Source organism: Triticum urartu, chromosome 3A, assembly GCF_056163025.1.
Source record: "Triticum urartu cultivar PI428250 chromosome 3A, HENAU_Tu73, whole genome shotgun sequence".
NCBI classification, from domain to species: Eukaryota; Viridiplantae; Streptophyta; class Magnoliopsida; order Poales; family Poaceae; genus Triticum; species Triticum urartu.
In genome coordinates, this window is record NC_141875.1 from 622,119,559 (window position 1) to 622,191,647 (window position 72,089).

Below are 72,089 nucleotides of genomic sequence, written 5' to 3' on the forward strand. Positions count from 1 at the left end.
AAGCGGAGTACATAGCTGCTTCGGAAGCAGCAAACGAAGAAGTCTGGATGATGGAGTTCATATCCAATCTAGGTGTCATGCCTAGTGCATCGGGTCCAATGAAAATCTTTTGTGACAATACTGGTGCAATTGCCTTGGCAAAGGAATCCAGATTTCACAAGAGAACCAAGCACATCAAGAGATGCTTCAATTCCATCCGGGATCTAGTCCACGTGGGAGACATAGAGATTTGCAAGATACATACGGATCTGAATGTTGCAGACCCGTTGACTAAGCCTCTTCCACGAGCAAAACATGATTAGCACCAAAGCTCCATGGGTGTTAGAATCATTACTGTGTAATCTAGATTATTGACTCTAGTGCAAGTGGGAGACTGAAGGAAATATGCCCTAGAGGCAATAATAATGTTATTATTTTATTTCCTTATATCATGATAAATGTTTATTATTCATGCTAGAATTGTATTACCCGGAAACACAATACTTGTGTGAATACATAGACAAACTAAGCAAGTAGCTTGTCTATTTACCAGTACAACATCATGTTCCAGAAACTCGCTCGTTTCGCTAAGCAAGACGTCCCTGATGAGAAGAACATGATTTATCAGTTCAGAGGTGGCCTCAGAGAAGATCTGCAACTAGCTCTTGTACTTTTTGAGCCGAAGAAGTACGATGAATTCTACAACATGGCACTGAAACAAGAGGCTGCTCAACTCAAGTGCGATGCTTCCAAGAAGAGAGTCATGAAGGAAATATGCCCTAGAGGCAATAATAATGTTATTATTTTATTTCCTTATATCATGATAAATGTTTATTATTCATGCTAGAATTGTATTTTTTGGAAACATAATACTTGTGTGAATACATAGACAAACTAAACGTCACTAGTATGCCTCTACTTGACTAGCTCGTTAATCAAAGATGGCTATGTTTCCTAACCATAGACATGTGTTGTCATTTGATTAACGGGATCACATTATTAGGAGAATGATGTGATTGACATGACCCATTCCATTAGCTTAGCACCCGATCGTTTAGTATGTTGCTATTGCTTTCTTCATGACTTATACATGTTCCTATGACTATGAGATTATGCAACTCCCGTTTGCCGGAGGAACACTTTGTGTGCTACCAAACGTCACAACGTAACTGGGTGATTATAAAGGAGCTCTACAGGTGTCTCCAAAGGTAAATGTTGGGTTGGCGTATTTCAAGATTAGGATTTGTCACTCCGATTGTCGGAGAGGTATCTCTGGGCCCTCTCGGTAATGCACATCACATAAGCCTTGCAAGCATTGCGACTAATGAGTTAGTTGCAAGATGAAGTATTACGAAACGAGTAAACAGACTTGCCGGTAACGAGATTGAACTAGGTATTGAAATACCGACGATCGAATCTCGGGCAAGTAACATACCGATGACAAAGGGAACAACGTATGTTGTTATGCGGTCTGACCGATAAAGATCTTCGTAGAATATGTGGGAGCCAATATGAGCATCCAGGTTCCGTTATTGGTTATTGACCGGAGACATGTCTCAGTCATGTCTACATTGTTCTCGAACCCGTAGGGTCCGCACGCTTAAGGTTTCGATGACAGTTATATTATGAGTTTATAAGTTTTGATGTACCGAAGTTAGTTCGGAGTCCCAGATGTGATCACGGACATAACGAGGAGTCTCGAAATGGTCGAGACATAAAGATTGATATATTGGACGGATATATTCGGACACCGGAAGTGTTCCGGGTGATTTCGGAGAAAACCGGAGTATCGGAGGGTTACCGGAACCCCCCGGGGAGAAGTAATGGGCCATATGGGCCTTAGTGGAGAGAGAGAAGGGCAGCCAGGGTGGGCCGCATGCCTCCTCCCCCTGGTACGAATTGGACTAGGAGAGGGGGGCGGCGCCCCCCTTTCCTTCTCCTTCCCCACTTCCTTTCCCCCTCCTAGTAGGAGTCCTACTCCTACTAGGAGGAGGACTCCTCCTTGGCGCGCCAATAGGGCCGGCCGGCCTCCTCCCCTTGCTCCTTTATATACGGGGGTAGGGGGCACCCCTAGACACACAAGTTGATCCTCGTGATCGTTTTCTTAGCCGTGTGCGGTGCCCCCTTCCACCATAATCCTCGATAATATTGTAGCGGTGCTTAGGCGAAGCCCTGCGACAGTAGAACATCAAGATCGTCACCACGCCGTCGTGCTGACGGAACTCTTACCCGACACTTTGCTGGATCGGAGTCCGGGGATCGTCATCGAGCTGAACGTGTGTGAAAGGATCGATATGGTTGACTAGAGGGGGGGGTTGAATAGGCAACTACCAATTTTTACTTTTCTTTACCAAATTAAACTTTGCATCAAAGTAGGTTGTCTAGATGTTCAACTAGGTGAGCAACCTATATGATGCAGTAACAACAAGCATACAAGCAAGCAAGGGAAGAAACACTAAAGAGCTTGCACAAGTAAAGGTAAGAGATAACCAAGAGTGGATCCGGTTAAGACGAGGATGTGTTACTGAAGTTCCTTCCTTTTGAGGGGAAGTACGTCTCCGTTGGAGCGGTGTGGAGGCACAATGCTCCCCAAGAATCCACTAGGGCCACCGTATTCTCCTCACGCCCTCACACAATACGAGATGCCGTGATTCCACTATTGGTGCCCTTGAAGGCGGCGACTGAACCTTTACAAACAAGGTTGGGGCAATCTCCACAACTTAATCGGAGGCTCCCAACAAGACCACGAAGCTTCACCACAATGGACTATGGCTCCGTGGTGACCTCAACCGTCTAGGGTGCTCAAACACCCAAGAGTAACAAGATCCGCTAGGGATGAGTGGGGGAATCGAAAATTTCTTGGTGGAAGTGTAGATCGGGGCCTTCTCAACCACTCCCGAGCAAATCAACAAGTTTGATTGGCTAGAGAGATAGATCGGGCAAAAATGGAGCTTGGAGCATTTAATGGAGCTTGAGCAATAAATGGAGCTTGGGGGAGGAAGAGGTAGGTCAAAGAGAAGAAGGGGACTCCCTTTTATAGTGGGGGCAACAATCCAACCGTTGCCCCCCACCAACCAGCTCCGCACAGGGCGGTACTACCGCTGAGAGGGGGCGGTACTACCGCCAGGACAGCGGTACTGCCGCGCCAGCCAGCGGCACTGCCGCGCAGAGGAGACTAGTAGGAAAGGACCCAACCACGGTACTACCGCGGTGGTAGGGACGGTACTACCGCTCCTAGAACGGTACTACTGCCTCTACAACCGCGACTAGTGCCGCAAAACCCGACACGAGAAAAAGACCTCTCGAATCGAGGCGGTAGGAGCCAGACTGCCCAGCGGTACTACGGCAGCGGGGTCACGAGCGGTACTACCGCTGTGGAGCGGTACTACCGCTTGTGACCCTTCGGCCGTACTACCACTGGCAGTGCGGTACTACCGCTGGGGCACAAAAGAGAGAGAGAGAATCTCTCAAAGATGCTGAGGACGAGGCGGAGGTGCCAGGCACCCCAGCGGTACTACTGCTGTGGAGCCACGGGCGGTAATACCGCTGTGGAGCGGTACTGCCGCTTGTGGCTCCTCAGCGGTACTACCGCTGGGTTGCGCGGTACTACCGCTTGGACCCAGACAGGACAAGGAAGAGAGGAGAGATCTCTTCAATGGAATGGAGACGCTCGGAGGGTGTGAAGCTGATGTGTACATGATGATTCCACCCACCCCAGTGGACCCCCTCTTGATAGTACGGTGCCCTCTACGCAACTAGTCCACCGAGAAAGAAACGAAAGAGCTACACCATCTTGAAATACACTCCGAGGGGAAGAAAGCGTCTCGTGCCAGGGGAGAATCTGTGAATTATTCAAAGCACAAGATTAGTCCGCAAACATGTTATCATCAATCACCAAAACTACCTTGAGAGAGATATGCCGTAACAGTGTGCTAAAACTCGGAGGTGCCGTAGTTTCGGTGCTTGATCGGTTGGGCCATGAAGACGTACGACTACATCAACCGCGTTGTGCTAACGCTTCCGCTGTCGGTCTACAAGGGTACGTAGATCACACTCTCCCCTCTCGTTGCTATGCATCACCATGATCTTGTGTGTGCGTAGGAATTTTTTTGAAATTACTACGTTCCCCAACAAGTCAGGGATGCAACTCCTTCTTCTTCCTCAACTCAAGTGGCAGCTAAGCAGCAAAAGTATTGGTTGCCTCCTCCACCATTCTGTCAGCCTTATCAGCAGAAGAGCAAAGGTGGCAATGGATCTTCCCACCCACCCAACCCAGGCTTTCAGAACAAGACTTCGTCTCATGCTCCAAGGTCAAGTGCTCCGTATCACCGGTCGCTTTCTGAGGTCACGTGCAACAAGTGTCAGCAGAAGGGTCACTATGCAAACAAATGCTTCAATCAGAGGCGTCTTCCTCCCCCTCCTCCTGGGAGATCTGCAAGGAATGCAGTGGTCAAGCATAATCCCAAGTTTGCAAAGGTCAACATGATGAACGCAGCTCAGGCAGAGGACTCGTCAGAAGTGATTATGGGTAACCTTCCTGTTAACGATATTCCTGCATAAGTTCTCTTTGGCACTGGTGCATCACATTGTTTCATCTCAAGACCATTTGCATCTAAGCATGAGTTGGCTTTCCAAGATTTGCATAGTCCGTTAGCAGTTGTCTCACCGGGTAAATGCTTGCACACAAGCTACGTGGTTCCTGATGTTTCTATCACGTTGGGCGACTACAAATTTGTAGCTTCTCCTATTGTTCTTGGTGACTCGGATATTGATCTTATTCTCAGAATGGACTGGCTTTCTAAGCACAAGGCTCAGCTTGATTGTGCTGCCAGGCAGATTCAATTGACACATTCGTCTGAGGATGTGATCGTCTTTGCCGCTCGTGATGATACCATTCGACTGTTTTCTCTCAATGAGAAGGGCGAGTTGGATGCCATCTCACAGATTCCAGTCATTTGTGACTATCAAGACGTCTTTCCAGAAGAGCTTCCGGGAATGCCTCCTCACCGTCCAGTTGAATTCTTTATTGATCTTAAGCCTGGCACGGAACCTGTGTGCAAACGTCCTTACAAGCTTGGACCAGAAGAGTTGAAGGAGCTAAAGAAACAACTCGATATTCAAGAGAGTATGGGTCTCATTCGACCAAGTTCTTCTCCTTAGGGTTGTGGTGTTCTTTTTGTCAAGAAGAAGGATGGAACGGACCGACTTTGTGTCGACTACCGTCCATTGAACAAGAAGACCATAAAGAACAAGTACCCACTTCCCAACATCAACGAGCTTTTTGAACAACTCAAGGGTGCTCAAGTATTCTCCAAGCTTGACCTTTGTATGGGCTATGATCAGATTCGCATTCGTGAACAAGATATCCCCAAGACATCATTCAGAACAAGCTATGGTTCATATGAATACACTGTCATGTCTTTCGGCCTTGTCAATGCTCCTCCAACGTTCTCTCGCATGATGAACTTCATCTTCAACCCCTACACAAATGACTTCGTCTTGGTCTATCTCGATAACATTTTGGTATTTTCCAAGAACAAGGAGGATCATGCCAAGCACTTGAGATTGGTGCTGGACAAACTTAGAGAACATCAGTTCTATGCGAAGTTTTCAAAGTGCGAGTTTTGGCTCGATGAGGTTCTCTACCTTGGGCATATCATCTCCGCCAAGGGCATAGCTGTTAATCCTGAGAAGGTGTCTACAATTGTGAATTGGGATTCGCCTCGGAATGTGAAGCAACTCCGCAGCTTCCTTGGGCTCGCAAGCTATTGCCGAAGGTTAGTTGAGAATTTATCTACCATCGCGAAGCCTCTTTCCAGCCTCCTCCAGAAACATGTGAAGTATGTCTGGTCGCCTGAATGTGACATCGCTTTCAACACCCTCAAAGATAAGTTAGTCACAGCTCCAGTTCTGACTCCTCCTAATGAATCCAAACCATTCGAGGTTTTCTGTGATGCTTCCCTGCAGGTCTCGGTGCTGTGTTAATGCAAGAGAAGAAAGTTTTGGCCTATACCTCTCGCCAGTTGAAGCCCAACGAAAAGAACTACCCCACTCATGACCTCGAGTTGGCGGCAGTTGTCCATGCTCTTTTAACATGGAGACATCTCTTGTTGGGAAGGAAAGTGGACATCTTCACTGATCATAAGAGCCTCAAGTACATCTTCACTCAGCCCAACCTCAACCTCAGGCAGAATCTTTGGGTCGAGATGATTCAAGAGTATAATCCGAGTATTGAATATACTCCAGGCAAGGCCAATGTCATTGCTGATGCATTGAGCAGGAAGGCTTACTGCAACAGTTTGATTCCCAAGCCCTACCAACCAGAGCTTTGTGAAGCTTTCCGAAAAATTAATCTCCAAGTTGTTCCTCAAGGATTCCTTGCTAACCTCCAAGTCTCTCCTACTTTGGAAGATCAGATTCGCGAGGTTCAACTTCTTGATGCTATGGTGAAGAAGGTGAAGATTGGGATTGCCAAGAGTCAACCCAAGTACAAGTGCTATCGCCTTGATGACAAGGATACTCTATTCTTCGAGGATCGCATTGTTGTTCCTAAGGGTGGCCTTCGTAAAGTCATTATGAACGAGGCTCACAATTCACTCCTCTCTATTCACCCTAGAAGTACAAAGATGTACCATGACCTCAAGCAGTCGTATTGGTGGACTCGAATGAAGCGCGAGATTGCTCAGTTCATGAACGAATGTGATGTCTGCAGAAGGGTGAAAGTAGAACACCAACGACCAGCTGGTCTCCTCCAACCTCTTGCCATTCCAGAATGGAAGTTTGACCATATTGAGATGGACTTCGTGAATGGATTTCCAAAGTCCAAGCGTGGCAATGATGCTATCTTTGTTGTCATCGACAAGCTCACTAAAGTGGCTCATTTTCTTCCTATCAAAGAATCTATCACAACAGCTCAGTTGGCAGAGCTATATACCTCCAGGATTTTCTCCTTGCACGACATTCCGCAGTTGATATCTTCAGATCATGGAAGTATCTTTACCTCTAAGTTCTGGGACTCCTTTCAGAAGGCCATGGGCACCAACATTCGCTTCAGCACAACTTTTCATCCTCAAACTAGTGGCCAAGTCGAGAGGGTGAATCAAATTCTTGAAGATATGCTCAGGGCATGTGTCATTTCTTTCGGTATGAAGTGGGAAGATTGTCTTCCATATGCCGAGTTCTCCTACAACAACAGCTTCCAAGCGAGTTCGGGCAAGACCCCATTCGAGATCCTCTATGCCAGAAAGTGTCGTACTCCTCTTAACTGGTCAGAGACTGGTGAACGCCAACTACTTGGCAATGACTTGATCACAGAGGTTGAAGAAATGTGCAAAGTAATTCGTGAAAATCTCAAAGCCGTGCAATCGCGCCAGAAGAGTTACTATGATAGCAAGCATCGTGACTTGCCTTTCGAGATCGGAGACCATGTCTACCTCCGCGTCTCTCCAATAAAAGGTACTCGTTGCTTCGGTATCAAAGTGAAGCTTGCCCCTAGATACGTGGGTCCTTTCAAGATCATTGGCAAAAGAGGCGATCTCGCCTATCAACTTGAGCTTCCATCCAACTTTGCAAATGTGCACGACGTGTTTCACGTGTCTCAGCTCCGCAAGTGTTTCAAGACTCCTGACCACACCATCAACTTCAAAGAGATTCATCTCCAAGAAGACATGTCTTATCAGGAGCATCCCGTTGCTATTCTTCAAGAAACTGAGCGCAAGACTCGCAACAAGTCTATCAAATTCCTGAAAGTGAAGTGGTCACACCATTCTGACCGTGAAGCCACCTGGGAACGCGAGGACCACCTCCGTTCCGAATATCCGGAGTTTTTCCAGTCCTAGATCTCGGGACGAGATCCTTTCGTAGTGGTGGAGTGTTGTAACGCCCCGTATGTAACCTGCCATATTTGTATTCCAACTCTTGCCATTTTCGGCACTAAGTTATGATATTTCCTCGTTGTTGGGTTTTGTCGTCGTGTTGCTTTTGTCCTTGTCATGCATCTCACATCATGTCATCATGTGCATCGCATTGGCATACATGTTCGTCCCATGCATCTGAGCATTTTCCCCGTTGTCCGTTTTGCACTCCGGCACTCCTATGTCCTCCGATGTCCCCTTTTGCCTCTTTTCGTGTGCGGGTGTTAAATGTTCTCGGATTGTACCGAGACTTGCCAAGCGGCCTTGGTTTACTACCGGTAGACCGCCTGTCAAGTTTTGTGCCATTTGAACTTCGTTTGATACTCCAACGGTTAACCAAGGAACCGTAAAGGCCTCGTGTGTGTTGCAGCCCAACATCTCTCCAAAGTGGCCCAAAACCCAGCTAAACCCCCTCCATCATCTCGGTCGTTCGATCACGATCACGTGGCCGAAAACCGTGCTCAATTTAGAGTCTCCTAGCTCCTTCTATGTATAAATAGGTGCCTCCCCCGAAAATTCCGGATCAAACCCTAGCTCCCTCTCCCCTCCGCGTGGCCGGACGTGTCCGCCCGCCGTAGGACAGAAATCCCGCCGCCGCCGCCACGTGTCATCTCCTCATTCGCCGCCGCCCCACGCCCACATCACCGTGCTGCCACCCGCTCGCCCGCGCCGGCCCGAACCGACGTCACCTGCCGTCCGCGAGACGCCCCGCTCGCCCGCGCCGGCCTTCCCCGACGAGCTTGCGCCAGCGCCGCCACAACGCCCGACCCCGCCTCGCCCTGCCCTCGTCGCCGGCGAGCCCCGCGCCGACCCCGCGCCGCCCTCCGATCCAGATCCGGCGAGTTCTTCTTCTCCGGCGAGGCCCAACACGATCTCCGGCGAGAGCTTCCCCGGCCAACCTCGGGAAGAGTGCCCCCGATCCAGATCTGAAAATATTAGGGTTGACCTCCTTTCTCCCCTTAGTCCCCAATATTTTTAGCATACTTCATCACATCATAACTTTGCATCCGTGGCTCCATTTTGGGCGTGTAGCATATCAAATTGTTCGTCTCGATGTGCACTTCATTTCATTCCATTGCACCATGTTCATTTGAGTTCATCTTGATGCCCTAAATGCTGTTGCAAGAGTGCTATGTAATGTTAGTTTTAGATTCTTAACAGATTATGGACATTTGTCATTTTTGCCATTTTTAATGTGTGCCTCCTATGATCTTGAGCCCTACATGTGTTTTGTTGTATGCCATGCCATCTTTACAGGGGTGTATGCCATGTATTTTTGTAATAATTGTGGTGACTAGCACAAGCATGCAAAGTAGCTCTCGTGATGTTGCTGATTTTAGGGACTTAGAATTCTTCTAAGTCATTTCCCTGATGATATTTTTATGCCATGTATTCATGTTGCTACAGAGTGATCCATGACTATTTTGAGCATGCTCAGTAAGGATGATTTTGAGATATTTTTATGCTCTATCCATCCATGTCTTTGTTTGCAATTATGGAGTACCCTAGCATGACTTAATCTTGCTCTACTTTTGCTATAAAATGTTCCTGGCAGATTGTTTACTTGTTAATCAATTTTGCCGAGGTTGTTGTAGTTGTTCCATGCATGCTATGAGAGTGTTCTTGCCATGGTTATCTTATTTATCATGTCTTCTTGTTGGGTGTATGCTTAGTTTGTCATGCAATGCCTTGTGGTGAGTGCATCGAGCTCGCAAACATGCCTACGTAACTCTGTTTTTGACATGCCCAGTTTTCTGCTAAGTCTGAATCTGTTAACGAAACTTTCTATGTTTACATGTGTGCCATTGTATTTTCTGATCCCTTTTGGCTTATGGTCAGTAAGGGACTTTTGTTATATGCTTTGTGTAGTTTCATGCTATGCCTTGCTTTGCCATGATATGTTCCTATAGCATGTTGTTATCTTGCTCTAAACATTGCTTCCTGATGTTAAATCCTGCCATGTTGTTATTTTCACTAAGTCTGTGAACCTGATATCTTTTGCACTTTTGCCATGCTTGTTTGAACCTGCTATTGTGTGATTTAGCCGTAGCTCAGTGTTCATCTTTTGTCAAGCATCTTGAGTGGATCACTGCCATGTGCTTTGTTGCTATGTTAGAGTGCAGTAGCTTATTTTTTCTTGATGCATTTAGATGGCTTCGTGCTATTAATCGCAGATTCGTGCCATTATTGTTTTGCTTGCCATTTGCAAACCGTGCATCCGATTCCGGTGATCTTTATATCGATTTTGACCGAAATCAACTCATCTTTCCAGTGGCACTCTTGGTTTTCCAAGTTGAGTCCTGGTTCAATCTTTCCTTTCCGAAGCACGAATATGCATTGCATATCACGTCCCGCATACCATGCCATGTTTTGCATCATGTTGCTTGCGCATTGCACCGTGGTTGATTGTGTCTTCCTTTGCTTGTGTCTTGCTTTGGGTAGAGCTGGGATACGAGTACGTGATCGAGGAACCCGTTGAGTACGCTTACGAGGATCAAGCTTACGTCAACTCGGAGAACTTTGCTGGCAAGATGATCATACCCTCGAAATCACTTCTATCTTTGCTTGCTAGTTGCTCGCTCTATTGCTATGTCTGTGCTATGTTACCTACCACATGCTTTATCATGCCTCCCATATTGCCATGTCAAACCTCTAACCCACCTTGTCCTAGCAAACCTTTGTTTGTCTATGTTACCGCTTTGCTCAGCCCTTCTTATAGCGTTGCTAGTTGCAGGTGAAGATTGGAGTTTGTTCCTTGTTGGAACATGTTTATTGTTGGGATATCATTATTATTACTTGTCTACTTTAATGCACCTATATACTTGGTAAAGGGTGGAAGGCTCGGCCTTATGCCTGGTGTTTTGTTCCACTCTTGTCGCCCTAGTTTCCGTCATACCGATGTTATGTTCCTTGATTTTGCGTTCCTTACACGGTTGGGTTATAATGGGAACCCCTTGACAGTTCGCCTTGAATAAAACTCCTCCAGCAAGGCCCAACCTTGGTTTTACCATTTTCCACCTAGCCTTTTTCCCTTGGGTTCCGCGGACTCAAGGGTCATCTTTATTTTAAACCCCCGGGCCAGTGCTCCTCTGAGTGTTGGTCCAACTTTTGAGCCGCCGGTGGCCACCAGGGGCAACTCTAGGCTGGCCTACCAGAAATTTGGATAATCCGGTGTGCCCTGAGAACAAGATATGTGTAGCTCCTATCGGGATTTGTCGGCACATTCGGGTGGCTTTGCTGGTTTAGTTTTACCATTGTCGAGATGTCTTGTAACCGGGATTCCGAGTCTGATCGGGCCGTCCTGGGAGAAGGAATATCCTTCGTTGACCGTGAGAGCTTGTGATGGGCTAAGTTGGGACGCCCCTGCAGGGATTTGAACTTTCGAAAGCCGTGCCCGCGGTTATGGGAAGATGGGAATTTGTTAATGTACGGTTGTAGAAAACCTGAAATCTTAACTTAATTAAAATGGATCAACAGCGTGTGTAGCCGTGATGGTCCCTTTTCGGCGGAGTCCGGGAAGAGAACATGGTCTCGGGTTATGCTTGAACGTAAGTAGACTTGGATCACTTCTTGATCATACATTCTCGAACGTGCTTTGCCTTCTCTTCTCGCTCTCATTTGCGTAAGTTAGCCACCATTTATGCTAGTGCTTGCTGCAGCTCCACCTCATACCTTTTACCTACCCATAAACTTAAATAGTCTTGATCGTGAGGGTGTGAGATTGCTGAGTCCCCGTGACTCATAGATTACTTCCAAAACCAGATGCAGGGACCGATGATACCGTTCCAGGAGATACGACTGAGCTCAAGTGGGAGTTCGATGAGGACTCAGGACGATACTACGTTTCCTTTCCAGATGATCAGTAGTGGAGCCCAGTTGGGGCAATCGGGGACATTATGCATTTGGGGTTGTCTTTATTTTGGTTCCGTAGTCGGACCTTGATTGTATCTGGATGATTGTAATGGTATATTTATGTATTGTTTGACGTGGCGAGTGTAAGCCAACTACGTACCTCTTTTCTTATTCAGTACATGGGATGTGTAAAGATTACCCCTCTTGCGACATTGCCTACAATGCGGTTATGCCTCTAAGTCATGCTCCGACACGTGGGAGATATAGCCGCATCGTGGGTGTTACAATGATGGAGCTGGAGGATGCAACCCCGGAAGGGTTAGTCAATGAACCCAACCCAATGTTGATGAATAGTTAGGTGGAACCATTGGTTTTGTTCAAAAACTATAAGTACAACAGCGGTGGTGTCAGGAGCAGAAGTAGCCAGCAGGCGCAAAGGAAGGAACAAGAGCTCTGAATGAAGCGGGAACTTTGAAATAATCCAGTTGTCATTGCTTTAGTGGGTTGTGTTGTACGGGTGGGCCGATGGGCCAAATGGAGTGTGGGCTTGCAGTTTATAAGCAAGCGAGGTTGCCCTGTAGAGATCATCGAGTTTGAAATGAAATCATTCTGAGCCTCTCGCCTATCTCTCCTCTTATCCTCTCCAAGCTTTCCTCCTTCTCCCTCTTCTTAGTGACGCCATGGTCGCTCCCTCCTCCTCCTCCTCTCTTTAGCTACCTCGCCGCCGGCGAACTGGTCCAACCCACGGTCGTGACAGTCTGGTATTAGAGTCTCTCTCCGCTCGCGCGCCACAATTTTTTTCTCGAATCGAACCCGGCAAATCTGAGGCGATGGTCGCGGATCGTCCTAGGGTTTGATCTGCATAAATCTTGACCTGAGGTGGTTTGATTCGGAGAAACTGCGACGACGACGGCCTTCAAGCTGAACCCGCAGACGCGCTTCATCGCGGGCAAGATGGAGGCGTTCTAGGAGCGCATGCTCAAGGAGTTCGCTGAGCTACGCGCGGCGCAAAGCAAGTGGGAGGCGGTGGATGGCATCTGCGCCTAGCTTGATGCCCTCGATGCCAAGATATCCGAGCAGTCAGCACGGCTGGACCAGGTTCAGGTCAAGGTCGACCTCTCCTACGGCACGCTGGGGCAGGTACAGCAGACGCACTTCCACGCGGTTCAGACGGGGAAGCAACACGTGATGGGCAAGAGCTCTTCGCCAATAGCGTCGGAGGTGTCAGATGGCATACTGGGGGTTGGCCCTGGTTTCGTAAATTGTGCTCTGTTGCGTCCAGTTTAGGTACCGCTCAAGCCCGTCGTATTTCCTCAGCCAGTGCTCCCTATAGAAGAGGAACATACAACAAAGCGTCAGTGGATGCCTAAGATGGATTTCCCGAGGTTTGATGGGTCTGATGTGAGGATTTGGCTCGATAAGTGTGAGGCGTTCTTCAGGCTATATAATACACCGGACAGTTTTAAGGTTACTTCGGCCTCTCTGCATCTGACAAACAATGCAGCCCATTGGTACCAAGCATTTAAGAAAACAGGTGCGCTGCACACTTGGGACCAATTTTGTGCAGCGATTTTGCAAGAGTTTGATGTGAATGTGTATCGACAGAAAATGAAAGACCTTAATGATGCTCAAACAAACAACTACGGTGGGGGAATACAAGCAGCAATTCTTACAATTGGTCTACACAGTCAAGTTATATGAGCCTACAATCAGTGATACATTTCTGGTCACTAGGTTTATCATGGGTCTCAAAGAGGAGCTCAGGCCGGGGGTGGAGCTGAAAATTCTATCGAATGTGCAACTGGCAGCTCTATATGCATCAGTTTAGGAGGGTTTACTCTTGCAACAGAAATCTAGTTTTTCTAGGACACCATATGTGAAGACAGAGAACAAAACTAGCCTAGCTACAGGGGACTTGTGGAAAGCCAAGCAACTCAAGGAATATCGCAAAGCAAATGGATTGTGTTATAAATATGGTGAGAAATTTGCACCTGGCCATATGTGCAATCAGGTCCCAGCTCCTGGGGCTCAACTCAAGGCAGCTGAACTGGTGGACCCACACGAGATAATTTCTGATGTTGTTCTTGATGCTTTGGTACAAGGTGGAACTGAGGAATGTGCAACAATTTCAGCTACAACTTTGTCAGGTGATGTTCACCTAAAAACAATACCATTGAGAGCATTAATGGGGAACAAAGTGGTGTTAATTTTAGTGGACTCAGGCAACACCCATACTTCTGTCGACCAGGCTTTGCTGAGCAAGATTTCTGTCTCAACTGAGACCTTGAAACACCCAATGCAAGTCAGAGTAGCAAATGGAAATATTATAAAGAGCACTGAAGTGGCACCTAAAGTAACTTGGTGGATGCAGCGTCATAGTTTCACTAATGATATGCATGTGTTGCCTTTAGGAGGTGATGACATTATACTGGGTATGGATTGGCTGGAACAGTGGGTGTCATGCTGTGTCACTGGGCTGAGAAATGGATACAATTCCAACATGAGGGACATGTGGTGAGATTACAAGGTGTACTGCCTGTCAAGCAAGAGCAAATTAAAGAAGTAACTGTAGAGAAGATAGAGAGTTCACTGTGGGGGAAATGGTTTGCTTGAGACTGCAACCTTACACTCAATCCACTGTGGTGAACCGCCCATCTCATAAGCTAGCACTGAAGTATTTTGGACCATACAGAATTCTGGAGAAAATAGGAGCAACATCTTACCGTTTGGAGTTACCTCGAGGCGGTCAGGTACATCCAGTTTTCCATGTGTCTCGGCTGAAAAATCATGTGCCTAATCATACGCCCGTGTTTACATCTTTGCCTGCACCGATCGATCTTTCTGAACCTGGAATTTTTCTAGGGGAGATATTGGATCGTCGTCTGGTCAAGAAGAGCAACACATCGCATCTGCAAGTGCTCATCAAGTGGGCTACTATACCGACGACTTCGGCCACCTGGGAGGACTATGAAGTGCTAAAGCAACGTTTCCCCAATGCACTAGCATGGGGGCATGCTGGTTCTCCTTGGGCGAGTACTGTAAGTGCAACAACGGTGGTGTGTGATACGTCTCCAACGTATCCACCTTTTCAAACTCTTTTGACCTTGGTTTCGACTCTAACTTGCATGATTTGAATGAAACCAACCCGGACTGACGATGTTTTCAGCAGAATTGCCATGGTGTTATTTTTGTGCAGAATAAAAAGTTCTCGGAATGACCTGAAAATCAACGGAGATTTTTTATGCAATTAATAAAAAATATTGGCGAAAGAATCAGCACCAGGGGGGCCACACCCTAGCCACAAGGGTGGGGGGCGCGCCCTCCGACCTTGTGGGTCCCCTGGACCTCCACCGACCTCAAGTCCAACTCCATATAATCACTTTTAGGTAGAAAAAAATCAGGGAGAAGAATTCATTGCGTTTTACGATGCAGAGCCGCCGCCAAGCCCTGTTCTTCCTCGGGAGGGCAGATCTGGAGTCCGTTCAGGGCTCCGGAGAGGGGAATCCGTCGCCATCGTCATCATCAACCATCGTCCATCACCAATTCCATGATGCCCACCGCCGTTCGTGATTAATTCCATCGCAGGCTTGCTGGACCGTGATGGGTTGGATGAGTTTTACCATGTAATTGAGTTAGTTTGGTCAGGGTTTGATCCCTAGTATCCACTATGTTCTAAGATTGATGTTGCTATGACTTTTGCTATGCCTAATGCTTGTCACTAGGGCCCGAGTGCCATGATTTCAGATCTGAACCTATTATGTTTTCATGAATATATTTGTGTTCTTGATCTGATATTGCAATTTATAGTCACCTACTACGTGTTATGATCCGGCAACCCCGGAGTGACAATAGTCGGGACCACTCTGGTGATGATCGTAGTTTGAGAAGTTCATGTATTCACTAAGTGCTAATGCTTTGATCCGGTACTCTATTAAAAGAAGGCCTTAATATCCCTTAGTTTCTAATAGGACCCCGCTGTCACGGGAGGGCAGGACAAAAGATGCCATGCAAGTTCTTTTCCATAAGCATGTATGACTATATTCGGAATACATGCTTACATTACATTGATGAACTGGAGCTAGTTATGTGTCACCCTATGTTTTATAACCTTTGTATGATGAATGCCATCCGACATAATTATCGATCATGGATCCATTGCCTACAACCTTTTCATATATTGATCTTTGCTTAGCTACTTTTCCGTTGCCACTGTTACGATTGCTACAAAACTGCTACTATTACTTTTGCCACGGTTACCACTACTTTCATACTACTTTGCTACTAAATACTGTGCTGCATATATTAAGTCTTTCAGGTGTGGTTGAATTGACAACTCAGCTGCTAATACTTGAGAATATTCTTTGGCTCCCCTTGTGTTGAATCAATAAATTTGGGTTGAATACTCTACCCCGAAAACTGTTGCGATCCTATACTTGTGGGTTATCAATGTCAGGAGCAGAACTAGCCAGCAGGTGCAAAGGAAGGAACAGGAGCTCTGAATGAAGCGGGAACTTTGAAATAATCCAGCTGTCATCGCTTTAGTGGGTTGTGTTGTACGGGTGGGCTGATGGGCCGAGTGGAGTATGGGCTTGCAGTTTATAAGCAAGCGAGGTTGCCCTGTAGAGATCATCGAGTTTGAAATAAAATCATTCTGAGCCTCTTGTCTATCTCTGCTCTTATCCTCTCCCGAGCTTTCCTCATTCTCCCTCTTCTGCTCAGCGACGCCATGGCCGCTCCCTCTCCTCCTCCTCTCCGTAGCTACCTCACCGCCGGCGAACTGGTTCGAACGACTATCGTGACAAAAACTTGGTCTAATTTCGTAGGGAAAAAGGTCCGGAGTTGTGTGTTGTAAATTACAAACTTACCGTTGGAGTCCTTCGGGTTGTCATGAAGCTTGACGATGGAAGCAAGCGTCAAGTTGTCGAACATGATGTGGAGATTCAAGTATTTTTCTTTTTTGCATCAAGGTGTTTCACGTTAACATGAATAATTTTACGGTTGAAAATTTGGAAGAACTCATTGGGTCCAAATTTGTTTTGGAGAAGTAGACAGGAGGTACAGATTTTGTGCCACGACATAACACTTTGTGCTTCTGGTAATCCTGAAAATTAAACTTTGATAGCATGAGAATGACTCAAGGTAGGGGATCCCTACATTAATTTTACGAGGGGAAATGATGATAAGCAGAAGCGATCCAACTTGCGTTGAAATGAAAGATTGGCAATGCCTTACATACTCAAATTACAACACTCTACTTGTCACCTCCTAGTCTTTAAGCCATTGAAACTAGTAACCCATAGTACAACCACGAAAGGGGAAAATAGGCATATGGAGACTACTTGAGATACGAAGGGCATTTACAACTTAATCTCCCGAAGCAAAACTTGGGCTTGCTAATCACATTGGTACAAACATAACCTCACATATCTGGGTTTCGGCGTCAGCACTTCTGATCGGCTGAGCAAGAGCAGTTTCCTTGGTCCTGTTTCAGTTTCTGCATAAACCCAAAGATAATAAATAATTTTATTTCAACTTTTTTTTCATACTTGCGTATTTTTTTAAGCAAACATGTCAATGTGTCTTTAACAAGGCCTCCTGGAACTGGAGGTGTGATATATATAACACAGGCGTGAGCACTGAGCATACCTCGATTTGGTCCTGCAGCACTTTGATGTAGTCAACAGCAATATCCAGCATGTCAGAAGTATTTGTTTGCTGCATAACCAAGAAGAAACTTATTAATATTTCCGATGCACGGTTGCAATCCTGAAATCTGAATTAACTAGGTCCAGGTGATTAACAGCTACTTGGGTTTTGGGTTTTTGTCAAGGCAAAATGCATCCAGTTTAGGTGAAAATTGTCACGCATTAGTACTTTAGTGAGTACGGGCTTCTATAATTCTTGGTGAAAATTCCATCCATGTCTGCTGACAGCATTTTTTCGAGAACTGACGAAGTTGACATTGCCCATTACTGCCAACAATAATTCAACTGGTTTAGTTACCTTGTCCATGTTGGGCACGAGGTCTTGCAGCCTCCTAAGCCTCTTGCTGATCCTCGTTCTTCTTTCCTATAAACATCACAAACAGGAAAATGATTCAGTTTAAACATCCGATCGACAGCGAACATGCAAGGAGTAATGGTGATTTTAAGTCAAGTTGGAGCCGATAATGTCGGAGAGAAAGCTAACTGACCCTCTCGGCGATGCTCCGCGGGTGAGTGGCGCAGCCGCGCTTGGCGCGGACCCTGCAGGCGACGGAGTCCTGCTGCAGCTGCAGGTAGTCGTCCATGCCAGGCATGTCCAGAGACGAGCCAAACTGAATTTGGAGCAAGGTGTTAGAACTTAGAAGTGCAAACAATGGCGGCAGCACGCAGTCCGGACGAGCCATGCGAGCGTACTGTACCTGGGAGTCGATGTTGCTGTAGCTGGTGACCATGCCGTCGTCGCCGTCGGCCATCAGCTTGGCCTTCTTGCCGCCGCCACTGGGCGCGGAGAAGATGATGTTGGAGTTGGTGACGTCCCAGGAGCTCATGGAGAAGCTCCTGGAGAGGTCGCCGGAGCCGTTGCCGTGGCCGGTGCCGATGCTCTCGCCGACGTCGGCCGGCGGCATCGGCGTGGGCGTGTGCATGGCCATCCCCATCTCCGCGATGTGCGGCATCATGTCCTGCTGCCTCGAGAAGCTCCACTGCGAGCTCAGCCTCCTCTGCTGCGCCGCCATCGCGTCGACGTTGCCTCCTCCCTGCGAGTGCGCGTAGCCGCTCCCCATCCCTCCTCTAGCGCCGCCCATGCCGCCATTGCCTGTGCATCAACAGTCCCAGAGCAAGAGCAGGTCAGCAGTTGTGAGAGTGACTGACTGCGACGCCCCACGCCCGGCCCGGCCCGCCAACCGCTACGTCGACCCAGGACACGACACGAACTACTACCACCGCACCATGCTACCCTACACCTGGTACTGCACTGACACAGAGCTAAAGACAAGCCGGCGTTTGTCATCATCGAGCAGAAATGAACAGTGGTCGTCGGGCATCCCGTATATCCAAAACTAAAATATATCTAGATACATTCATACCTGTGACAAGTAATTCAGAATGAAGGGAGTTCGTACGTACTGGGTCACTGGGAGAATAATCACTACGTAAAGTTCGGTGCGTATAAACAGATGATTTGCTTTGCAACCGGCACATCATTTTCACCCTTTTTATCACCACCACTGGCTTTATTACGCCAGAGAACACAAGGCGGGGGATTAACGGCTGTAAGTGGCCTGACTTTTCAAAGTCGTCGAGCCAAGGAAATTGCTGCGCTATCTTTTAGTTTAGTTTAGTCGGCAATCAACGGCCATACGAAAATGAATAAAAATACACGGCAGAAAGACACATGGTGCAATTTCTAATCATCCCTTTGATTTATTAACATTTTGCCTCATGACAGTCACATCAGATCGACGCGGACGCGACACGCATGGTATTAACCTGCGTTATCTCCGTGTCGCTTCTTCTGAATTTTGTTCGCTAATTAATCGTGGATGACCAGGTGCTGCGAGCCGCCTGCGTGACATGTGCTGGTAATACTGGGTGATATGCTTAGTCGGACAAAAGAGGGGTGACATGTGTCCAGGTTCTCTGATGGCACTGCCAGCAAGGAAGGATCAGGCCACGTCAGCGAGATACAATGTACCCCTACCCCTTGTGTTTATTATGTAGGTGGGTTCAGTGCACTGATTATATGTGCCAATGAAGTTTGCATATATGATTTGCATAGAATAATGGGTCAATGATAGTGCTGCATCTGAGATGAGATGGATAGATAAGGTGCGCTTAATAACTAACAATGGACAGGATGATGAGGAGGAGGAGTATGCTTTTTATCCGTTAATAGAATATAAGAAAGATGATTCCACCCCCTCCGTCTCCTTCCTTCCTTCCTGGCATTTGCCAGCCACCCAACAGATTAGGAGATGGGAGTACAGATTACTCATACAAAACCACCATTGACCTTCATCGAGGTGAGCAGTACGTACTCCGTCTATTTCAAATTATTCGTCACAGAAATAGATGTATCTAGAACTAAAATACATTTAGATATATTTATATCTGGGACAAGTAATTCAGAACGAAGGGAGTGAGTATTATCTAAGCACGGTGAGGCAGTAGAGGCGTAAGCTACCGCTACCAAAACTGAATTGATTAAGCGCCCGCTAACAAGGCTGGCAGATCACGGACCAGGCTTCCACGCAAACCATGGACGAGCTAGAGAGGTCGATCATGGAGGAGGAGCAGGAAACAGGAGCGAGCGAGCTCGGCCACCGCGGCGGGCCGGCCGCCTAACCTATGGGCGCACGACACACGAGAAAGGCACTCGGTAGGCAGGACCGCAGGACGAGCGATCGATCGACCGACGGCGGGAGAGCGGGTGCGAGGGGGTAGGACGGGGGCGTAGGTGCGTACCGTGCGGGTCGGCCATGAGGCGGGAGAGCAGCCCGGCGGGGGAGCTGCTGTGGCGGAGGAGCCCCGGCTGCTGCTGCTGCTGCTGCGGGAGGGGCACGTGGATCTCGCTGGAGCCGCCGTAGGCCCGCTGGAGCGGCGCCGGGGCGTCCGCCGTCCGGCAGCTGGACTCGCAGGAGGTCAGCCCGGACGACTCCCCCGAGAAGAACCGGCTCACCACGGCCGCCACCGGCTGGTGCTGCTGCTGCTGGGGCTGGGAGTGGGAGGGCACCTCCCCTCCGCCACCGCCCCCGCCGCGCGCGACGGAGTCGGCCAGCGCGGCGAGGAAGGAGCCCGGCGCGGAGCCGTACCGCGCCAGCTGCGGCGGCGGCGGCATGCCCCTCTGGTGCGCCGGCGTCGGGCGGTTCATGGCCGAGGACCGACGGCGGGTCAGCACAGCACGGCAGGAGGCGCGGCGCCGGGGGGCTGCCGAGCTAGTGCGCGCGCCGATGATTGGTGGTGCGCGCAGAGCAGGGCAGGGCAAAGCGGGGGCGAGGTGGGCCGGTGGCGGCTGCGTGCGTGCGTGCGTGCGTGCGTCCCCCCTGCCCCTGCTCCTCCGGCCCCCTTTTAGCGCGGGCGGGCGCGGCGCTCCGAGGCTCCGACTCGCGCCAGGGGGGATGGATCGCGGTCGCGGGTGGATGCGTGGCCGGGCCCCATTCATATAGGCGGACGGCGACGCGCCAAGTCATGCGTGGCCATGTGCGCGCCCGCGAGGGCGACACGGCGCACGCACGGGGTCGTCGGTTTCGGCCGGGCTCTGGCTCTGGCTCTGGCTCCAGTCCCCGGACCAGACCAGATATTCGGACGGAGGCGCGCACGCAGAGACTTTTCCTCTCTCGTCTCCCGGCACGGCACACCACGCGAGCGGTTTGCGGCGGTGACATGCACGGGCGAAGCCGCGACGCGCGTGGATCGGATCGGCGTCGCCGTTGGCCGTACCTTTCAGGTCGGCAGCTGTATATTCTTCTTCTTCCTCGCCCCGGCGCCCGCTGCGTCACGGCAGTGGACGGGGCTGTCAGCCAGACGGGTCATCCGTCCATCTCTATCTGCTTGCCTCAATAGTAGTGCTAGATGTGAACAAACCTGTGGTTCGATCGTTTGAGAAACAGTGGTATTCCTAACCCATCAGGGTTAAACTTCTTGCGCTCGCATTATTTTTTCTTGATTTATTTCAGGATTTTTGGCGATATGTTTTCAGTGGCAGAAGACGTTTCCGTCGACGACCACGATTCGTCTACGGTGACTTTGTAAATCTCAAGGATATACTGGCTCAGTCTCTCAAATGTGCTCATAAGGACAGGGTATGCGTGTGTATGTGTTCATAAGTGCGAGTGTATGTGTGTATGTGGGAGCGCTTGCATCTGTAGTGTGTTCAAAGAAAAATAGTTGTACGAGATTGCGGATTTTGTGGATAGGAAATCTCGAACATTCAGAAAGGCGAAGGCGTATATGTTCTTGGTCCACTTGTGGCATGGACGAATTGGTCAATTCGTTAGTTTGTTCGCGTCTACTCGTGGGATATTCTCTTCCATGCGCATCCCTGGATGGCTGTTGACAGCCTACATCATACAAGTCGTTGTGCTTAATTCAGGTCCATCAAAATGTTTCTTTTGCAATGCTCCTTTCTATGCAGGTCGAGAAAGATTGGCTGTCTGTTGACAGCCTACACACTCTAATTAGACGAGTTTAATTCATGTCAGCCAAAATGTTTCTTTACAATATTTCCTTTCTCTCCTGGTAGAGAAAATGACATCTCACTTCTCTCGGCAGGAGGAACCCTACCCCTCACCACTTCAAGATGCTGCCTCGGCGGACAACGCTGGCGGGGCTCATCCTCTCGCTTGGGGAGGTCCCTGGTCAGCGCAACGTTGATTGTCGACAGTGCACGCGTCCAATGGAATTCGGGTACCAGGGTGGTAGCCCCAAGGTCCTTCAGGGGTGGTTGTGATTGTTAAGTATCGTGATTATTTAGGAAATACGGGATGGACTAGAATATGTTCTCTTTTATCTTGTACTTTAAATTAATCATTGTACTTCTATATATATGCTCACGAGGCTCAAGTAATAAACAACAATTCATCAGTCCCTCTCTATCCCTTCAAACATGGTATCAGCCTAACCGATCCAAACCATAGCACTGCGCCGCCCCAGGGCGGTCAATCTCCATGATCACCGCCGGGGGATTGTTCGCGTCCACTCGTGGGATATTCTCTTCCATGCGCGTCTGTGGATGGCCGTTGATAGCATGCACCATGCAAGTCGTTGTGCTTAATTTAGGTCCACCAAAATGTTTCTTTTTCAATGTTGCTTTTTATGTAGGTAGAGAAAAACTAACTGGTTGTTGACAGCCTACACTATCTAATTAGACATGTTTAATTCAGGTGTATCATGCAAGTCGTTGTGCTTAATTCAGGTCCACCAAAATGTTTCTTTTGCAATGTTGCTTTCTATGCAGGTAGAGAAAAACCGACTGGTTGTTGACGACCTAACTATCTCATTAGATATGTTTAATTCAGGTCAGCCAAAATGTTCCTTTACAATGTCTCCTTCCTCTCTTGGTATAGAGAAAAAGACATCTCACTTCTCTCGGCAGGAGGAACCCTACCCGTCCCCTCGTCTGCCTCACCACTTCAAGATGGTGCCTCGGTAGACAATGGCGGCAGACTCATCCTCTCACTTTGACAGTGCCACGCATAAACTAGAGTTTACGCTTCTATCACTCTAGCAAACCATCATCTACTTGATACTTCCCAATGTCTTCCCCTGGCTCAAATCATGGTTAAGTGTCATGTAGTCGACGTTCACATAACATCATTGGAGGAAAAATAACATACATTTCATCAAAATATCGAACGAATACCAAATTCACATGATTACTTATAACAAGACTTCTCACATGTCCTCAGGAACGAAAGTAACTACTCACAAAGCATGTTCATGTTCATGATCAGAGAGATATTGAATATCATTAATGATCTAAACATATGATCTTCCACCAAATAAACCAACTAGCATCAACTACAAGGAGTAATCAGCACACTAGCAACCCACAGGTACCAATCTAAGGTTTTGAGACAAAAATTGAATACAAGAGATGAGCTAGGGTTTGAGATGAGATGGTGCTGGTGAAAATGTTGATAAAGATTGGTCCTCCCATGATGAGAGGATCGTTGGTGATGACGATGGCTTCGATTTCCCTCTCCCGGAGGGAGGTTTCCCCGGCGGAATCGCTCCGCCAAAGACCTAGATTGCTTCTGCCCAGGTTCTACCTCAAGACGGTGGCGCTTCATCCCAAAAGTATTCTCTCCATTTTTTCTAGGTCAAAACACTTCATATAGCGAAAGATGGGCACCGAAGGCTGGCCAGGGGGGGCACAAGCTCAGGGAGCGCGCCCCCAGGCTTGTGGCCACCTGGTGGGTCCCCTCCTGGTATTTCTTCGCCCAATATTTTTATATATTCCGAAATATTTCTCCGTAAAGTTTCAGGACATTTGGAGTTGTGCAGAATAGGGATCTCAGATTTGCTCCTTTCCTGTCCAGAATTCCAGCTGTCAGCATTCTCCCTTTTCATGTGAATCTTGCAAAATAAGAGAGAAAAGGCATAAGAATTGCATCATAAAGTGTAATAACCGTTCATAATGCAATAAATATCAACATAAAAATATGATGCAAAATGGACGTATCAACTCCCCAAAGCTTAGACCTGGCCTGTCCTCAAGCAAAAGCCGAAATCGATAATCATGGCCACATGTTTAGAGATAGAGGTGCCGATAAAACAAAATACGGACATGTGGGCATCATGATCATCGTTAGAACATCAATATATTGTCATATAACTTCTCATGCTAAAGTGATAGTTGGTTCACAAGGTAAAGTATGAACCATAAACTTCATTGAAAACTAACAAACTATGATCTCAGTCATTAATGCAATTGCAATTTGTCATAATGTTAGAAAAGAGTCTATGTCAGAGCTTTTATTTAGCAAGTTCACATACTTGACCATCGTTTTGTCTTTCACAATTGCTAAAACTCACGCGATACTTATGAGATCAAAGCTTCAGTCAGACACATAGAAACATAGGGGCTTATAATTTCGCCTCCCAACCATTTACATCAAGGGTAATGTCAACAATAATAACTCATGATCACCTACATCCGACTGGATATGTGTGCCTAGATCTTTCCCCAGCACATGATGCTTGCTAAAAAGAGAAAAATAAAAGGAATGATGAAGATCACCATGACTCCTGCATAAAGGTAGGTATTTAAAATGAAAGATAGGCCCTTCATGGAGGGAAGCAGAGGTTGTCATGCGCTTTTTATTTGGATGCACAAACTCTTAATGCAAAGGAACGCCACTTTATATTGCCAGTTGTGATAGCGACCGCAAGACCGAACCCACTAATCATGCATAAAAGAGTTCAGAGAAAACTCAAATAATATTCATGGATAGATTTGATCATAAACTCACAATTCATCGGATCCCAACAAACACACCGCAAAAAGTCATTACATCGAATAGATATCCAAGAACATAGAGGAGAACATTGCATTGAAGATCAAATAGAGAGAACAAGCCATCTATCTACTACCTATGGACCCGAAGGTCCATGGTAAACTACTCACGCATCATCGAAAGGGCAGCAAGGATGATGTAGAGCCCCTCCGTGATCGACTCCCCCCTTTGGCAGAGTGCCGGAAAAGGCCTCCACATGGGATCTCGTGGTTCTGAAACTTGCCGTGGTGAAAAAGGTATTTCATGGACTCCTCTGTTGGTTTCATGATTTTAGAGAATTTATAGAGGCCGAGTTAGGTCGAACGTAGGCACACAGGCCCCACAAGCCACCAGGGCGCACCTGAAAGTGCAACTATCCCTGGGTGGTTTTGGTAATTCCTAACAACATATAGCTCACTGAACTAATACTCTTTCAAGATGATCGTTTCAAAAAGTACAATGATTGGCATGGCATGGACTAGGAATGTGGACCCCTCAAAATGCTAAGGACACAAGTTGGCTCAAACTCAAGACTCTACATTTTCATTTTAGTGATACAAGATCACATTGAGTCCTGATAACCCACAAGTATAGGGGATCGCAACAGTTTTCGAGGGTAGAGTATTCAACCCAAATTTATTGATTTGACACAAGGGGAGCCAAATAATATTCTCAAGTATTAACAATTGAGTTGTCAATTCAACCGCACCTGAAAGACTTCATATCTGCAACAAAGTATCTAGTAGCAAAGTAGTATGGAAGTAACAGTAACGGTGGCAAAAGTAACAGTATTGGTTTTAGTGATTGTAACAGTAGCAACGGAAAAGTAACTAAGCAAAGATCAATATGTGAAAAGCTCGTAGGCAATGGATCAGTGATGAATAATTATGTTGGATGTGATTCCTCATGCAGCAGTTATAACATAGGGTGACACAGAACTAGCTCCAGTTCATCAATGTAATGTAGGCATGTATTCAGAATATAGTCATACGTGCTTATGGAAAAGAACTTGCATGACATCTTTTGTCCTACCCTCCCGTGGCAGCGGGGTCCTATTGGAAACTAAGGGATATTAAGGCCTCCTTTTAATAGAGTACCGGAACAAAGCATTAGCACTTAGTGAATACATGAACTCCTCAAACTATAGTCATCATCGGGAGTTGTCCCGATTATTGTCACTTCGGGGTTACCGGATCATAACACATAGTAGGTGACTATTGACTTGTAAGATAGGATCAAGAACTCACATATATTCATGAAAACATAATAGGTTCAGATCTGAAATCACGACATTCGGACCCTAGTGACAAGCATTAAGCATAGCAAAGTCATAGCAACATCAATCTCAGAACATAATGGATACTAGGGATCAAACCCTAAAAAAAACTAACTCGATTACATGATAAATCTCATCCAACCCATTACCATCTAGCAAGTCTATGATGGAATTACTCACGCACGGAGGTGAGCATCATGAAATTGGTGATGGAGGAAGGTTGATGATGACGATGGTGACAGATTCCCCTCTCCATAGCCCTGATACGTCCATTTTGCATCATGCTTTTATATCAATATTTATTGCATTATGGGCTGTTATTACACATTATGTCACAATACTTATGCCTTTTCTCTCTTATTTTACAAGGTTTACATAAAGAGGGAGAATGCCGGCAGCTGGGATTCTGGGTTGGAAAAGGAGCAAATATTGGAGACCTATTCTGCACAGCTCCAGAAGTCCTGAAACTTCACGGAAGACGTTTTCCAAATATATAAAAAATACTGAGAGCAAGAACATCACCAGGGGGGCCACACCCTGCCCATGAGGGTGGGGGCGCGCCCTACCCCCTGGGCGTGCCTCCCTACCTCGTGGCCCCCCTGGTGGCCCTCCGGTGACCATCTTCTGCTATATGAAGTCTTTCGATGGAAAAAATAAGAAGCCATCTTCTCGGACGAAACTCCGCCGCCATGAGGCGGAACCTTGGCGGAACCAATCTAGGGCTCTGGCGGAGCTGTTCTGCCGGGGAAACTTCCCTCCCGGAGGGTGAAATCATCGCCATCGTCATTACCAACGCTCCTCTCATCGGGAGAGGGCAATCTCCATCAACATCTTCATCAGCACCATCTCCTCTCAAAACCCTAGTTCATCTCTTGTATCCAATTCTTGTCTCCAAGTCCGGGATTGGTGCTAGTAGGTTGCTAGTAGTGTTAATTACTCCTTGTAGTTGATGCTAGTTGGTTTAATTGGTGGAAGATCATATGTTCAGATCCTATATGCATATTAATACCCCTCTGATTATGAACATGTTTATGCTTTGTGAGTAGTTACTTTTGTTCCTGAGGACATGGAGAAGTCTTGCTATTAGTAGCCATGTGAATTTGGTATTCATTCGATATTTTGATGAGATGTATGTTGTCTCTCCTCTAGTGGTGTTATGTGAACGTCGACTACATGACACTTCACCATTGTTTGGGCCTTGAGGAAGGCATTGGGGAGTAAGTATATGATGGGTTGCTAGAGTAACAGAAGCTTAAACCCTAGTTTATGCGTTGCTTCGTAAGGGGCTGATTTGGATCCATATGTTTCATGCTATGGTTAGGTTTACCTTAATACTTTTGTTGTAGTTGCGGATGCTTGCAATAGAGGTTAACCATAAGTGGGATGCTTGTCCAAGTAAGGGCAGTACCCAAGCACCGGTCCACCCACATACCAAATTATCAAAGTACCGAACGCGAATCATATGAGCGTGATGAAAACTAGCTTGACGATATTCCCATGTGTCCTCAGGAGCGCTTTTCTCTATATAAGAGTTTGTCCAGGCTTGTCCTTTGCTACAAAAAAGATTGGGCCATCTTGCTGCACTTTATTTACTTTTGTTACTTGTTGCTCGTTACAAATTATCCTATCACAAAACTATCTGTTACCACTTATTTCAGTACTTGCAGAGAATACCTTGCTGGAAACCGCTTATCATTTCCGTCTGCTCCTCGTTGGTTTCGACACTCTTACTTATCGAAAGGACTACGATAGATCCCCTATACTTGTGGGTCATCAAGACTCTTTTCTGGCGTCGTTGTCGGGGAGTGAAGCGCCTTTGGTAGGTGGAATTTGGTAAGGAAAAATTTATATAGTGTGCTAAAATTTACTGTCACTTGTTACTATGGAAAGTAATCCTCTGAGGGGCTTGTTCGGGGTATCTTCACCTCGACTAGTAGAGCAAAGAGTTGCTCCTGAATCTACTGAAAATGAAAATGACTGCTTTGAAATTCCTTCAGGTATGATAGAAAAACTACTTGCTAATCCCTTTTTAGGAGATGGAACAAAACATCCTGATGAGCATCTAATGTATGTGGATGAAGTTTGTGGATTATTTAAGCTTGCAGGTGTACCCGGAGATGTTGTTAAGAAGAAGGTCTTCCCTTTATCTTTGAAGGGAAACGCATCGACATGGTATAGGCTATGTGATGATATGGGGTCTTGGAATTACAAACGATTGAAATTGGAATTTCATTAGAAGTTTTATCCTATGCATCTTGTTCATCGTGATCGCAATTATATATATAATTTTTGGCCTCGCGAAGGAGAAAGCATCGCTCAAGCTTGGGGGAGGCTTAAGTCGATGTTATATTCATGCCTCAATCATGAGCTCTCAAGAGAAATGATTATTCAAAAATTTTATGCTCGGCTTTCTGATAACAATTGCACCACTCACTACAAAAAAAGACACATCCGTGACATTTTGGGCCGAACGAAAAATTTGTCTGTCATACATATGACACTTCTATGACGATAATTGTGACAAAACCCGGTATCATCATAGATGTGGTGGGCTCCTACTTCTATGACAAAAAATCATGACAGAAAATGGGCTTTTCGTCCTGGGCGGGTCGGAGACGCAGCTGCATGATATTCTTTGGGCCGTCCATGACGGAAAAACCCGTGGTAGAAGCGAGGGGGAGGAAAATTTCACGGAGTTCCCGGTTACGGTGGGAGGTCGGGGGCCAAGCGATGCGCGTTTCTCTCGTACACGTACGCGCGCGTGTGCGAGGCGTTGGCTCTAACTGAACCCGAGCGAGGTGTTGGGCTCTAACTGAACCCGAGCGATTGCACTGCAGCCTACACATTACTGAACCCGAGCGATCGATCGATGGCTGTTAACTGAACCCAATCGAGCGATTCCTTCGCTACTGCTGCTAACTGAAGCCGATCGATGGGATGAACAGTGAGCGTTGCGGGGGGGGGGGGGGGTTGGATGAACAGTGAGCGGTGGCGTTGCCTCTGGATGAACAGGACCCCTGGTGTGGTGGAGGGCTGGATGAACAGTAGACAGTGGAGGGGTGCCCGTGGAGGGGTGGATGAACAGGACCCCGTGGTGTGGAGGGCTGGATGAACAATAGATGGTGGAGGGGTGCCTGTGGAGGGGTGGTTGAACAGGACCCCGTGGTGTGGAGGGCTGGATGAACAGTAGACGATGGAGGGGTGCCCGTGGAGGGGTGGTTGAACAGGACTCCGTGGTGTGGAGGGCTGGATGAACAGTAGACGGTGGAGGGGTGGTTGAACAGTAGCTGGTGGAGTAGCGCGCGGGGGAGGCTGGATGAACAGGAGCCCGTGGAGGCTGGAGGAGGTCGACGGTGGAGATGAACAGTATCCCGTGGAGTCCCGTTTTGCGGTACGCCACACCCTTCCCGATGAACAGGACCCCCGTTTCGACCGTAGCGCTCCAACACAAGTCCGCTTCCTCCGTTTTGCGGTACGCCACACCCCTCCCGATGAACAGGATCCCGTTTCGAACGTGGCCGGTCGAACACAGGGCCGTTTCCTCCGTTCTGTGGTACGCCAGGCCTCGTTTCCATCGCCTGTTCCGTCCAAGCCCTCCCGATGAACACGACACATTCCGTTGCCTCCCCATGAAGACGATGCATTCCGTTGCCTCCCCATGAACACGACGCATTCCATTGCCTCCCCATGAACACGACGACGACGCTGTTTCTCCGTTCTGACCCAGCCATGTACACGAGCCCTTGCCGTACGTATGCGCGAGTAGGTGTTCGAGACCCCGCCCGTATGTACACATACGTGGCCGTATTTTCTTTCTTGCACCCTGACCACTATACGTACGTGTACATGCTACATGCGCACCTCTACTACGGCACGTGCGCGCTTGTACATCAACCAGTATATATGTACGTACACGTTCGCGACCAGAATGACAACGCTACGTACGCTTCGACCAGGTGGGTCCCGACTGTCAGGCACTTCCATGCGTGCGAAGATGTAGCTGGTGGGTCCCAGCAGTCAGGGGGGCGAATCGTTTTTTTTTGCCCGGACGCACTTCCTTGCGTGCGAAGGTGTAGCTGGTGGGTCCCAGCAGTCAGGGGGGAAACGTTTTTTTCACAAAATACGGTGGCCCGTCCGGTGGGTCCCCGCTGTCAGGTGGAGGAATAATTATTTTTTATGTAATAAGGAGGCACTTCCTTGCTGCGGCTGTGGACCCAGCTGTCAGCCTCTCCACGTACAGTCCATGTCCGATGGAAATCGTTTCTTGACCACGTTGACCATGCCGCGCCGAGAGCACCAGGGCGGTGGACGAGGGCGAGGCCTAGGAAGGGGACGGCGGGGAGCCAGGGAAGACGCGGCAGTGGAAGCCCGCGCGGAGAGGAGTATGAGGGTTCACTGGTTCGGCTGCGGTGTGAGGCTGCCGTCGCCGCAGGGCCTGGCCAGCGGTGGGAATAGTAGGGGGCGGTGAGGCCTCCGCGGCAGCACAACCGGCCACGGGAGGCAGGAGCATGCGGCACGACCGGCACTGCTTTGGGCGACTAGAGCAAGAAGACCAGAGGTTGAACAAGCACTACGACCGTTGGATGGACATCGTACGGTCAATGGAGTTAGAATCGTTCATATTGACTAAAGTTGACAAAGGCCCCCGTCCTAGTCAACTTAGTAGGCCCACAAGTCAGCCTCCCACCATGGTGGGTCCCAGCTAGCAGGGGGAGTATTCATTTTTTTGGTGCGTAATAAGGAGGCACTTCCAGTGGGTCCGAGCTGACAACGGGGGGAACATTTTTTTCACGAAATACGTTGGCCCGTCCGGTGGGTCCAAGCAGTCAGGGGGGAAACATTTTTTCATGAAATAAGGTGGCCCGTCCGATGGGTCCCTACTGTAAGGTGGAGGAATAATTATTTTGCGCGTAATAAGGAGGCACTTCCTTGCGTCCGCCTGGACCCAGCTGTCAGCCTCTCCACGTACAGTACTCTTCCGATGGAAGTCGGTCGTTGACCATGTTGACCACACCACGCCGAGAGCACCAGGGCAGTGGTCTAGACGATGGCGAGGCCTATGAAGGGGACGACGCGGAGCCGGGGAAGAGCAGCAGAGGAAGCCCGCGCGGGGAGGAGTACGAGGGTTCACTGGTTCGGCTGCGGTGTGAGGCTGTCGTCGCTGCAGAATAACAGGGGGTGTGGGTGAGTGGAGGGATGGCCTGGCCAGTGGTGGGAGTAGTATGGGGGCGGTGAGGCCTCCGCGGCAGCACAGCCGACCATGGGAGGCAGGAGCAGGCGGCACGACCGGCGCTGCTTTGGGCGGCTGGACCAAGAAGACCAGAGGTTGAAAAGCAATACGGCCGTTGGATGGACATCATACGGTCACTGAAGCTAGAAATGTTTATTATTGACTAAGTTGACAAAGCCCTTGGTACGCTCCAACTTAGTAGGCTCACAGGTCAGCCTCCAAAACGGTGCGCACCAGATGTCAGGGGGAGGAATCATTTTTTGGGCGGCCGAAGCTAAGAATATCCGAGATTGAAGAAGAAGCACGACATCCGTTGGATAGACATCCAACGGCCACTGCTGCTAGAACCGTGTGTTGACTATAATAAGTTGGCAAAGCCTTACATACGCGTCAACTTATTTTTTTAGAGGACGCGTCACTTAGTAGGCCCAGAAGTGTGTGGCAGAGAACTTATAGCCCATTTGCGTTTTGTAAGAATGTACAACCCATTTTGGAATTCTAATGGAATTTACAATAGCCCATTTACAGTTTGTTAAAAGTACAACCCATTTTCTAGCTAGGACAATGATTAATAATTTCAACCAACCGTTGAAGATAAAATTCAATAAAATTTCCCACATTTTGATGGGCTCCGAAATATTTTTATCCCGAAATTTCTAGTCAGATTAAATCTAAATTTGTATTACGTAAAAATCCAACGAAACATTGCGCGTGCAACAATGAAAATTTAAGATTTTCAAAATCCATAAATAATATTTTATAAACTAATTTTGTGTTTGGTGCATTTTTTATATTTACTGCCCAGTTTTTATAATTACATCCCATTTATTATTATTTTTAAACCCATTTTCCTGTTAAGCCTAATGCATCCCTCCTAGGAAAGATTTGCAGCCCAGCAGGGTGGAGAATAACAAGTTGACCTTGCCTGGGTATTCCTCAAAAAGATGTATAGCTGGGCTAGCCATTTTCATCTTGAAAAAAATAGTATCTGGGCTGGGCTAGACGGGCCACAGCCCGCCCAGTTAATACCCTGCTCTCCTCTGAACAACAATGAAATCATCGCCAAGAAAAACTATGCAGTGCTCACGCCTCAAAAACACAAATACTGCTCGAGCTGCTTGGTCCCAGTTGTCGGCCGCACCTTGTCCCATTATCTCATTTATATTGACTACATAGGTTGACAATGGTGTGGGACTGTGATGTCAGGAAACCAGGAGAAAGCAAAAAAAATAGTTGTACATAATAAGGAGGCACTTGCGTACGTACGGCTATGGCCCTAGTGGGTCCCTAGTGTCATCTAGTCAAAATAAATTCATCTCTTGAATCCTCATGTTCGTTGACGATGTTAACAATGCTCGGCGTCACGGCGAGCGCAACAACTCAAAGGACAACGGAGAGGGCCTCGCGGGCCCTACGGATGGTCTGGTACAGCGCCCGCTACTCATTCAGGAAGCCAGGATCATCGGACACCTATGAGCACCTTCGAGAAACTGAGACGGCATGAAACGGTAAGGCCGCGCTTGGGAGCTCTGGTTTATTTCAAACCTGTATTAACATACAAGTGTAATTTACTCGTCATCGAAAACAACGCGTAAAATATAGGCGTAATGAAACCGAGGGCCCGAGGTCTGTAAGTAAAACCGGTGGGTTACACGTGTAATTTGAGAGACCAGTGTATATTTTACGAGCACTGCTATATGGACGACATTACCAGACGATACATGCACGACGTGCGTATCATGCCATTCATGGGCAAGGCTGAAACAACAGCTAATGGCTGGATTAGCAATCGTCTGAGTGTCGTTCAGCGTTTTTATCGTGTGTCAAGTACTTCCGATATTTTACTAGTCGAAATCGACCAACCAAGCGCCTTCGCCTGAGACCATCTGCTTTAATTTACAAGCGTCAGTTTTACAAGCGGTTTTGGTTGGAAAACGACGATCCAATCATGACCTAATATCATGAGTTGGTCGGAAGATCATATGGTTTCACGTCTAACCTACCCGACTTGTCGTATAGGCTATGAATGAAACATCAGACGATAAACTTCTTAAGCATGGAAACAACAGAAGAGGATGATCTTCTTAACAAGCAAATCACTGGCATTAGATCGACATGCAAAACAATACGAAGCATTATTCTCATGAGGCACGGTGAACAGCTCATGATGCCGCATGCCACAACATTCCAAGCTCAACTTTGCAATCAAACACAAGGCCTGGCATTACATAGACAATATTCAGAACAAACTCTTAACACAGGAATATCTCAGCAGATTAACTATTTACTTCTAAACTGAACACAGGAATAGGAAAAAACACTCGACGCTGCTCACAGCAAGGGCGTCCCACTCAAAAATATCAAATGCATGTCTTCTGGCTAACATCAATGAGCAAATTTTGACAAGGTTTTCCAATTCCAATATATTAAACTAACATCTTCTTGCTAACATCAATGATTAAAGTTTGACAAGCTTTTCCCATTCAAAATATGTAATGCCTATGATCGTGGAGTCCTGTCGCTTCTTGCTAACATCAATGATTAAACTTTGACAAGCCTTTCCCATTCAAAATATGTAATGCCTATGATCGTGGAGTCATGTCGCTTCTTGTACTTGTTTGGGCACTTCTTGCCCACGGCACTCCACGTGTTGTTAAATTGCCAATGGTCTCTCCAGACTAGTCATGTCACCGGTGTCTAATATTTATGGCACCGGCTGTAGCAATGGAGGGATTCGGTGCCAAACTAAGAAAAGGTGAAATTGGCACCTCTTTTGGCCTACATAGTGGAAGGCCTAATACTATGTAAAGCTTCTCGGTCATTCCTTCTGTAATGTAGCGCAAACAATGACTGCTTCTTTCTGCAAAGTGGAATGACCAACTGGACCCAGTAATGCAGCAGTTTGCCTTGGACAAATTGGCTCCTTTTGTGCAGTTGAACTAAAATCGAAGTCAGAATAAAACCGAGCTTTAATTTTGATATCCCTGTAAGCAACAAAAGGTATAAGGGAAACAATTACTGAGAAATAACGGTTGATGACTTGTACTCCTAGAAGAAAAACATCTACTGATCTACCTTATCTTAATGGGAAACAAAGCAGGAGAGTAGCAATTCTCAATCAGTGTGATTCATTCATATTAACTGAGACATTATCTTAACAATGCCTTGTTTCAAGATGTATAAAGAACGAAAAAGCAGAAAAGTATCATTCCTAAAACAATGCGACTGATTCATTTTAACAGAGACATTATCTTAACAATACCTTGGTTAAACATGTAGAAAGAACTACAAAGCAGGATAGTACCATTTGTAAAACACTGTAAGTCTGTAACTGATATATAATAACAGAGACATTATCTGAACAATACATTTCTTAAACATGTACTCCGGCCGATCCCTAATAGAAATGGTACTCCTGCCGATCCCTAACAAGTGTTTGCAGTTTTGAACTAAGATTCAGTTCCAGGGTAGAGTGGGCACAACAACAGTATGTGCTTCCATCTACTTATAAAGGGGGTGATGCAGAGTTTGTTGTAACAAAGCAACAAGCATCATGTCTGGGTTGGTTCCATTTTTGTTCACTACTTAATGGGAAAAGACAACAATACAATAGCTTCAATTCAACATTTATTTAAAACGGTACCAATACAAGTAGCACAACATCTCAAAGCACACTGCACAATCATGTGAATGAAGGCCTGTACTGACCTTTCATGAGACCGACAACGATAAAATACGAATCTGCCAACACGAATAGGAAATCCAATCTTGTTTTGTGCAGTTGCACTAAAATCAAGCAAAGTGTTTCGCGTAGCGAAGCAAAATGTCGCAATAGCAACAAGTTGAATAGATATCCCTGTATAAACAGAGGCAAAAAGGAATCAATTACTGGCTAATAAAGGAGGATGAAACATGCGGCCACAAAAATGGTAATCCCGCCAATCCCTAACAAGTGTTGCAGTTTTGAAATAAGATTCAGTAGTTAAGTCTGAGAGTGGCATCAATTACTGGCTTATAAAGGGGGTGATGCTGAATTTTTTATAACAAAGCAACAAGCATCATGTCTGGGTTGGTCCCATTTTTGTTCACTATTTAATGGGAAAATACAGCAATACAATAGATTCAATTCATCATTTATTTAAAACAGTACCAATACAAGTAGCACAGCATCTCAAAACACACTGCACGATCATGTGGATGAAGGCAAGTACCAACCTGTCATGACGCACACAAGATCACGTACGAATCTGCCAACACGAATAGGAAATCCAATCTCGTTTTGTGCAGTTGCACTGAAATCAAGCAAAGTGTTTCGCGTAGCGAAGCAAAATGTCACAATAGCAACAAGTTGAATAGATATCCCTGTATAAACAGAGGCAACAAAGGAATCAATTACTGGCTAATAAAGGAGGATGAAACATGCGGCCACAAAAATGGTAATCCCGCCAATCCCTAACAAGTGTTGCAGTTTTGAAATAAGATTCAGTAGTTAATTCTGAGAGTGGCATAAATTACTGGCTTATAAAGGGGGTGATGCTGAATTTGTTGTAACAAAGCAACAAGCATCATGTCTGGGTTGGTCCCATTTTTGTTCACTACTTAATGGGAAAAGACAGCAATACAATAGCTTCAATTCATCATTTATTTAAAACAGTACCAATACAAGTAGCACAACATCTCAAAGCACACTGCACAATCATGTGGATGAAGGCCTGTACTGACCTTTCATGAGATGACCAACATAAAATATGAATCTACCAACACGAATAGGAAATCCAATCAAGTTTTGTGCAGTTGCACTGAACCCAAGCAAAGTTGCCGGTGTGACATTTAAGTTTTCTATAGCAACAAGTTGAATAGATATCCCTGTTTTAAGAGGCAAAAAAGAAAACAATTACTAGCCAATAAAGGAGGATGAAACATGCGGCCACAAAAAGAAGTATCTACCTTATCTTGATGGAAAACAAAGTATAGGACAGCAGCATTTCTAAAACGGTTGCATTGATTCATATTAACAGAGAAATTCTTTTAAAACAGATCAGTAGTTAATTATGAGATTAACAACAGCAAAATAGCTGCATGGGACATGCCAGCACCATGTGTGTCCACACGTATAAATGGGTGATGCAGAGTATGTAGCCAAGCAGCATATATGCGCTGGTCCCATATTTGTTCTCTTTGAACCTTCTTCCTATGTGAGGGCAGCAAATCTAGTCATGCACAAACTACCCGACCCCCCAGTTTCTTTCCCTTTTCAACAAAGAGATCGGTTCCTTACAGATGTGTGTACTGGGTTACCCCTTTTTCCCTTTTCGACCTACAAAGCAGCTGGATAGCCAGTCTATACTACTTTCCGCCCCTCCTTTCCTCATTGAACCACGTCCTAGATTCTTAATCCAGCCCACCGCACCCTTCTTTCCTCTTTTAACCAAGACATAGATTCGACTACAGATCAAAAAAGATCCACATGCAGCTAGAGCAACGACGGTTTCAAAGAAACTTATACCTTAGGGTTGTCGGGATGTGGCAAGGCGTGCGGCGGGAGGCCGAATCTTCCCACACTACGTACGACAGCAAGAAAGAAGGGGTCGGTGGCCCTCCCGCACAGGCGCTGGGTGAAAGAGAACAGCGCAGCCGGCAGTGGATTACCTCCCTCGCCGAAGGCGATAGAGTGAACGCTGCACCTCCTCCCCTTCCCGGTGCGACAGGATACAGACGCCTCCTTCACCAGCTATGAGGGGGGAGAGAGAGACAAGAGGCCAATGCAGTCTTGTTTAGATCTGGTGAAGAGAGGGTGAGAGACTATGAATATAGCAAACCCTAGCAAATGAACGCTGAGCCTCAAGCGTGTAACATATATGTAGTGCGGCGAGCGTGTGGAGAGTGCAAACCCTAGCGAACAAGCGCTGAGGCTCACGCTTATATATATACTACTGTAGTACGGACTGAGCTCCGGTGCCTTCACTGCACCTGCTTTTGGTTGTATGACAGACATTTTGGGCCCACATGTTGTAAAACCCTAGCGAAAATTGCACCAACGTGAAAGACGACTGCGTCTCCAACGCAACCAAGGTGAACTGACGAAGGATATCATCTTTGTGCGTAACAAGCAAAGAGCACTGATGGAAGACAACTTGTTTTTCGTCGAAAATCGATCAGCTTCACCAGCCGACGCAACCATGAGGCGCAACCATGAGCATCGATAGGTCATCGTGGTGATGCATCATCCACTTGGCATCAAGTTTGGGTGAGGCACCTAAGAAGTTCGACAAATCCTCACTGTGGTCTGTTTCTTCTCAGTAATCAAGCTCGAGGAAGGAAGAACCACGTGGCAGAGGACAGTGAGGCGGAACAACAATGGCCATCCAATTTTGTGCAGTTCCACTAAAATTGAGGAAGACATGCCCGGGTATGGAGACGCGCATCGCTGTTTCCAAAAATATAAAAAAAGGGTTAGCAACAACATCTCAATTGTCAATAAGAATTAATGAAAAGTACACCAACAAACAGAAGCATCATAATTATCTTGATGGGAACTAAACCAGGATACCCGAGAAAAAAAGCATTTCTTCATTTAACTAGTGATAGTACTACCACCATATGGACAATGACCGCACAACCACCATGTACTTTTTGTTGAAACAACATGTATACCTCCACCGAGGCATAAATCAGGACAACTTTTTGAGTGGCATTTCCTCTATAATAGTACTAGTAGGTGATGTTGGACCAACCGACGAACCCTAGCTACTATGCATGGGGAGCTGGGGAGTAGTCGCATAGAAGAAAACCCGCACGCGGTGACCTGGGGAGCTGGACCAGTACAAGAAGTTATACCTCAGGTGGGCGAGATGTCGTTTAGGCGGGCGGGCGGGATCTGCCCACACGATGGCAGCGAACAAGGGCGCGGAGGATCTTCGTCCGCGCCAGCGCCGGCTCCAAGAGGACGGTGCACATCGGCTTCCTCCGCTGCCGACGGCGACAACGTCAATGCTGCACCTCCTCACCTCCCGCAGCGGACGGGATTCGGCCGGATCTGTGACCACCAGTGAGGAGAGAGATAGAGTGGACACTGTCATCTTGTTTTGATATGGAGAGGGTGAGAGAGCAAGACGCGAGAAACTCTATCAAATAAGAGGCTATAATGGAGTAAAAAATCTCTCCATAGCAGTGGTTTTAAATAGAATACGCACGTTCCCGGAAAAAAGAAACGAAAACTGGCGTACAATTTTTTAAGAGTCTGTTTAGGACACATCTAGATGTGACATAGTTATGTCACATATAAGTTGATGTCCACTCTGTTTGTGGTCTTTTCCTAGTTTTTTTGTTTCTTGTTGCTACATTATATACTTGTGGGAGCTTAGATATGATATCCTTAAATAACATCTAGATGTGAATTAGACAAACTGATTTTCTAACATACCAAGAAAGAAAACTCGATCAAAAACACGACCCGCTTCCAGGTCGCGAGAGTCGTCACGCACACACACATAGACATAGACATGCATATCCATGTTTACGTAAAATTCCATTTCCATCTCCATCTCCAATCATATTTGTCCAACTGGCACATTATTTACGTTGTTAATTATATACGCAGCAATATTAATGTACATCATCTCTTGTTTGTGCACGTCCGGACCGCTGCCACGGCCGGTCATGACCAACCCGAACCCTCTTCATCATCCGTGTGTGCTTCCCGCCCGAAACGGTCAGTGCCGCATTCATGCCCGGCCAGAGCGGACGCGACCTCTCACTGGCGCGGCAATGAAGCGGCGCGACGGTCGAGAGAGCGTCGCCGGCGCCGCTTCCGGGTGCACGCGGCTGCTCCGCGTTCAAAGGTCGCAATAGCCGGCTACAACATGTGCGATCTCTTCCAGTAGTAAGTTCTTGGGAGTCCGTGCTACAGCTAGCTGTCCTCCCCCAACTCGTCAATCTCTTCCAGTAGTGCTAGTACTCCATGGCGCGCTCCATCGACAAGCAGGCGGGAAAGTTATGGTATACTACTCGGTTTGCGGTGAGTGGCATGCCGAGTGACCGTGTGGGGTCGAGCCGTGGAGGATGGTGAGACACGAACACGACAGACGTGATTTAAACGTTTGTTTTGCTCGATGGCGCGATCCAACGAAACGAAACATTGGTTTCTCTCCGTTTCTATTTTTCTCCGGAAAAACAGAAACTTTTCCACTCCATTTTCATTCCTATTCCAAGGTTGCCCCGTTACAACATTCCATCAAATACAAAGGAAAACTAACACGCATGCTGATGCATCTCAATGATTCACAGATCATAGACAATATTTACTTCACAACTAAAGAAAAAAGTTGTGAGAGCGTGTACAATAGAAAAACTACTGATGGGGTCACTACGACTTAAACCCTAAACCCTAAACATGATTTAATTTCCTGGCCAGGTAGAACCTGTCGAAGGAAAGACGGCTGGCACCCTCGGATCATACGATGCTTTTGTGCAGTTCCACTAAAATCGACCTGAGCATCCCTGATGGCAAAGATATTGAAGAAGTGTGATTAGAATAATAGTACTGGCACTAGTTCATGAGACATAAACTCATCACAAGTAGAAGCCCGTAGAAGTAGAGAAAGATCGACATGGAGATGGAGCTACGGTAGTGGAGCAAGCCGGCTCCAAAAGGAAGATGGACTATCTGGGACGTCGGGCTGTAGCTAGAAGGGCGGTTGGGACGCGACATCGGCCCATACCGCGGTGACCCCCATTGGGACACACCGACTGTCGGTTTTCTCCCTCGCCGATGTCGACCGCGTCTACGCAGAACATTGTTCCCTTCCCCCAGCCGCGGGATCAGGCCCGTCGTTCTATGCTTGTGAAGAGAGCAACCTAAGCAAGCAGGCTTGTAGCTTAGGCTCCTGCTAGTGTATATATAGTGATTTTCTTTTTCTCTCCATATCAACCATTTTATATTACGTACGTGTCATTCAAGAGTGAAATGATGGTTGCTTCTTCCGACTAACTTACTGTGTGATTTGACTGCTCCTTAGTGGCCCCTACACGTACTCCCCATACGTGTATGCAACAGTCACACGTACACATGGACGCAAAAACGCGCGCGACGCCCTAATGCATGCATGTCCGAGCACACGACGGAACACACACGATCACACTCAAGTGCTCAACCTACACATGCATGCACACACATACTCAGTCAGGGTGAGCTAGTGACCGTATGAACACCGGAAAATATATATATTAAGCGCAATGAGCGTATTATGAAGTCCACTAACCGTATTTTTACAAATATATAGTGACAGACAGTGTATTTATCTCGTTTGAAATTAAGCCATATTAACCGGAGAGGAGGCAGCATGGACTAGCATTACTTTGCTGTGTCCTGTCAACTTGCCGAACGAGGAGAAGGTTGCAGGACGGGAGAAGCTTGCGCGCGGTGGCTCGCAGGACAAGGAGAAACTTTTGACTAATGCAAGCTCTCCCTCGCTCAGGCGGTGGACGTGCAACAGTTAATTTGGTGTTAGATTGCCAAAAGCATACACTATACTACTAGTGCTATTATTGTTCGACTTCCCGAACAGCCAAGCGCAAATTTTACTACTACTACTATAGTCCATAAAGGTACGTACTATACTAGTACTAGGAACCGGATGGAGGAGCATCTGCACTCTTATTATAATTTTAAAATGTGATAAAGCAATCTTCAACACATTTGGTTCTCTTCGAGGGTTCTCGCATGTGATAATGGAAGTTGATTGCATGGAACACTCACAACAATTCTCGCTTAATTCTGGCTCATATCCTGTTACAAATAGTAGCTCTCAGTAATATTTCCTCTTTTTTGTTATTCAGCATGTAAACAGGTCAGCAAACCTTGCGGCGCATCTTCGTGCGAACCGTGCTTGCTGCACTTTGAATGTGGCCGAGAGCTGGCTTGATGAAACACCTCGCTTCCTACTTCTTTTTTTGCGGGGTACCTCGCTTCCTAGTGACCAGTGTCTTGGCTGATCGTCCTAAGAATGCTTATATATGAATAAAGCTCTCTCATTTACCCGCAAAAAAGATTAAGCCATATTAACCGGAAAGGAGGGAGTATGGACTAGCACTACTTTTTGGCGTGTCCCGTCAACTCGCAGAACGAGGAGAAGCTTGCAGGACAAGGTGAAGCCCGCTTACGCCTTTTGACTAATGCAACCTACCCTCGGTGGACATGCATCAGTCCATTCGGTGTCAGATTGTCAGAGGCATACACTGTAATACCCAACATGTGGAGTACCATCATTGTTCGACTTCACGAAGGGGCGAAGAGCCAAGCGCAGTAGTACGCGTACTTGGTTTTGCACCTTCATACTACTCCACCCTCCGTCACAGTTTACAAGGCGTGCTTCATTATGATGCATTTCTCTCAATGCATTTCCACCACCAGAGAGACTTTAGACGCGTTTGGTTTAATGCTCAATTAATTAGGGCATGGTAACTGCAATCAAGTCCACAATTTTGTCTCCATGTACTGTACTACTGCGGAGTGCATGCATGTGTGTACCCGGGGTGGAAGCACTGCATGCATGTGTGTACGCATTATTTCCTCTAGTAGTAGACGCCGTGCTATAACTACCAATGCTATTTTTCAGGCTGATCGCTAGTCGCCTTGGTCCCACATATTTTTTTCTTTTTTCTGAAGCGCGCTGTATAAACAGTGATGGATGGAGTAGTATGAGCGGATTCAAAGAAGAGCGTATTGATGGTTTCTTCTTCAGAGCAACTTACAGTGGGAAAGGTGGGGCTTATGATTTGACTACTCGTTACTCACTATTAATGCGGCGCAACGACCGGGTTGAGTCTCCCATGCGGCTGTGCACTACCCACCCGGTTCTTAAATATACTCCGGAGTATTTGTCTTTTTAGAGATTTCAACGAGTGACTACTCAAATATTTGTCTTTTTAGAGATTTCAAATGGACTGGCACATACGGATGTAAATAGACATATTTGAGAGTGTAGATTCACTCATTTTGCTCCGTATGTAGTCACCTGTTGAAATCTCTATTGAGACGAATAGAATATTTAGGAACGGAGGGAGTACACATACGAAGCAAAATGAGTGAATCTACACTCTAAAATATGCCCGTTTGAAATTTGTAAAAATACAAATATTTAGGAACGAAGGAGTATAATTTTGTGCATGGCACATGGACCCGGATGATGAAGAGGCTTCTGGCAATGCTATCAAGCTTCCATCATTTGTTTACATAATTGACATACTATACAAATAATTTTCTAGCGACATGAAATTGTACAATGGTGTGAGCTTTCAGCTTTTGTTTCGCGTGTCTTACCATCGATGCTCTTTTGAAAACAATAAAAAACTAACTTCCTTGCTAATGCATGTCAGTTATTAGCAGATCAGAGATAATAATTACATCACAACTGAAGACAAAGTTGTGAAAAGGTGTTAAATAAAATTGATCCATGCTTTCATTTGCAGCAACGTCCCCCAGCTCTGTCTAAATCAACAAGGCATGTTGGGGAAAAAATAGCTGTCTGGAGCATGCAACATTCCAATCATTTTGTGCAGTTCCACTAAAATAGAGCTGAGCGTCCCTGTTCCAAAGATATCAAGTGTGATTACGATAATAGAGGACTGCTGATGAAACAATAAACACGCAAATATAAGACGGTCACCTTTGCAGTCTCTCTTAATACTAACTAGTTGGAGAAGATTAGGCTCGGAGTTGGATGAGGAGGATAGAGCAAAACCAATCTCCCTTTGTTCGCACTGAAATGTAGAGACGTTGCCCGTGTGACATTTTAGTACAACTGCACAAAACACTCTTAAGAAAAAAGTGATTTGTGCAGTTCACCAAAAGGTCGCAATAGCAACGAGGTGAAATGGATAGCCCTGTTTGCAAAAAAGAGGTAGAAAGGAAACAATTACTGGCCAATAACAGTTGATGACACATGCGACGACAAAAAAGAAGCATATTCCTTGTCCTAAGGGAAGATAACAACACAGTTGTGTTTGTCTAAAATGGTGTGAGGACGAGAATGCAATATGGAAAGTACGCCGGACGAGCTACGTTTTGGGCAAAGAACTATGGAAGATCCACATGCAGCGACGTGGGAAACGGGCAGTGGAGCAAGGCCGGAGGGGATACCTGGAGGTCGTCGGGATGTAACTAGGTGAGCGGCGGCGGGCGGAATCTGCGAGCAGGTGGCGTAGGCCCTGCCGCGCCAGAGCTTGGTCAGAGAGAACGACGTGTACTGCAGATCAGGATGTCCTGCCTCGGCGCCATCGAACGGAGAAACCATGCACTTCCTCCCTTTCCCCCGGCGGACGGGATGCGGACGGATCAGTGACCAACGGTGAGAGAGAGAGAGGCCACCGCACTCCCTTTCCCCCGGTGGACGGGATGCGGCCGGATCAGTGACCAACGGTGAGAGAGAGAGAGGCCACCGCACTCCCTTTCCCCCGGCGGACGGGATGCGGCCGGATCAGTGACCAACGGTGAGAGAGAGGGAGAGGCCACCGGAGCCTTGTGTGAGATACTCTGAAGAGCGGACTACCTTTTCCTCCATAAAAATCGTTTTATATTATGTGTACGTGCCATTGAGCGCTATAACTTTATTTAAAAAAAACACGGCAATGCGTCAAGTTGAACTTTGTTTCGTGCACGCATGGTACACGACCTCCCTAGGTAAACAACCGCTACATGCGTTCAAATTAGCACGTGGGCTGCCATTTCGTAAAGAAATGAGCTCCACCGTGTACCCGCGCGGGTGTGGATGGGCACGAAGCGTGAGTACGTGCACGGTGCACCTATTCTCTTCTTGTATACGTACACCACCTACGTGGGGTTGTGTGAGAGAGATACAAACCTAGAGAGATATAGTGTGTGGGTTCTTGAGAGAGTTTTTTGTGGGGGGGGGGGGTCAATCAAAAAATTTAACATATGCAATGTGTGTGAAATAGAGTCCTGGATATAACATATATATAGAGGGGGCGATCCATGAGAAGAGAGTGGAGGTATCATCGGCTTGAGGTATCCATATAATCAAAGAGAGCGATGATGTGTGTGTGTGCGCGCACGATCGATAAAGAGTGCCATCGAATTTGTGTGTGCCCACGTCAAAGATATAGAGTGGCTGGCCTACTGGAACGTGAGATGGGACATGTGCAGTTTGTCTCTGTGGCATGGATACCTACCTGCAGCGCTCGACTATCGGTGTGTGATGGGGGAAGAGGGAGGCCCAATTAACTATAGAGGTACAATGGCTGGTATATGTGTGGAGGAGGAGAGAGGCCTACCTCATGTATTAAGGAGATCGATCTGCCTCATGTATTAAGGGAGATCGATCGGCATCCATGCATATGTGCAGGAGATGAATAAGGTTGGGAGAGAGACAGAGCTAGAGTGTTGGAGGGGGTGGTAGTGGAGTTGCTTCTAACAAATGGTGGGATAGGCTTGCTAGACAAATGGAGGGCACGCCCACAATATGTTGGGAGATCGATCGGTATACATGCATGTGTGTGTTAGAAGCAAATGAGGCACGAGGAGAAGGATAGAGAGAGAGGGATGCATGTAGGAGGTGGTACGAGAGGCATACTACATCGAGTGGGAGGAGTGTGCGAGTACGAGAACGATGAAAAGAGTGGTGGGAGTGAGGCATGGACGGTGACAAGAGAAGAGGGGAAGCTTGTGTTTGTGCTAGGCACACCTGGCTAGAGAGGCATATCGATCGATGTGTGCCGTAAAGAAGGAGCTGGGGGCCCTACACACACCGTGGGTGAACGACCTAAAGTGAAAAGACGAATTTGCGCGATGGAGCTAGAGAATGCTGAGGGAGGGTGAGAGGGATGCGGGCGTGTGCATGCACAAGAGAAAGTTAGCGCCAGCTACAAAGATAAGAGGGTTGTGTGGGTGTAAAAGACGAATAGAGATCATATATACTTCATTATAAAAAGCGAATTCGGATATTTGAAGAATTTATCATAGTGTTTCAAACCGACGGATGTGTGAATATATATAACGGTGATACACATGGTGTGGTTATGAACATGGTATACTACATTTAATATATTTTATCTCTACTCTGATAAAAAACGGAGTTGTTGATGATGGTGTGCCTGCCATCCTGCATTATAGGCCGTCTGATTTATATCTGGCGGATAGCAAGGAAACTATGATGGTTGAAGTTGGCAACAATCATGATTGTAGATTCTTATTGAAATAGAGAAACGAATTCAAATTTAGTTCGAATTGCAACCGCAGTATAGACATTTGGAATGCACTAAAATGTTGGTATGAGTAGGTTACATGCATTATACAGCAAGCGAAAAAATTTGATCAGACATAACATGGATTCATACTCCCTCCTTCCATCTATATAGGGCGTAATGAGATTTTTAAGACCACCTTTGACTATTGAGAAGATTAATAGTACATGACATGCACAATGTGAAAATTATATCATTGAAAGAACCTTTCACAGACGAATTTAATGGTGTGCTTTGTGTAAGTTGCATGTCATATATCATTGCTCTAATATTTGGTCAAAGTTAGCATCGAAAAACGCATTAGGCCCTATATAGATGGAAGGAGGGAGTAGCTTTGAATAGCATTTGTATAGTAAAACGGGGCAAGACACTCTCTTTGTGTGGTGTGAATAGTTTTATTTTTTCGTTTTATTTTTGGTTGAGGGAAGTGCGAATTGATCTGGTACATACAAGTACAATATTACTACACGTTAGGCTTGTCCCTAAAATTCAACCCGCGTCTTGTTATATCCCGAAAATTCAGATATCGTGCTCCCAAAACTGGCGCCTTCACAACCCACGCCTTGCTATTCCGAAATTACAACGCGCGCGAAAACTCCCTCCAGCTGCCAAATCCCGACACGCAAAATCCCCCTTCTAACCCTGAGCCGAAAGGGCCGCTAGTTCAAATCGATGGGGGGTACTTTTGTAACACACCCTACATTTTGGACAAGCGCGTTCCTAAGTCATACTTCACCCCCTCCCATCGCCCCCTTTTCGCCATTCGAAATCCCAGGCCGCCATAACCTCTCCGCTCCTGCCCGCGAAACCCCACCCTCCTCCGTCCGCCACGTCACCGCTGCCCAGCCGGAGCCTCTTCACCGATGATGTCGTCCACCGCAACAGCTCGACGTCCCTGGTCCACATCCCCGGATGAGGATCCGTCGTCCATCTTGCCGTCCCGCCGGTTCAGCTGCCCTGTCCTCCACCTCCAAGGAGCTGCTCCGACGATCGCCTCATCTATCGCGGCTGCTCCATCCCCACAGCGCCACCTTAACCTGCTCCACCGGAACCGCAACATCCTCACCGACTCCTCGGATGAAGCCGAGGCCTACTCGGTGCCACCAAAGAGGTTGTACACTCATCGTATTGCACCTTCTCCTTAACTCGACCTCCCGGCACCGACGGTGCTTCATCCCGCACCCCCATGGAGCGGCTACCTTGAAGTCGGCGCCGCGGGCGACATCTCCACGGTGGCTCTCCCCCAGTGCGGGGCCCCTTCGGCGGCGGCGTCCATACCAGCCGGATCTGCTGCTGCTGCTCCGACTCTTGCTCGATCGCTCGCTCGCCCAGCTGCTGCTGCTGCTCTCCCCCTCGCTCGTGCTGCCGCTCTACTCTGATTAAGCCACACTTCAGTCGACTGAATCGACTTTTGGGTCAGTCGATTTTCAGGGGTTGGGGGGATCGCCGGAGTTAAGGAAGAACCACCCATAGCGGGGACGGGGGCTCGCCGGAGAGGTACCCCACTATCTATCTTAGGGTTCAGGGTGGGGGGGGGCCTAGTGGGTTGGCCGGGGCGGCGGTGGCGAGTTGTTTCAGGGCGGCGAGGTGGCGCTGGGGCCGGCGGTTCGGCCGGTGGCGGCTGGCGGCTCAGGGGGGTGCAGGTTGAAGATGAACTGCAGGCCCTCCCTAAACTACATGTCAAGTGCCTCTCTGCTACCATTGCGTTCAGTTTCGACAGTAGCATTCAGATTCCACAGTAAATTTCAGTTTCGACAGTTAAGTTCAGAGTCAACAGTTTTTACCTCATCTGTTGTAGTCAGGTGGTTTTTGGTGATGTTAATTTTACATCCATTTTACATCATCTATTGGAGATGCTATTAGAATCCCACTTGAGATTGACAATGTCTGTCTTGTGCTACTTCAGCCTTGACGTCTTACGGCTCACCGAAGCTGCTCCAACGACAGAACGACCCATCACAACAGAGCAGTGCCCTGGACGCCGTCTACAGATTCCTCAGATCTGCCTCCACACCTCCGACAGCCACCTCTGCCTCAACTGCTTCAGCGACCAACCCAATGATGCTGAGGTCGACACAGCTACGACAAAGAGGTTGTACACTTGTTGCATCACTTATTACTATACATTCACGTCGATCCATTAGGGCTATTTTGGTTCAACGGAAAAACATCGATCCACTGGTTGTTACCATCACTCTAAATTTCTGCGTGCTCTCCTTACATAATCTCACCATATTTTTTTCGTATGCATGTCAGATATTGTACACAGTCATGCTGAACATGTAGGGAAAAAGAGAAGAGTTTTGCGTGGCAATACAATGTCATGCAGACATCGCTCCATGGTGGGTTCAATGGCAAACCCTCCCCACCCCTCTCCAGATTCTAATCCAGAGGAAGATATCTATTCTGAGGCAGATTCGGACGCCGCTGACTACTCCTATTTACCCCCAAGGTGTTTGCTCTACCTTGGCATGATGATGTTAGTCATATCATGCATATGTTGCCTTGCAGTGCCTACTTTTGACATCATATATGTCATCTGCTTAGTTTAGACATGTTCTGTAATGCCACCCGTTTAGTTTCTATATCATATATGGGAATTATGCAGTCTCATGTCTTTTAGCCAGCCATAATATACGTGAAATGTGCAATGCCATCCTGTTTAACCAGGCATCATATATTTGAATGATATCTTGCCCATCCTTTTCTTCATTACATTTCCATTTGTCGACAATATTTGTATATTAAACTACTCTTCCTGTGAATCAGCCATTTGGGTGGGAGATGGAAAAATCTGGAGTGAAAACAAGGCCTTCAGAGCAGACAGTGCTACCTGTCGAAGAAGATCTCTTGTTGGGTCCCGATAGCTCCTCAGAGATGGATTCAAAGACAGATGACCAGTCCTATTCCCCCACTGAGGTGTATGCTCTAACTTGGCATGATTATACTGCTCATATCATGCATATGGTGTCTTGCATTGCATAGTTTAGACATCATATACACAATATCCAACACCATGTTCTTAGTTCAGACATCATATAGAATGCCCTCTGTTTAGCATATAAATCACATATGTGAATTAAATGATGCGATCCTGATTACTTAGATAACATGTAGGTGAATTATGTCATGCGATCCTGTTTAGTTATTCATCATATCTTTGAATTATGTTATGCTATGCTATCCAGTTTAGATAGACATCATATATGTGAAATTATGTCATGCTATCCGTTTTAGTTAAACAATATACATGTCAACTATTTCATGCCCTCTTTTTTCCACACTATCTATTGCATCTGTCTCTCATACAATGTCTGTACATTCAACTATGTTTCCTGTTTATCAGGCATTTGAATTGGAGCGGGTGATGCCAGTATCTAGCGAAATAGTGCTACCTCTTGGTGGAGATAGCACCCCGGTTATACATGCACAAGAACCAGCCCTACCACACATAACTGTAGGATCGAAAGTATGTCTAGAGGGGGGGTGATTAGACTACTTGACCAAATAAAAACTTAACATTTTCCCAGTTTTAGTTCTTGGCAGATTTTAGCTAATTTAGGACAAGTCAAGCAATCATCACATAATTCAAGCAAGCATGCAAAGAGTATATAGGCAGCGGAAAGTAAAGCATGCAACTTGCAAGAATGTAAAGGGAAGGGTTTGGAGAAATCAAACGCAATTGGAGACACAGATGTTTTTCCCGTGGTTCGGATAGGTGGTGCTATCCTACATCCACGTTGATGGAGACTTCAACCCACGAAGGGTAACGGTTGCGCGAGTCCACACAGGGCTCCACCCAAGGGTAACGGTTGCGCGAGTCCACACAGGGCTCCACCCACGAAGGGTCCACGAAGAAGCAACCACCCACAAAGGGTCCACAAAGAAGCAACCTTGTCTATCCCACCATGGCCATCGCCCACACAGGACTTGCCTCACTAGCGGTAGATCTTCACGAAGTAGGCGATCTCCTTGCCCTTACAAACTCCTTGGTTCAACTCCACAATCTTGTCGGAGGCTCCCAAGTGACACCTAGCCAATCTAGGAGACACCACTCTCCAAGAAATAACAAATGGTGTGTAGGTAATGAACTACTTGCTCTTGTGCTTCAAATGATAGTCTCCCCAACACTCAACTCTCTCTCATAGGATTTGGATTTGGTGGAAAGAAGATTTGAGTGGAAAGCAACTTGGGAAGGCTAGAGATCAAGATTCATATGGTAGGAATGGAATATCTTGGTCTCAACACATGAGTAGGTGGTTCTCTCTCAGAACATATGAGTTGGAATGGTGTATGTGTTCTGATGGCTCTCTCATCGAATGAGAGGGAGGTGGAGGGGTATATATAGCCTCCACACAAAATCAAACCGTTACACAGTTTTCCAATCCCGGTGGGACCGAATCAATAAACTCGGTCGGACCAAAAATGTAAACCTAGTGACCGTTAGAGATATTCGGTGGGACCGACATGCAACTCGGTAGGACCGATATGGTTAGGGTTTGGGCATAACGTAATCTCGGTGAGGCCGATTACACAAACTCGGTGAGACCGAATTTGGTAATTAGCTAACCAGAGAGTTGGTCAAGCAAACTCGGTGGGACCGATTTGCTCTTTCGGTGAGACCGAGTGGAACTCGGTGAGACCGAAAAGTTACAAAGGGGAAACACTGAGTTTACATTGCAATCTCGGTGGGACCGATTCGCTCTTTCAGTGAGACCGAAAAGTTACGAAAGGGAAACAGAGAGTTTGCAACCCCATCTCGGTGAGACCGAGATCCCTATCGGTAGAACCGAATTGCTAGGGTTTGGCAGTGGCTAATGACAAGTGAAACTCGGTGGCGCCGGATAGGAAGAATCGGTAGGACCGAGTTTGGCTTAGGGTTTAGGTCATATGTGGATATGGGAAAGTGGTTGAGGGTTTTGGAGCATATCACTAAGCACATGAAGCAAGAGGCTCATTAAGCAACACCTCATCCCTCCTTGATAGTATTGGCTTTTCCTAAAGACTCAATGTGATCTTGGATCACTAAAATATAAAATGAAGAGTCTTGAGCTTTTGAGCTTGAGCCAATCCTTTGTCCTTAGCATTTTGAGGGTTCCACTTTCACATCCATGCCATGCCAATCATTGAGCTTTCCTGAAATAATCATCTTGGAATAGCATTAGCTCAATGAGCTATATGTTGTTATGAATTACCAAAACCACCTAGGGATAGTTGCACTTTCAATAACCCAAACTCCTGCAGATTGTACCCCTACTACGATGGACAGAGAACCAGCTTCACCCAATCTAACCCCAACCCCAGCCGATAGTAACCCAGTTCCTATTGACACAACAGCATCTCCACCACAGAGCTACCAAACAAGAGCAGTTAGTAAGGCAGCTCCAGTGCCCAAAGGGCCAGTACTATCACGGCGAACCCCAACTCCACCAGTTAGTACGCCTATTCCTATGGAGGTAGCACAACCAGCTAGTCGTAGTTTAGCATCTATCGCATTTGATGTTGTTAAATCGTATGTGCGTATCCTCCCATCTTGGAAATATTATACCGAAGATGAAGGAAAATGCCAGTTGCAGGTGTTTGTCCAGGAGTTATGTGTAAGTAATGTTATTCATGGCAATTACTTTGCTTCGTCCCATACATCCTACCTCCATGATGGTTATAATACAGCAAATTTTCCCATTTTTCTCTATAGAGAAGGACCGATTTGGAAACTCAAGATGAGGTAACCTGTGCTAATACCTCTGCTATCTTCAAGAATGCTTGGTGGCAGTATCAGAATTACCTGAAGAAAATGTACTTCACCAGCAAAGAAACTCATCAAATTCCCTTATGTTCTCCTGAGACACATTTACTGGACGATGACTAGGAACGCCTTGTTCTGTACTGGTCCTGAACCAAGAATGTGGTAAGGTCTATGAGCTCATTTTCTATTTTTAAGTACTATATTCTTACGTCTTACTGTACTCTGTTCATGTAGAACAAGTGCCTAAACCTGAAGAACAACTGTTCTAATTTAAGATTCCATTGCTACCAGAGGACATAGATATATGTTTGTTTGATGCTTTTATTATGTACTAGTACTTGGCAATAGAAGACTTGGTAGTTTAATCCTGTCCACCTTACTAATGAACTGGTTCACCGAAATGAGTTTCATATACTAGTACATGCTAAACTTGTTATGTGTCTGCTTGTTTCTTCTTTTAGAATGCTAACAGAATATTGGGGAAGAGTGCCTTATTAAGCAACGGTAAAGGAAGTAATGCAAATAAGGTTCAGGATAGTGACACATCCTGTCTTGGTTTAGTGTTGGAGTTACTGGCCACTACCGCTTGAATAAACTATTCAAACTCACTGTCTGAATCAGTTCGGTTTCTTGAGTCTCAACTACAAGCTGAAATACATCGATCAGCTGTGCTGCGACAAGAAGCGGAAGGACTGCGGAAGTCCCTGGAGCATTCAGATGCATACTTTCTGGTGCAACAGCAAGCGTTGGAGGATTTTAGCGCCAAACAGGACAAAGCTAATCAGCTTGCTAAGCTTATTGCCAAAATGGTGGATACCCAGGATAACATTTCTTGAGCTCTTCTGAAGTTGTTTCAGTTATGCTCTTGTTTTGCTGCCGCGTTTATTTGCACTGGTGGCCAATTTTGACGGCCAGTGTATATGATATGCTGCTTTGTTCCCTATATTTGCACTGGTGGTGAACTTTGATGCCCAGTGGATGTAATATGTGTAATAGTCGTGATAGCCTAGCGTTAGTTGCTTGCTTATTTATTTCCTTGTTGTCTTGTTTATTTGTTTGCTTGTAGTCATTGCAGTTCTTTTTCCGTGGTTAACTAGTGGCTGCAATAACCTATTTTTTAAAACTAGGCCACAATAACCATGGGCTAATATTTACTTTAGTGACACTGGGCCTCCTACGGGCCGTAGAAATAGTGGGCCTTCTACGGGCCGTAGAAATAGTAGGCCGTCTACGGGCCATAGAAACAATGGACCTTCTACGGGCCGTATCATCAACGGGCCTTATACGGGCCATATGATCGATTGCCAAACATGGGCCAATAACAGGCCGCATTATGGCCGTAAACGGGCTAGAGTTGGAATTGTTCATTCATGGGCTGACCGTAACGGGCCATCGTTAATAGGCCGTATTTGATGACGCTATGAAAACGGCCCAACGTATTAACGGACCACAAACGGGCCGACTATAACCACGGGCTGAATTTGGCCCACAAGCAGAAAATGACAGTAACGGGCCGTAAGTAAACGAATGCTGGAAATGAGCCCAATAATAAATGGGCTCTGAGAAGGCCGAAAGATAACATGGGCTGCAAACAGCCCAACGGAATAACGGGCCGTTAATGGGTATAAAGTGATACACTGTTCATTACGGGCCAGCTTCACCATGGGCCGTTAATGGGCGTAAAGTGATACACTGTTCATTATGGGCCAGTTTCACCATGGGCCGTTAATAGGCCAAGAGTTACATAGGGCCTCATATGGGCCGAAAGACGTCATGGGCCATACATGGGCCAGAAGTGAAAACGGGTTGGAATCATATTGGATGGCCCAGATGACGCTACTGGGCCTAATTCGGATAGGGCGTAACGGGCCTTGGGTTAGCGGGCTGTAAATGGGCTATATGTGAATAGGCCGTTAACAGGCTTTCCATGGGCCGGCTCGCCACCTTTTGACCAAGTCAAACGGGCCGGCCTTTTCACAGGAATGGGCCTCTGTTGGGCCATGTCACGTGTCGTCGTATCATACGCGCCTATCTGACCCACTGACGAGCTGACACGTGTTTCGTCCGGCCAATAAGAATTTTACACGTGGAAATTTCCATTGGTCGGGGCTATTAACGGGTTATCGGATCCAAAACCCGACTCGATAGCTTAACGACGTTCCATTACGGTGGATGCCACGTGTCGGTCACCCTTGACGAAAGCACTTCTGTGATGCGCGATTTATCGTCATGGAAGTGGACACTTCCGTGATGATAATTTTGGTAATGTCATGGAACACTTCTACGACAACACAGGTATGACTATCTTGATTCTGTCATAAATTTGTCATGGATGTACATGCATGACAAAAAACGCGACCTACTACGACAAACACGTATCATCACGGAAGTGTATTTTTTTTGTAGTGCATGCTTGATACTTCTTGTGCTCGCTCTTTTATGATGAAGGCTATTGAATTCAAATGGGATTTATTGGAAAACATTAAACGCAACTCTGAAGATTGGGACCTCGACAATGGTAAGGAGTCAGGTATGACACCTAGTTTTGATTGTTTTAAATCTTTTATGGATACTGATATTTGCCGTAAATTTAGCACTAAATATGGACTTGACTCTAAGATAGTAGCTTCTTTCTGTGAATCTTTTGCTACCTATGTTGATCTCCCCAAGGAGAAGTGGTTTAAATATCATCCTCCCATAGAAGTAAAAGTAGCTGCACCTATTAAAGTTGAAGAAAAGATTGTCACTTATAATGATCCTATTATTCCTACTGCATATGTTGAGAAACCACCTTTCCCTGTTAGGATAAAGGATCATGCTAAAGATTCAATAGTAGTTCGTAAAAGCAATATTAAAACATATACACCTCCTAAGCAAGTTAAAGTTGAACCTAATATTGCTATTGTTAAAATCTCTTGTCCGATAATATTGATGGGCATGTTATTTATTTCTGTGATGAAACTGCTAGAATTGCTAAAACCCTGTGCTAAAGATAAACCTAAACCTGTGGTAGGCATGCCTGTTATTTCTGTTAAAATAGGAGATCATTTTTATCATGGCTTATGTGATATGGGTGCTAGTGCTAGCGCAATACCTCATTCCTTATACAAAGAAATTATGCATGAGATTGCACCTGCTGAAATAGAAGATATTGATGTCACAATTAAACTTGCCAATAGAGATACTATTTCACCAATGGGAATTGTTAGAGATGTTGAAGTCTTGTGTGGGAAAACTAAATATCCTGCTGATTTTCTTGTTCTTGGTTCCCCACAAGATAGATTTTGTCCCATTATATTTGGTAGACCCTTCTTGAACACTGTTAATGCTACCATAGATTGCAAAAGGGATGTTGTTACTATCGGTTTAGATGATATGACTCATGAATTTAATTTCTCTAAATTTAGTAGACAATACCGTGAAGAAGAATTACCTAGTAAGGATGAAATTGTTGGTCTTGCTTCTATTGCTGTACCTCCTAGTGATCCCTTAGAACATTATTTGCTAGACCATGAAAATGACATGTTTATGAATGAAAGAAGGGAAATAGATGAAGTATTCTTTAAACAGGAACCTATTCTGAAAAACAATTTACCTGTTGAAATCCTAGGGGATCCTCCTCCACCCAAGGGTGATCCCGTGTTTGAGCTTAAACTGTTACCGAATACTCTTAAATATGCTTATCTTGATGAGAAAAAGATATATCCTGTTATTATTAGTGCCAACCTTTCAGAGCATGAGGAAGAGAGATTATTGAAAACTCTGAAGAAGCACCGTGCTGCTATTGGGCATACTCTTGATGATCTTAAGGGTGTTAGCCCCACTCTATGTCAACATAAAATTAATTTGGAAGAAGATGCTAAACCAGTTCATGATCATCAACGACGGCTGAATCCTAAAATGAAAGAAGTGGTAAGAAAGGAAATACTAAAGCTCCTTGAGGCAGGTATAATCTATCCCATTGCTGATAGTCAGTGGGTAAGTCCTGTCCATTGTGTCCCTAAGAAGGGAGGTATTACTGTTGTTCCTAATGATAAAGATGAATTGATTCCTCAAAGAATTATTACAGGTTATAGGATGGTAATTGATTTCCGCAAATTAAATAAGGCAACTAAAAAGGATCATTACCCCTTACCTTTTATAGATCAAATGCTAGAAAGATTATCCAAACATGCACATTTTTGCTTTCTAGATGGTTATTCTGGTTTCTCTCAAATACATGTGTCAACCAAAGATCAATCAAAGACTACTTTTACATGCCCTTTTGGTACTTTTGCTTATAGACGTATGCCTTTTGGTTTATGTAATGCACCTGCTACCATTCAAAGATGCATGATGGCTATATTCTCTGACTTTTGTGAAAAGATTTGTGAGGTTTTCATGGATGATTTCTCCATCTATGGATCTTCTTTTGATGATTGCTTGAGCAATGATACGTCTCCAACGTATCTATAATTTTTGATTGCTCCATGATATATTATCTTCTGTTTTGGATGTTTATGGGCTTTATTATACACTTTTATATCATTTTTGGGATTAACCTATTAACCCAGAGCCCAGTGCCAGTTTCTGTTTTTACCTTCTTTTAGGGTTTCGAAGAAAAGGAAAATCAAACGGAGTCCAATTGACCTGAAACTTCACAGAACTTATTTTTGGATCAGAAGAAGCCCAGAAGACTTGGAGTCTACATAAGGGAAGCTTCGAGGAGGCCACGAGGTAGGGGGTCACGCCCACCCCCCTGGGCGCGCCCTCCACCCTCGTGGGCCCATCGTGGCTCCCCTGACGTACTTCTTCCGCCAATCTAGACCCGTTCTGGCACCCTGCCGGAGGGGGCAATCCCTCTTCGGTGGCCATCTTCATCATCCCGGTGCTCTCCATGACGAGGAGGGAGTAGTTCTCCCTCGGGGTTGAGGGTATGTACCAGTAGCTATGTGTTTGATCTCTCTCTCTCTCTCTCTTGTGTTCTTGAGGTGATACGATCTTGATGTATCGCGAGCTTTGCTATTATAGTTGGATCCTATGATGTTTCTCCCCCTCTACTCTCTTGTAATGAATTGAGTTTCCCCTTTGAAGTTATCTTATCGGATTGAGTCTTTAACGATTTGAGAACACTTGATGTATGTCTTGCCGTGCGCTGTGGTGACAATGGGATACCACGTGATTCACTTGATGTATGTTTTGGTGATCAACTTGCGGGTTCCGCCCATGAACCTATGCATAGGGGTTGTCACACGTTTTCGTCGTGATTCTCCGGTAGGAACTTCGGGGAACTCTTTGAGGTTCTATGTGTTGGTTGAATAGATGAATCTGAGATTGTGTGATGCATATCGTATAATCATACCCACGGATACTTGAGGTGACATTGGAGTATCTAGGTGACATTAGGGTTTTGGTTGATTTGTGTCTTAAGGTGTTATTCTAGTACGAACTCTAGGGTTGTTTGTGACACTTATAGGAATAGCCCAACGACTTGATTGGAAAGAATAACTTTGAGGTGGTTTCGTACCCTACCATAATCTCTTCGTTTGTTCTCCGCTATTAGTTACTTTGGAGTGACTCTTTGTTGCACGTTGAGGGATAGTTATGTGATCCAATTATGTTATTATTGTTGAGGGAACTTACACTAGCGAAAGTATGAACCCTAGGCCTTGTTTACTATCATTGCAATACCGTTTATGCTCACTTCTATCATTAGTTACCTTGCTGTTTCTATATTTTTAGATTATAAAAACTATTATCTACCATCCATATACCACTTGTATCACCATCTCTTCGCCGAACTAGTGCACCTATACAATTTACCATTGTATTGGGTGTGTTGGGGACACAAGAGACTCTTTGTTATTTGGTTGTAGGGTTGCTTGAGAGAGACCATCTTCATCCTACGCCTCCTACGGATTGATAAACCTTAGGTCATCCACTTGAGGGAAATTTTCTACTGTCCTACAAACCTTTGCACTTTGAGGCCCAACAACTTCTACAAGAAGAAGGTTGTGTAGTAGACATCAAGCAATCTTGATCGAGTTTTGCAGAGATGTGAAGAAACTAATCTTGTCTTGAATTGGAAAAAGTGCCACTTTATGGTTAATGAAGGTATTGTCTTGGGGCACAAAGTTTCTGAAATAGGTATAAAAGTTGATAAAGCCAAGGTTGATGCTATTGAAAAGATGCCATGTCCCAAGGACATCAAAGGTATAAGAAGTTTCCTTGGTCATGCCGGATTTTATAGGAGGTTCATTAAGAACTTCTCAAAAATTTCTCGGCCTCTGACTAATTTATTACAAAATATATACCATCTATTACATAATTAAAATAAGAGTCAAACAAGCCTTTACGTTCATCCACATATATTAAATTATCTTGACCATCAATTTTTGATATTAACGGCGGAGATTTAATGATCTAAGCGTTACGTAAAAAAATATTGGCACGTACAAACATTTTAACCTGTCATGTAGGCTTATTTTCTTAGGGACATAGGAATAGTTATAAAAGAATAGGCACGTCTCTACACCTCAAGAGAAAAAAAAGAATAGGCACGTCTCATGTATGCTTGGGAAATCTATAGCCTGTAAAGACCTCTCTTTTCAAAAGAAACCCAATCAATCACATACGTGTGACATGACATGACAGGTAGAAATAGATCATGTGGGAATATATATTAAGGAAACTGGCAGAGTTTGTCAAAAAAAAGGAAACAGGTAGAGTTTCCAAAAAACAGCTACAAGTCACGGCTGCTTATCCCATCACGTACGCACTAAGAAAATCAATTGCGTGCTTGCCGGAAGGAAACTATGGACTATATGGTTGGATCCTTTAACAAAACGGAGTCACAACTGTACTCGGTTTTTTTTCCGAATAACTGTACCGTGACTAATTTACCAATTATTGTTTGACTCGGTTTCTACAAGACAAATTGATCAAAGCCGTCAGTTCACTGTGAAGTCTACCTATCATCTTCGTATGAGCATGAAAGGGTTGAAATCCAGACAGTCGGGATCTTCAACTACAGCGGTGCAGCACAAAGGTTGGCTGGCGCTTTGGCCACTAACTGGAGACTCATGAAGAACGGACTTGCGGCTGGTACTGAACTGCATACACGACGGATCAAGCCGGCTGTTTTTTGTGTTGCATGTGTTTGAGAAGAAACCAATCAACACAGGTCCTGGGCCTGCCCACATTTTGCCATGTTTTGGAAGCTGCTCTGCGAGGAGAAGGGAGCTCGGGTGGTGCTTCCGCTGCCAATGGAGGGCACCCAACATGAAATATCAACATGGATGCAGAGTTGGTTCGCTGCCGCAAGCCACACTGAGAGAGTTCATGATCCAGGGACTATATGGCTTGTGGTTAGCAAAGAATGAGGCGAGAGATGGCAAGAAAATTGCAGATCCCCGGGCAGTGGCAGAAAGCGTTTGTGATCATGTACGGGAGTGGCTCTCGGGGCATACAAAACAAAAAACGATCAAGACGCCGAAATCGGTCAAGCATTGGAAGCAGCCTGACCAAGGATGGATTAAAGTTAATACAGATGGTGCTGTGTCGAAAGTGCAAGACAAAGGGGGAGGTGGAGTGATCCTACGAGACCATGAAGGTGCTTATAGAGGAGGAGCTGCAACGTTCTTCCCCAGTGCTACTGACCCTCAAGTTGCTGAAGTGTTGGCTGCGAGGAGGGGGGTTAAACTAGCGACAGAGAGGAGTACAGAAAATTCATCTGGAACTAGCCAGCAAAAGCGTTGTCTCTATGTTGAATGACTGAAGCAAGAATCTCTCAGCATTGGGACCTTTTATAGAAGAAATCAAAGACATGCTTAGATCTACACAAGAGTACAAGGTCACCGGGGCTCGGCATACAGCTAATCTAGCTGCTCATGTTTTAGCTAAAGTGGGGGTTAGCAATGATTTAGAGATGGTTTGGTCTGATGTGCCACCCGACTGCATTTTACATATTGTAACGAACGACATTCCCAACATTGTTTAAGTAATAAAGTTGCAAGTACCCCTCAAAACAAAATTGATCCAAGCGGTAGTCAACACAAATTGGAATATTTGTTATGCATCACACTTTTTGATACACATGCAATACATTAAATAAATAAGAAAAATCCTATGGACTGTTACATCCAAAAATCGCTAAATCTGGGACGACTTTTTTATGAAAAAAATAGTTGATATAAATCTATCTTTTTTTACAATAAAATAAATCTATCATTGACATGTACAAATTTAGTGCAACATGGCACGTCCAAAATCAGATCTGGAAATATGGGTCGAGATGTAATAGATTTTTGCATACAAGGTAGTATTATTATATCGCATATATTCATCTACAAAAAGTATATTGCCGTACGCGTTCGTCATGTGTAATCACGATCACGTGCAAGATGTGAACACGAGAAGCCACAATTGCCGATTAAAATTCTGACTGGATACGTACTCAGAAATTTTTTGTACCCGTACTAGATATGCATCCCAGCGCCCGACGGAAGGATACAGTCAATATTTTCCAAAATTCAAGCCAAACTATTGTATTCACACGATGAAATACTTTCAGTCCGATTCTACCGCCCAACCAACAAGAAGCCTATAGAAAGCGCTAGCGGAGAATATGCAATGGCCCGAAGTGATGAAAAAACGTTGGGGACATTCAGGGAGCACACATATGACAACGTGCAGCTACAAGGTAATCAGGGCCTTAAGCTAGAATACTCAGAGAGTCATTTGAAAATGTGCTTTAAAAGATTCAATATATCAAAGAACAAGTTGAGACCGAAATATTCTAAAGCCATTCGGTTATACAGCGGCAAGAAAACATGAGACATCATGCTGACATAAGCAAGTTAATTTTGAATAGGACTATTTTTTCCGGGGTAAATCAGACTAACTTGGTGTGTCCTAAAATGAAAAATGTTATTTCTCAATGGATGCCGAATTTGGAGGACGCAAATTTATTTTAAATATAGAACTAAAATTAGCAGTAAAAAATCAGATTCTATTGACATATAAGTATTTTATGAAAATCTTTATAGCAAAATATGTAAATATAAGTGACCCGCAAAAAAATATACGTAAATATAAGCATCTTATTATGTCCATGTAGGAGAAAAATTATTGTTTGTATATGAAATTTAGTATACAGAACAAAACGGATGCAACATATTTGTTTTCTTAAAATATTTCTAGATAGTCCTTAATTAGCTCATATTTGCGGCATAATCTATATAAAAATAAAATTGATTTTACATAATGAAATCATATTTTATATAGGAAAGTATGAATAAGAATTATCAATTCGGCTTTGTACAAACTTTATATGAAATACTTCAACAACTAAGTTTGGAATATGATTTATAGAAAAATTCTTATTGGGTGTATAGATACAACTATTTATGTATTTGTTAGATAAGGAACAGTAAATTGATTTTCTTATGGACATTATGCATTGCCTATTAATAACTAAAATATGAAACATTTTTACAAGAAATAATGTTATTTATATATTGAATTTAACCTACAAAGGGGAAACTTGGAATTAATAGGCAATTTATTTCATTGTTGTAACATGCAAGTAGTGACTGAGAAAAATTGCCGATGTAACTTATCTCAAATGTATCAACATGCCTGCCAACACAAAACTAAGAAATGTATGTCATAGATGTCGATATCAACCATTTCCGCACTGTGAAGATTAGAAAAAGTTGACATCATAGCGTGAAGGGGAGAGGAAACATTCATATCGCTGGGCAGAGGCAACTCCATATATACAAAGTCCACATTTTGATTTGTAATATCTATTTCAGTAGTATAAGATTGATGTTCTCATTCCAGAACAATTAGTACGGAGCGATGGAGGAAAATTGTCAATATACATGCTCATATATGTCAACATGCATTGTTGACGCAGTTATATGGACAAAAAAGGTGTATAGGATTGTCCAAACCGAGTTGAAATTAAAACACATATAATAATATGTAGGTAAATCTAGCCGCGCAAATGCGCGGGTCACTCCGCTAGTTTGCTTTTGATGATGATTGTGTAGAAGCATTTGAAATACTTAAGAAAGCATTGATCTTTGCAACTATTGTTCAGCCACCTGATTGGAATTTACCCTTTTAAATTATGTGTGATGCCAGTGATTATGTTGTAGGTGCTGTTCTAGGGCAAAGAGTTGATAAGAAATTAAATGTTATTCAATATGCTAGTAAAACCCTAGACAATGCTCAAAGAAACTATGCTACTACTGAAAAAATTCTTAGCAGTTGTATTTGCTTGTGATAAGTTCAGACCTTATATTGTTGATTCTAAAGTAACTATTCACACTGACCATGCTGCTATTAAATATCTTATGGAAAAGAAAGATGCTAAACCTAGACTTATTAGATGGGTTCTCTTGCTACAAGAATTTGATTTACATATTGTTGATAGAAAGGGAGCTGAGAACCCCGTTGCAGACAACTTGTCTAGGTTAGAAAATGTGCTTGATGACCCACTTCCTATTGATGATAGCTTTCCCGATGAGCAATTAAATGTCATAAATGCTTCTCATATTGCTCCATGGTATGCTGATTATGATAATTACAATGTTGCCAAGTTTATACTACCTAGTTTCACATACCAGCAAAAGAAAAAGTTCTTCTATGATTTGAGGCATTACTTTTGGGATGACCCACATCTTTATAAAGAAGGAGTAGATGGTGTTATTAGACGTTGTGTACCTGAGCATGAACAGGAACAGATCCTACGCAAGTGTCACTCCGAAGCTTATGGAGGACACCATGCTGGAGATAGAACTGCACATAAGGTATTGCAATCTGGTTTTTATTGGCCTACTCTCTTCAAGGATGCCCCTAAGTTTGTCTTATCTTGTGATGAATGTCAACGAATTGGTAATATTAGTAGACGTCAAGAAATGCCTATGAACTATTCACTCGTTATTGAACCATTTGATGTTTGGGGCTTTGACTATATGGGACCCTTTCCTTCCTCTAATGGATATACACATATTTTAGTTGCTGTTGATTACGTTACTAAGTGGGTAGAAGCTATTCCAACTAGTAGTGGTGATCATAACACTTCTATTAAAATGCTTAAAGAAGTTATTTTTCTAAGATTTGGAGTCCCTAGATATTTAATGACTGATGGTGGTTCACATTTTATTCATGGTGCTTTCCGTAAAATGCTTGCTAAATATGATGTTAATCATAGAATTGCATCTCCTTACCATCCTCAGTCTAGTGGTCAAGTAGAATTGAGTAATAGAGAGCTCAAATTAATTTTGCAAAAGACTGTTAATAGATCTAGAAAAAATTGGTCCAAGAAACTTGATGATGCATTATGGGCCTATAGAACTGCATATAAAAATCCTATGGGTATGTCTCCGTATAAAATGGTTTATGGAAAAGCATGTCACTTACCTCTCGAACTAGAACATAAGGCATATTGGGCTATTAAAGAACTCAATTATGATTTCGAACTTGCCGGTGATAAGAGGTTATTTGATATTAGCTCACTTGATGAATGGAGAACCCAAGCCTATGAAAATGCCAAGTTGTTTGAAGAAAAAGTTAAAAGATGGCATGACAAAAGAATACAAAAGCGTGAGTTTAATGTAGGTGATTATGTATTGCTATACAACTCTCGTTTAAGATTTTTTGCAGGAAAACTTCTCTCTAAATGGGAAGGCCCTTACGTTATTGAGGAGGTCTATCGTTCCGGTGCCATAAAAATCAACAACTTCGAAGGCACAAATCTGAAGGTGGTGAACGGTCAAAGAATCAAACATTATATCTCAAGTAATCCCATAAATGTTGAAACCAATATTATTGAAATCGTAACCCCGGAGGAATACATAAGGGGCACTTTTCGGAACGTTCCAGACTTCGAAAAGGAATAGGTATGTGGTACGGTAAGTAAACCGACGCCAAAACTGTTTTTACGGCAATATTTCACCATTTTGGAATATTTAGAAAAATAGAAAAATAAGTAGCAGTCCGGGAAGGACACGAGGGCTCCACGAGGGTGGAGGGTGCGCCCTACCCTACTGGGCGCGCCCCCCTACCTCATGGGAACTCCGGACTCCGTTTTCGTACACGACACGTATTTTGGTCGGTAAAAATTCATTATATAATCTCCCGGAGGTTTTGACTCCTGTATCACGCAAAAATCTCCTGTCTTTGTTTCGAGCTGTTTTATGTCAGGGTTGTGAAGGCCAGGAACTATGTCTTCTCCCTCCTCCTCCAACCATGAGGGCAACGATGCTTGGCTAATGAAGATAGAGCTGAAGAGAGAAGAACCCATGGAGATCAACAAGGATGAAGGGATCAAGAAGGCTATGGAGAACCAAGTTCCAGCAACAGAAGACACCCTTCAACTTGATAACAATCTTCTTACCCCAACAGAGATCGAAGCATTCAAGATGATTGAGTTAGCTCATATACAAGACAAGTATCTCACACGTGAAAATATTTTGTTGAAGGAGCATATCATCGCACTCAAGGGCATTATCCGCAAGTTAGAAGACCTCCAACGCTCAATGTGCGACTATCCATCATCAACAACTCCACCTTCTTCACCAACAAAGGAGACATAACCACATGGGTATGGGCACTCCCTCTTCAACCGCCAAGCTTGGGGGAGTGCCCCGGTATCGCATCACCATCACTTTTATCTTTACCGTTTTTCTTAGTTCGATCCTTTTGGTAATATCTTGATCTAGTAGAATAAAAGTTCTTAGTATGATCTAGTTGTGAGTTTTGCTTTATAATCCTTCTATGTAATCGAGTTCATGAGCTATATAATAAAGATTAGTGTTGAGTAAAGGGCTTGATTGTTTACCATGATCCTAAGGGAATAAAAGAAAAGAGAAAGAAATAAAAAGAAACAAAGAGATCATATGGATCTCATGGAGAGTAATGAGCTCACATAGAAAAAGTATGATGAATAAAAGTTGTTGAGGGTTGACAAACATAGTTTTGGTCATCATTGCAATTAATAGGAAGTAATAAAGAAAGAGAGGTCTTCACATATAGATATACTATCTTGGACATCTTTTATGATTATGAGCACTCATTAAAATATGACATGCTAAAAGAGTTGACGTTGGACAAGGAAGACAATGTAATGGGTTATGTTTTCTTACGTATGAGATAAATTATATTGTCATGGATCATCCAACATGGTTGAGCTTTCCTTTCCCCCTCATGCTAGCTAAATTCATCGCACCAAGTAGAGATACTACTTGTGCTTCTAAATACCCTTAAACCAGTTTTGCCATGAGAGTCCACTATACCTACCTATGGATTGAGTAAGATCCTCTAAGTAAGTTGTCATCGGTGCAAGCAATAAAATTGCTCTCTAAATATGTATGACTTATTAGTGTGGGAGAAATAAGCTTTATACGATCGTGTGATATGGAAGAAATAAAAGCGACAAACTGCATAATAAAGGTCCATATCACAAGTGGCAATATAAAGTGACGTTCTTTCGCATTAAGATTTTGTGCATCCAACCATAAAAGCGCATGACAACCTCTTCTTCCCTCTGCGAAGGGCCTATCTTTTACTTTTATCTCCTACATTGCATAAGAGTCATGGTGATCTTCACCCTTCCTTTTTACATTTTATTCCTTTGGCAAGCACAGTATGTTGGAAAGATCCTGATATATATGGCTAATTGGATGTGAGTTTTCATGAACAATTACTGTTGACATTACCCTTGAGGTAAAACATTGGGAGGCAAAACTATAAGCCTCTATCTTTCTCTGTGTCCGATTAAAATTCCATACCCATAAGTATTGCGTGAGTGTCAGCAATTGTGAAAGACTATATGATAGTTGAGTATGTGGACTTGCTTAAAAGATCTTATATGTTGACTCTTTTCTATGTTATCATAAATTGCAATTGCTCCAATGACTGAGATTATAGTTTGTTAGTTTTCAATGAAGTTTACGATTCATACTTGAAATTGTGATTGAATTATTACTCTAGCATAAGAAATCATATGACAGGAATTATATAAGTTGTTGTTCTAAGAATGATCATGATGCCCTCATGTCCGTATTTTATTTTTATCGACACCTCTATCTCTAATTTTTCGATTTTGGCTTTTCGCTTGAGGACAAGCGAGGTCTAAGCTTGGGGGAGTTGATACGTCCATTTTGCATCATGCTTTTATATCTATATTTATTGCATTATGGGCTGTTATTACACATTATGTCACAATACTTATGCCTATTCTCTCTTATTTTACAAGGTTTACATAAAGAGGGAGAATGTCGGCAGCTGGGATTCTGGGCTGGAAAAGGAGCAAATATTAGAGACCTATTCTGCACAGCTCCAAAAGTCCTGAAACTTCACGGAAGACGTTTTCAAAATATATAAAAAATACTAAGACCAAGAACTTCACCAGGGGCCACACCCTGCCCATGAGGGTGGGGGCGCCCCCTACCCCCTGGGCGCGCCCCCTACCTCGTGGGCCCCCTGGTGGCCCTCCGGTGACCATCTTCTGCTATATGAAGTCTTTCGATGGGAAAAAAATAAGAAGCCAGCTTCTCAGACGAAACTCCGCAGCCACGAGGCGGAACCTTGGCGGAACCAATCTAGGGCTCTGGCGGAGCTGTTCTGCCGGGGAAACTTCCCTCCCGGAGGGGGAAATCATCGCCATCGTCATCACCAACGCTCCTCTCATCGGGAGAGGGCAATCTCCATCAACATCTTCATCAGCACCATCTCCTCTCAAGACCCTAGTTCATCTCTTGTATCCAATTCTTGTCCCCAAGTCCGGGATTGGTGCTAGTAGGTTGCTAGTAGTGTTAATTACTCCTTGTAGTTGATGCTAGTTGGTTTAATTGGTGGAAGGTCATATGTTCAGATCCTATATGCATATTAATACCCCTCTGATTATGAACATGTTTATGCTTTGTGAGTAGTTACTTTTGTTCCCGAGGACATGGGAGAAGTCTTGCTATTAGTAGTCATGTGAATTTGGTATTCGTTCGATATTTTGATGAGATGTATGTTGTCTCTCCTCTAGTGGTGTTATGTGAACGTCGACTACATGACACTTCACCATTGTTTGGGCCTAGAGGAAGGCATTGGGGAGTAATAAGTAGATGATGGGTTGCTAGAGTGACACAAGCTTAAACCCTACTTTATGCGTTGCTTCGTAAGGGGCTGATTTGGATCCATATGTTTCATGCTATGGTTAGGTTTACCTTAATACTTTTGTTGTAGTTGCGGATGCTTGCAATAGAGGTTAATCATAAGTGGGATGCTTGTCCAAGTAAGGTCAGTACCCAAGCACCAGTCCACCCACATACCAAATTATCAAAGTACCGAACATGAATCATATGAGCGTGATGAAAACTAGCTTGACGATATTCCCATGTGTCCTAGGGAGCGCTTTTCTCTATATAAGAGTTTGTTCAGGCTTGTCCTTTGCTACAAAAAGGATTGGGTCACCTTGCTGCACTTTATTTACTTTTGTTACTTGTTGCTCGTTACAAATTATCCTATCACAAAACTATCTGTTACCACTTATTTCAGTACTTGCAGAGAATACCTTGCTGGAAACCGCTTATCATTTCCTTCTGCTCCTCGTTGGGTTCGACACTCTTACTTATCGAAAGGACTACAATAGATCCCCTATACTTGTGGGTCATTAATCCCCGAATGGACTCCAGATCAACCCTCCTGAGGGAGATTAGGGCTTGGCGGCGGCTCCGTATCGTAAAACGTGATGAATCCTTATCTCTGATTTTTTTTCTCCCCGAACATGAATATATAGAGTTGGAGTTGAGGTCGGTGGAGCACCAAGGGGCCCATGAGGCAGGGGCACGCCCAGGGGGTAGGCACGCCCCCACCCTCGTGGACAGGGTGTGGGCCCCCTGGTCTTGATTCTTTCGCCAGTATTTTTTATATATTCCCAAAATATTCCCCGTGAAGTTTCAGGTCATTCCGAGAACTTTTATTTCTGCACAAAAATAACACCATGGCAATTCTGCTGAAAACAATGCCAGTCTGGGTTAGTTCTATTCAAATCATGCAAGTTAGAGTCCAAAACAAGGTCAAAAGTGTTTGGAAAAGTAGATACGATGGAGACGTATCAAGTCCATAGGAAAAGCCAATATTATTAAAAGGGGATGAGGTGTTGCTTAATGGCTTGCTTACTCAAAATTGTTAGTGATTTGATCCAAGAGCCCTCAACCACTTTCTCATATCCACATATGTCCCAAACCAAAAGTCAAATTCGGCGCCACCGAGCGGATCTATCCGGCGCCACTGAGTTCACTTGACATAGCCATTGCCAAAAACCCAAATCTGTTCGGTCTCGCCGATAGGGATCTCGGTCTCACCGAGATGGGATTGCAAACTCTCTGTTTCCCTTCGTAATGTTTCGGTCTAACCGATATGAGCGATCGGTCCCACCGAGTTCGCAATACAAACTCGTTGTTTCCTTTTCGTAGCGTTTCAGTATCACCAAGATGAGCGATCGGTCCCACTGAGTTTGCCTGACCAACTCTCTATTTGCCTATTACAGAAATCGGTCCTACCGAGTTTATGTGATCGGTCCAACCGAGATTACGTTATGCCCTAACCCTAATGAAATCGGTCCCATCAAGTTGACATGTCGGTCCCACCGAAAATCCTAACGTTCACATTTTGAACTGAATCGGTCCGGCCAAGTTTCATGATTCGGTCCCACCGAGTTTGGTGAATTGTGTGTAGCGGTTAGTTTTTGTGTGGAGGCTATATATACCCCTATACCCTTCCTCCACTCGTGGAGAAAGTCATCAGAACGTGCCTACACTTCCACCATTCATTTTCTGAGAGAGAACCACCTACTCATGTGTTGAGACCAAGATATTCCAATCCAACCACAAGAATCTTGATCTCTAGCCTTCCCCAAGTTGCTTTCCACTCAAATCATCTTCCACCAAATCCAAATCAGTGAGAGGGAGTTGAGTGCTGGGGAGACTATCATTTGAAGCACGAGAGCAAGGAGTCCATCATCAACACACCATCTATTACCTTTTGGAGAGTGGTGTCTCCTAGATTGGTTAGGTGTCACTTGGGAGCCTCTGTCAAGATTGTGGAGTTGAACCAAGGAGTTTGTAAGGGCAAGGAGATCGCCTACTTCGTGAAGATCTACCCAAGTGAGGCAAGTCCTTCGTGGATGATGGCCATGGTGGGATAGACAAGGTTGCTTCTTCGTGGACCCTTCGTGGGTGGAGCCCTTCGTGGACTCGCGCAACCGTTACCCTTCATGGGTTGAAGTCTCCATCAATGTGGATGTACGATAGCACCACCTATCGGAACCACGCCAAAAATCTCCGTGTCTACATTGCATTTGCTCCCTCTAAACTCCTCCCCTTTACCTTCACATGCCATGATTTACATTCCGCTGCTATACTCTTATACTTGCATGTGTAGGTTGATTGCTTGACTTATGCTAAGTTGCTAAAATCTGCCAAGACCTAAAATTGGGAAAAGGATAGATTTTTATTTGGTCAAGTAGTCTAATCACCCCCCTCTAGACATACTTTCAATTCTACAGCACCCCACCCCTGGGTGTGCCCTGGTGCCTTGTGGGCCACTGCTCCACCTTCTCGTCCCCTCTCGAAGCTTCCAGGGTATCTTATTGCGAGAAATAAATTTCCAAAAAGTTTCGTGGCATTTGGACTTCGTTTGGTACTGATATTTTGCAAACCAAAAACAAGCAAAAAACAGCAACTCACACTGGGCACTAAATTAATAGGTTAGTCCCAAAAAAATGATATATAATTGCTTGCAAGTGTATATAAAACATCCAAGATTGATAATATAATAGCATGGAACAATAAAAAACTTATAGATACGTTGGAGACGTATCAGGATGCGTTGGTGGCAGCTAGGGTTTGCTCGCTCATGTCAGAGTTCGAGGAGGCAGCCAGGCTCGCAAGTGGAAGTTGTGGACTGGCCGGTCCACGGCTCCCACATTAAGAAGGACAACAACCAAGCATCTGGGCGGCTGACAGCCGGGGCTCGCTGTGTGTGCGCAGTTATTTTGGGCGATGGAGGTAGGTGGATGGCTGCCACGTGTCCCCGAGGCGGATGAGGAGCAAGCTTGTACCCATCCATTCAACGTCCGCATGGACGCAAACCTAGCACAGGTTTGCGCCGGAAATGGGGTGGGCCGGACGACAAACAGACAAAAAAATGCGGATGCTGCCGCGCGTTGGGCAGTGTTGTCTTTCCGTTTGGACTCAAACACACAAAGACAGATTAGATGGGGTCATGCATTGGATTTGCCCTAATGCTCACGCGATTTGACCATCTAGCTTTGCATGACATGCTACCCATCCCCCCACCCCACACAAAGATCCATCCACCCCCACCATGTGAGATCGTCTTCGACCTCTTCATCGCCCCCTTGTCGCTCCTTTTTTTCTAGAATATGCACGAGTGTGCATATCATATATTAAGAAGGAAAGGGTGAAGAGACCCTCCACAGGTTCACAACAATTTTACATGGCTCTCACGAGCCGCCACAAAGATAGTTACAAATTATGGGATTACTTGCCACTAGCCCGCCTACTTAGTCCACTGAAGAAAAACTCAAGATCGCCCTTTGGAAGACCCGCCGCTTTCCACGTTCTTCCTTCATGATCAATGTCCCGCTAGAAGAGTTGAATTGGTGGAGACTCACCGTCAAACACTATGGTGTTGCGATGTTTCCAAAGTTCCCATACGCACAGTGTGATGATCGCCTTGAGGTCGCTCATTGAACATAGTGTCGCAACCCGTGTGGTGCACCATTCACTATGAAAAAATACACTTCCATGATGATACGTGTTTGTCACAGTAGGTCGCGTTTTTTGTCATGCATGTACATCCATGACGATTTTATGACAGAATCAAGATAGTCATACCTGTGCTGTTGTAGAAGTGTTCCATGACATTACCAAAATTATCATCACGGAAGTGTCCACTTCCATGACGATAAATCGCGGGTCACAGAAGTGCTTTCGTCAAGGGTGACCGACACGTGGCATCCACCGTAACGGGACGCCTTAAGCTACCAGGTCGGGTTTTGGATCCGTAACCCGTTAACAGCCCCGACCAATAGGGATTTTCCACGTGTAAAATCATCATTGGCTGGAGGAAACACGTGTCGGCTCATCGTTGGACAGATGTCATCCACTCATTGGACGGAAGGCGCCTATGATACGTCGACACGTGGCACGGCCCAACAGAGGCCCATTCCTGTGAAAAGGCCGGCCCGTTTGACTTGGCCAAAAGGTGGTGGGCCGACCCATGGAAAGCCTGTTAATGGCCTGTTCGCATATAGCCCATTTACAACCCGCTAACCTAAGGCCCGTTACGACCTATCTGAATTAGGCCCAGTAGCGTCATCTGGGCCATCCAATATGATTCCAGCCCGTTTTCACTTCTGGCGCATGTATGGCCCATGACTTCTTTCGGCCCATATGAGGCCGTATGTAACTCTTGCCCTATTAACGGCCCGTGGTGAAACTGGCCCGTAATGAACAGTGTATCACTTTACACCCATTAATGGCCCGTGGTGAAACTGGCCCGTAATGAACAGTGTATCACTTTATACCCATTAACGGCCCGTTATTCCATTGAGCCGTTTCCAGCCCATGTTATCTTTCGGCCTTCTTAGAGCCCATTCATTCTTGGGCTCATTTTCAGCATTCGTTTACTTACGGCCCGTTACTGTCATTTTCTGCTTGTGGGCCAAATTCAACCCATGGTTACAGTCGGCCCATTTGTGGTCTGTTAATACGTTGGGCCGTTTTCATAGCGTCATCAAATACGGCCTATTAACGATGGCCCATTATGGTCGGCCCATGAACAGACGATTCCAACTCTAGCCCGTTTATGGCCATAATGTGGTCTGTTTGGCCCATGTTTGGCCAATCGATCATACGGCCCGTATAAGGCCCATTGATGGTACGGCCCACAGAAGGCCCATTGTTTCTACGGGCCGTAGAAGGCCCATTGTTTCTATGGACCGTAGAAGGCCCATTGTTTCTACGGCCCGTAGAAGGCCCACTGTTTCTACGGCCAGTAGGAGGCCCAGTCTGGGTTACGTGTGGTGGATCTGGTCCTTGGGCAAGTACAGCCGTGGTTCTATCTGCATCAACTGGTAGCACTATCTTTTCTGAAGACCGTGTTGTTACTCCCTTAGATACCGCCATCACGCTCTCCAATTGAAATGGGTGATAAACAAGAAAAGTAATTGAAAGTATAGACATTGTATGATAGACAGGTGCAATGGATAGTGGGGAATAAAAGAGGGCATGAAATAATTCATATTTATGTTGTCTAACCAAACATGATGGCATGACACAATTTCACATATATGATGGCTAACTAAACAGGATAACATGACACAATTTCACATTATGATGGCTAACTAAAAAAGATGGAAAGACATAGTTCAAAATATGAGACTATTTAAACAGGATGACATGACATAACTATATAATGTGTTTATTAAATAGGTTGGCATGCCATAATTCACATACATTCACGGATAGAATGCCATAATTCAAAATATGATGATTGTAAATCCTAAATAGGATGAGATGATATAACTATATGATGTCTTTATTAAATGGGTTGCCATGCCATAATTCACATAGATGATGTGTATGTACTATGTAAACATGATGGCATGATATAATTCAAATATATGATTTATATAGTAAGCAAGTAAGCAGATGTCAATCCATATATGATGTAAAAACTAAGCAATGCAAGACAACATGCATGACATGGGTAATATAACCCTGCCAAGTTTGAGCATAGACCTCAGGGGGAAATAGGACTGGTCATCAGTCTCCGAATCCTCC

At 45.2% G+C, this 72,089-nt stretch overlaps 1 protein-coding gene and 1 long non-coding RNA gene across 2 annotated transcripts; one reads left to right on the forward strand and one right to left on the reverse strand.

Moving 5' to 3' along the window:
• Positions 1–16,918: 16,918 nt before the first annotated feature.
• On the reverse strand, positions 16,919–20,869 carry LOC125545492 (transcription factor bHLH128). Its single transcript, XM_048709446.2, has 6 exons — positions 20,192–20,869; positions 18,148–18,542; positions 17,938–18,060; positions 17,748–17,813; positions 17,391–17,459; positions 16,919–17,238 (listed from the first exon to the last, which is right to left on the reverse strand). Exons 1-6 carry the CDS (start codon positions 20,595–20,597, stop codon positions 17,185–17,187), a joined length of 1,113 nt encoding a protein of 370 aa, XP_048565403.2. The 5' UTR covers positions 20,598–20,869; the 3' UTR covers positions 16,919–17,184.
• Positions 18,549–22,268, forward strand: LOC147980853 (uncharacterized). The gene is made up of 2 exons (XR_015598706.1): positions 18,549–19,749; positions 21,998–22,268. It is a non-coding gene; the product is annotated as an uncharacterized LOC147980853 (long non-coding RNA).
• The last annotated feature ends 49,821 nt before the right edge of the window (positions 22,269–72,089 follow it).

Coding starts and splice junctions, on each gene's coding strand:
- LOC125545492 (XM_048709446.2), bottom strand. CDS start 20,597: ATGAACCGCCCGACGCCGGCGCACCAGAGGGGCATGCCGCCGCCGCCG. Junction 18,543..20,191: donor CCTCATGGCCGACCCGCACG/GTACGCACCTAC, acceptor GTTGATGCACAG/GCAATGGCGGCATGGGCGGC. Junction 17,814..17,937: donor CGCGGAGCATCGCCGAGAGG/GTCAGTTAGCTT, acceptor TGATGTTTATAG/GAAAGAAGAACGAGGATCAG.